The following is a 69,483-nucleotide window of genomic DNA, read 5'->3' as shown; positions in this document are numbered from 1 at the left end:
CATGCGGTCCAGCCACTTGGGTAAGATCGATGCTACGAAGCATCGCATCGAGCTGAAGCCTGGTGCGAAGCCGATCTATCAAGCACCCTACCGAGCCGGACCCATCGCGCGCGAGAAGGAGAAGAAGGAAATCGACCGCATGCTGCACGCGGGAGTCATCGAACCGACATCGGCCAAGTGGGCGAGCCCCGTGGTCTTCGTCCCTAAGAAGGACGGGACCATGCGGTTCTGCGTGGACTATCGCAAGCTAAACGCCGTTACGGTTCGCGACTCCTACCCACTACCGCGCATGGACGAATGTATCGACTCGCTCGGCGATGCCACTGTCTTTACCACGCTAGACTGTAATAGCGGGTATTGGCAGGTGGAGATCGCCGAGGAGGACCGCGATAAAACGACGTTCGCGTCGCATTCGGGCCTCTACCGTTTTCTACGCATGCCGTTCGGTCTCAAAAACGCGCCCGCGACATTTCAACGAGCGGTCGACATCATCCTGTCCCGCGTGAAATGGGAGACCGCGTTGGTCTACCTCGATGACGTCATTGTCTACTCGCGAACCGTTACGGAACATATGGCACACGTGCGCGAGGTACTACGGCTTCTACATACCGCGGGCGTGTCGCTAAAATTGGCGAAGTGCGCGTTTTTCGACACCTCCGTAACCTATCTCGGGCACGTCATTCGTCCGGGACGGTTGGAGGTGGAGCGACGCAACGTCATCGCGATCGAGCGCGCGCGCGCGCCTACGAACCAAACGGAACTGCGATCCTTTCTCGGGATGTGCAACGTGTACCGGCGGTTTGTGCAAGGATTCGCGAAGATCGCCACGCCGCTGAATAAGAAGACCGGCAAGAATCAGCCCTACGAGTTCGAGATCTTAACCGATGCGGAATACGCGGCGTTTGAGGAATTGAGGCGGCGCCTCGTGTCGCCGCCAATCCTCGCGCTACCCCGCTACAGACGGAAATATACGCTGGACACCGACGCGTGCGGACACCAAGTGGGTTGCGCCCTTCTACAGGAGCAACCCGATGGAGGTACTCGACCGATCGGATATTGGAGTCGTGCGTTGACCGACGCGGAGCGCAATTATACGACTACCGAAAAGGAATGCTTGGCCGTAGTGTGGAGCATCCTCACCCTACGGCCGTACCTATACGGAAGCGCGTTCAACCTTCGCACGGATCACGAGGCCCTACGCTGGGTCCTCAATTTAGCGGACAGTTCCGGTCGGCTCGCTCGCTGGCGCCTGCGCTTGGCGGAGTACGACTACGAGGTACAGTACCGCCTAGGCGTCAAGCACCAACTCGCGGACGGCGTATCGCGCTTACGTACCGATGGAGGAGACACCGAACCGGTCGATGATGAGGTCCCGTGCTTCGCGGTCCAGTACGAAGAGGGCAGCGAGGCCCTCCTGGACAATGTGCACTGCGACCCGCCGCAAGACCGTCCGGACGGTTGTCACACGCTCGCGATAACTCCCGAGGAACGCGACGCTGCGTCCATCTCGGTTGAGGAATTTTTACGAGAACAAGCTGAGGACGCCTTCTGTCGCTTCGCCGCGGAAACCGTCGGGACGCCGAACTCGAAGTTCGACATCGACCGTTACGGATTTCTCGTGAGGACGTCCCCGCTGGACGGGACCCTGCAGCGCGTGGTACCGACTCGGTTGCGCCCCCGGGTACTGTACCTGGCACACCATCCGAGGTTGGCAGGTCACCCGGGAGCGACGCGTATGTACTACACCCTTCGCAGGGAGTACTACTGGCCACACATGGCCAGCGACGCGTTTTCGACCATACGGAATTGCACCTCGTGTGCTGCGACCCGCGGGACGCTTGTCAAGAACCAAAAGGATCTCAAGCTGTTCCCCGCGGCGGGCCCCTTGGAGTTTGTCGCGATGAACCTCCTGGGGCCCCTACCCAAGACCGCGCACGGAAACCAACACGTGTTGGTAATTACCGACCGGTTCTCCAAGCTAACGCGCAGTATCCCGCTGCGGACCACAACCGCTTCGGTCGTCGCAAACGCGTTTTTAGACAACTGGGTCTACGTTTACGGAGCGCCGCGCTACGTACTAACCGACAACGGCCCCCAGTTCGCTGCGAAATTCTTCGACGCGGTATGCGCCCTCCTGGGGGTGCGGCATTATCTCACGACAGCCTACCACCCCCAGTCGAATGGGCAGACCGAACGGTTCAATCGCACGCTGGTGCAACGCCTCCGGCACTAAGTGGAGGAGCACCAGCGCGATTGGGACGACTACGTGCAGCCGCTGACCTTCGCGTACAATACGCAGGTCCACCGGGCGACGGAGACGACTCCGTTCGACCTGGTGTTAACGCGGCCACCGTCCGGTTTGATTCTCCCCGGTACTGTGCCGCAGGACGCGGGGACCCATCGAGAGGACCCGCGGACCCCGGTGCAGTACAAGCGCACCACGCTGCGCAAGCTTCGCGACGCTCTCGACCGCGCTCGGACGAAATTATCCGCATCGCAAAAGCGGTACAAGGACGATTTTGACAAGAAGGTCCGCTTCCGTCCGGTCGTTGTGGCGGGCGATTTTGTCTACGTTGATCGCCCGCCCCGCCCGTTGACAAGCGTCGAGCGACGCACGCGTGCGCAAGGTACGACCGGAACGGACGAGCTCTCTGTCAAACTTCTACCAAAGACAGAGGGTCCGTTTCGCGTGCGCTCCGCTACGGACACCACGGTCCTCATCGAGCAGGACGGTGTGTAGAATTGCGTGAGCATCGACCGCGTCACAAAAATGCCACGCGGGCCGGGGGACACTGTCGCCTCGGCCATTCCATCCGCATCGGACGCGCAAACTACAACGCCCCGCGCGGAATACGTCGTTGCCCGCATCGTCGGACACCGTATGACCCGCGGCGGCACCGAGTACAAGGTTCGCTGGTACGGGTACGCCGCCTCCGACGATACCTACGAGCCCTCCGAGGGGCTCCCGCAACCTTTCATCGACCGATATTGGCGTACGCGCCAAGGACGGACAAGCGCGCTCGCGTAGCGCTTCTTCTGGCCTCGCACGGCCGAACCGCCAGGACGACCTCGCTCGCGCGCGTCGTGCACTACCGCCCGCACGTGCCAAAAGGAGAAGGCAAGGAACACCGCTAGTCGGCTCTGTTTACTGTGGGCGAAGCCCCTAATGGGCTACGCGAAAGGGGGCGACCAACGGGTCGGGGCTCAAGAACGACGCGTGCGCTTAGCCGGCGGAGCCGCCGCGGCATCTTCGGGCGCGGGGCGCGAGGCCCCGACCGTAGCGGCAGGCATCGGCGGCGCCGCGAGACGTTGGCTGACGACCGCGAGGATGTCCTGCACGCCGCGGAGCTTCTCGTGATGCTCGACGCGCTCACGCTCCGCCGCGGTGGAGGCCTCTCGGAGCGCCGCGACGGTCGTCTCCAGCTGCTTGGCTTGGTGCATCCACTCGCGCGCCTGCAGCAGCGCCTGCTCAACCGACGAAGGAACTGTTGCCCCCTCGAAGGAGCAAGCGTACTGCAGGGCAGTGAACGCGGCCTCCTCACGGAGGCGCTCCGGGGAAGACCGGCCGGACGGTTGTGGAACTGGAGGAGGCGGCATCGGAACGGGACGATGATCGCCTTCGGTACCGGTCACCACGCTGATGTGTGGGGGGCTTGAGGTGGGGGCCGAAATTCCCACGACACCGGGGGGTTCTCTTAACCCCTTCGGCGAGTCGCTCTGGATCGAGGCCACGCGAGCGGACCCGCCGCGGGCCGGTACCGCGGTCTCGACGACGCTCCTCACCGCACCGGTTCCCGCATCGCGCGGCGGCGCGATATCGGCATCGGCAAGCAAGCCGCCCGTGTCACCCGCGTCGACCGTGTCGACTGCGCCGTCCACGTCGACCGCGACGGTCGCGTCCGCTGGACCGGGGGCCGCGCTGCCACCATCGGCACCGGTCTCTGCCTCGGCTCCGGCGGGCATCGGTAGGGTACACCGCTGGTTCCAGCTGAACCACGCGAAGTCCGGCCGGCCGCTCCAATCCATACCCTCGGTGAACGCCAACAGCTGCGTCGCGTACGCCGCGTCAAACGCCGTACCCTCGAGGATCTCCGCGATACCGACCGAGCGGATTAAATCGATGAGCCCCGCCGAGAGGCGGAAGAGCAGGCCGCGCTCACCGAACGGTTCCTCGCGTCGCGCGATCAGCCGCGGGTCGGGACACTTCGTGAAGAACGGCAGTCCCTCGCGAGCGGCGTGCAAGAAGCACAGGAAGGCCAAGACCGCCCATTCGGAAAGCATGATCGCGTGCACCAAGACGCGCGTTCGCTCCGTTTCCGCGGATTCCGATCGGCCGAGCGGCAACCAATGCGCCGCCACGTACGCCATGACGCTCGGCGTCGGTACGCACAGGTACTCCGGCGCCTCGAACGTCGACCAGTTCGGCGGGAGCGCGGGGTACAGGCCACGCCGCGCGGCGCTGGGCACCGAGAAAAACTCGGTGCTGTGCCACATGTGGAAGAAATCGTCCACCCGGCGCCAGCGCAGCCGACTCTCGCGCGCTGCGTCCTCACCCCACCGCGCTCGGTTCGCAACGCTGTACCAGCTGTCGAAAGGCCGCGGAAAGGCCACCAAGCGGACGTCGGGCGCGAGGCCCTCGTAGCGACGATACCGACCGAAGAGGTTCAGCAGCGAGATGTGGTACTTTTCCTCGCCCTCGCAGCGGACGTAGAGCAAGTCACTGCCCGCCGCGGCCGGCGTCCGACACGGGGCGTGACGCCACCGCGCCTTCCACGGGCCGGCGCGGTTCTCTTGCGCAACGGCACCGCGTCCGGACGGAGTCTTGATCGCGCGCACCATCGGAATGGCCGCGAACCTCGCCGCGTCCAGCAAGTTCCGCTGAACGTACTCCTCGACCGTAAGCGGAGGCTTGCGGCCCGCAGCGCGTCGGCGTGCGCGCCGGCGGCGGTGGTCCATCGAGGACCCGGGCCACAGCGACCGTACGGAACCAACGCCGCTGCGCAGCCAGCCCGGGGTACTCGGGGCGGTGAATACCCGCCCCAGCGACGTTGTCGCTCCCCGTCCGGTCGGCGCAAGCGCTACGCTACTCGACGGCGCCGGCGCCGCGTACGGCGCCTCGGAAGCGGCCCTTGTGAGCGCCGTACCCGCAGCGGGCAGTGGCGACATGGGAGGCGGCGGCAGCTCCACGGGGAGCTCCGGGTCCGCCTCGACCATTCTTGGAGCCACGCCCACGAGGGGCAGCGGCGGGGACTGTGTTGCTTGGGCGCCCGGCGGTGGCGGAGCGACCGGTACGGGCGAATCAATTGGCGCTTGCGCGGGCCCCGCCACTCCAGGGGGCGGGTGCAGGCCGTCGCGAAGGCGTCGCCGCGGTTGGAAGGTGGGACCGACCGGCGTCGCTGCCGGAGCCCGAGGCGGGCTCAACGGCTGCCTGTACGCGCGCACAGCTGGCGTGTCGCGATGACCGTCCATCGGTTGGTTGAAGAGCTGCTGTAGGGGAATGTCGTCGTCGCTGTCGGAGGAGGTTTCGGAGTTCGCAGGGGAGTGCTGGGGAAGAGTTGGGGGGTCAGTGTGGATCGCGTGGGGAGAATCGGAAGACGCGCTCTCCGAATCGGTCGAACTCGCGGCGTTATATACCGCCAGCTCGCTGACGAGCCAGGGGGCATGATCGTCCACGCGGAGGGGCTTCTGTTCCCGCATCGTGCGCGATAGAAGGAAACGTCCGGAACGGACCCGCGCGCTCGAGTAGAGGGTCGCTACGGGGACGTAGCGAAAGCTAAGGGGGGAGGTCTGTAGTATAATGACGGGCGCGAGCGCGCGGAGGTCATCGGACGGCCGTATACGGTATACACGTGGGCGGCTGTGCCCACGTGTAGCGAGCGCGCGCGCATGCCGAGCGGTCGTAATCTGGCGTACGTGTACAGTAGTGCACGTGTCGTCCGAGCGGTAGTCTACGCGTGTTACGCGTGTGCGTTAGCACACGTGTCGTCCGTGCGGTAGTCCGTAAGCAACACGCGTGTACAGTGGTGCACACGTGTAGTAGCAGCGTCCGTGCGGTAGTAGCAATTATGGCGCTAGTTTTTTAATTGTGTACAGTACCCGGCACGCACTAGGCGGCAGGTACTGTACTACTGTACTGGGACAGGTGTCCGAGGCGTCCCCCTGCGGGGTTAAGACCTGGCACCCGTCCCCACCAGTAAACGGGGGCAAGCTCGCCCCCGTCCCTTTTGCGCCTACGTACGTCCGTTTCGGTTGTCCGCCGCGCGCGCTGGCTTCTAACCCGTTACCGGTCGCTCCCGTTTACGCACCACAGGGCGACTGCGCGTAACCGGCCAGTGAGCCACTCCCTTTTCGCGAGCTCGTCCGATCGGTTCAATTGGCGCGTCGCGTCCGCGCCGCGTGCTCCCTCGCTAAAGCCTCCGCCTCTCACCCAACCCAGGGCGGAGAGGAGTTATCCCACAGCTCCCTCAATAAACGTGACGCGATTCTTCTTGCCCTGCTCTTGTCGAGTGTTTTCAACAACACCTGCAACTGTCCTTGTATTCCGTAGGGAACCGTATCGACGCTGACACTCAGCGTTGCTGGTCACGTAGCGGGCTTTCGTGTGCACTTCAGCACCAACAATGAGGCGAGAGTCCTTCCCCATTTTAAATGAACGGCGCTGATCCACGGAACAAATTGATGGGAGTGGTAAGAATGGAAGGGTCTGGGAAACAGGTGGGTTTCAATATTCTCGAGACTTCTTCAGTGGAATGGTTGCACAAAAAGGCGGGGTACTGACCCATACGGTCTCTGGTTTGTGTGGTGTTTCGGTATTGCTACAGTCTTAGCGCCAAAACTGTGTATTAATTCATGCAGTTTTCCTCAATTGAGGAAAATTGTCGGCTAGACACTAGAGCTGCCAGAGTGTGCTTGCGGCTGTTCTGAAAGGGCATTGGCGAAGCGGGCATCACCGACAGCTCGAGAGAGGGGTCTTGGAATGTGGAACTCCAGTGCGCAAGGATGGAATGGGAAGTGGTGCGGGAGTGGTGGAGTGGAGAGGGGTCGAGAGGGCTTGATCAGATGGTCAAAAGTAGTCAGCCGGCGACCACTTTATCGGTCGCTGATTGGTCAAAAAAGTAGTCGAGTGATACAGTGTTATTTTCTGGATGCACCCAGTGCAGTCGCGATAATTGGGACCTCGATAATTAGGACGTCGTGATAAACGGGACAGAAATCAGTCCACCGTCCTCGTTCCCTTTAAAATTTAATCACATTTTACGATTAAATTTATTTAAAATTTAATCAAATTTTACGGTTGTCCCAAAATTGATAATTGGGACTGATTTTCTGGATTCCGTGGACCCTCTGGAGGGGGGTTCTTCAACGTTCAGCAAAATCAAAGAGCACAGCACGGCAGCAGACTTGAACGCTTAGATCTGACTTGTCGCTCGATTCCCTCTCCTCTCCGCGAATCTCAGCTCATCCAGATACTGAACCGTCCTGAAAGCTGCAGTGCTATGAAGTACGCCACGCTTAACGAAGCGCAGAAGCGCTCCCTGCTTAACGAAGTGCTCCGCCGCAGTGAGAGTCATGAGAGTGCGACATGTTGTGTCATGGCGCTGTGGTGTCAGGAAACATTTCGCCTCTACACGACCCCGGGAAAGTCAACGGTTGCTCGCGTCCTCAAGCAAGCAAGAAACATCACCACTCTGTAACCTCAACTAGGGGTGAGCAAATCAATTCGAATGAAGCGAGGTGCAAAACCGGAACTTGAGCGGGCACTCTTCTCCTGGATTTGTGATCAAGCATCCTTGCAAAGGATGATTAACGGTCCTTTAATCAATGCAACGGCCAAGAAGCTCCAAGCCCTGTGTAATGGAACGCTGCAGCGAAGCGAGAGAACGAAGCTAAACTTCAGCGCCGGGTGGGTGGCAAACTTCAAACGTCGTTGGAGTCTGCGTTTCTTCAAGACGCATGGAGAAGGCGGTGATGCCGATGTGGGTGCGGCCGACGATTCTCTTCCGGGGCTGAAGGAGAAGATAAGACGGTACGATCGGAGAAATGTTTTCAATGCTGATGAGTGCAGCCTCTTCTACGAGCTTGCTCCCGAACGCACGGTTGCTATGCAACGCCCTCCTGGTCTCAGAAAGGCAAAGGACCGCATCACAGTGTTAGAGTGCGCAAACGCGGATGGTTCAGAAAAGGTTGAACCCATGTTCATTGGAACCGCCTTGCGACCGAGACTATTCAAAAAAGTCTGGACAGGATTATGGGCTTGACTACCATGCCAATAAGAGGGCCTGGATGACATCAGAAGTTTTCTACGAGTGGCTGAAACGGCTCGATGCACACTTCACTTCGCAAGGTCGAAAGATTCTTCTGCTTGTTGACAACTGCAGCGCTCACGGCACTTTAGAGACTGCACCTTCGCTACAGAATATTTAACTGTGCTTCCTTGCTCCTAATACAACGTCAGAATTACAACTATGTGACGCCGGAATTATAGCGTCAATGAAAGTACAGTATAGGAAGTACCAGATGAATCGGGCGTTGGATTTGGCGGAAGCAGAAACCATATCCGACATTAAAGATCTGCTCAACCCTATCGGTGAGGATGACTGCATTGCAGGAGTGTCTGACGAGCAACTTGTCGACCAGATTATAAACCAGTCAATTGTAGAAGATTCAGAGGACATCGAGATTGATATTGGTGAAGTGACGCCTCTTCCATCAATCAAGGAGCAACTACAGGCCGTCGCCATTTGCAAGCGTTTATGCGACCCGTATAACGTCAGTGACGCGATTCGAAGCTCTGTCTCCGCTCTACAAAGGGAGGTGAGACGCCAAAGACAATGTGCTGCGAAACAGTCAACGTTGGATGCGTGGATCAATAAATGAACCTGCGAGGGGCACACGTGTCGTTACACGTGTTCAGACGAGCTCTCGAAAAATGGGACGTCGTGATAATTGGGACAGATATCAGTCCTGCGCTAGGAATGTTAGTCGCGAGAGGATGTTGGCGCTCAGTTTCCCTGATCGCGCGCAGTGGAGGGAGCGGAGCGGAGGTGATCGAGCGAGGCGAAGTTACAGGCTACAAAGCCACCGGAGGTCTCCTGTGTTGTCCCCCCTCCGGATTTCTACCCTCTTTAATTTCCCCTTGTATAAATACCCGATATTTCCATTAGTATTCGGGGACCGCCGGCGCACCGCCGCGGACACTGTAGGCCGCTTAGGGCTAGCGTTGTCCTCGCTGTACAACTCCACGACAAGTCCACCGTACAGTCCCAATTATCGCGATTGCACTGTATAAATGTTTTTGGTGAATGACAATGTTTGAATATTTTCATTCGCAAACGTGGATACAGTGTGCGAAACGCAAATAAATACACCCATCGTCGAGTGGGTTTTCGCCATTTGCAGGCGGAAAACATAAAAGCGCCCACTCCATGACAACGCAAAACACACGACGAGTCCGATTCTGGGCTCAGATTGGCTCAATTATAAACGCATCGACCGCTATATATAAAAACGCATGCGAAACGCAAATAAAAACGCGAAACGCCATAGAATACAGTATCGAAAAGTGCGGGCAACTGGCGTGTAGTCTTCATTTCAAAACAATAAAGGACACAGTACTATACCGACTGGCACTTGACGTCTTCCTACCTCATCGTCCACTATCAACTAGCATTAAAAATGCCAAGAGGCCCGCCGCTCACCGACCTCGAGAAGGGCCAGATCCTTGCCCTGCATCATCAGCTTATGTCCTTACGGGACATATCGAAAGAATTGGGAAGGTCCGTAGGAGCTGTGCAGCGCTTTTTAAAGAATCCCAGTCGCACTGCACGGTCTCGGGCGCATGTAACTGGTCAAAAGTTGACTGTCCGGGAAGAAAAGGCTATGATTCGAAAGGCAACCACGGGAAACTATTCAGCTCGAGACATAAAACAAGACCTCAACTTGCCGGTAGGAGTCCGCAGAATTCAACAAATTCTAAGCGCAACGCCACATCTAAAGTATAGAAAAATGAAGACCGCCCCAATGATGACTTCTCTGCACCGCGAAAAAAGGGTCAAATGGGTGCGCCGTTTTATAAGCAAGGGGGACTTTTTTTGGAACAAAGTCATCTTCAGCGATGAGAAAAAGTTCAACCTCGACGGACCGGATGGAAATGCCTGCTATTGGCATGATTTGCGCAAAGATGAAAGGTTTTTTTCTAAGAGGCAAAATGGAGGAGCTACAGTTATGGTTTGGGGAGCCATTTCTCCTTACGGGGTATCCCCTTTGGTGTTTTTAAATGGAAATCAAAATTCGGGTAAGTACTGCGAAACCCTGGACAAGGCCCTACTGCCTTTTTCCGCAGAGATGTATGGGGAAATGGAGAACTGGGTTTACCAGCAAGATGGAGCTTCTATTCATAGGTCGAGATTCACGCGCTCTTGGCTCAATGAGAAGGGTGTGAGAACTATGGACTGGCCCGCAAAGTCTCCTGATCTTAATATTATTGAGAACATTTGGGGAATCATGGCTCGTCGCGTCTATCTTCGCCAGCGTCAGTTCGATACGATAGAGCAGCTTAAGGAGGTGATTGAGGATGTATGGGCAACAATTAGTGGCGAATTGCTACAGAAGCTCTATCGTAGCATACCGCGGCGTATGCTTGCAGTGCTGGATGGACAAGGGAAGGGCGAGCGACAAAATACTAGAATAAAGACATTTCTTCTACTGTACTCTATAGCGTTTCGCGTATTTATTTGCGTTTCGCATACTTTTTTGAAGATATCTGTCTATGCGTTTATGATTGAGCAAATCTGAGCCCAGAATCGGACTCATCGTGTGTTTTGCGTTGTCATAGAGTGGGCGTCTTTATGTTATCGGCCTGCATCTGGCGAAAACCCGCTCGACGATGGGTGTATTTATTTGCGTTTCGCACACTGTAGTATCCTCTTATTGCCGAGCCAATCCAAAACCTGCCTCATGTCCTGCATTGGATAGGAGTCCGTGACCGTTGCATTGTTCAATGCCCTGAAGTCGGCAGTGACGCGTATGCTGCCGTCCTTTTTTTAACAAAGAACATTGTTGGATGCCCAGGGGGATGTGCTAGGCTCCAGTACACCAAGCATGATCAGCCTCTCCATGGCCTCCCGTTCGACATCTTGCTCGCCAGGGGATCTCTTGCGCAGTGGTTGGCAGATTGGCCTAGCTCCCTCCTTTAGAACTATCTCATGCTTGACGCCCTTAATTCGTCCGAGTCCTTTGAAGATTTCTCGCTTTCTCCAAAGCAGATCCCGTAACTTTTGCTGTAAGCGAGGGTCTTCTGAGAATTCGCCATAGTCCGATTCCCGTTTAAGATACGTGTCCACGTCTGCTCCCTCCAACATCTTACAGACATTCTCTCTATGGGAGCCAGAACCGCCTTTGCTGATCCTCCCGGTCAGCCAAACGCCTTGAACCCGGATAGATCCGCAATTGGCAGCTAGGTCCAAGCGCAGTGAGTGCTTTCTCCAGAATTTGCGACCAATTAGAAGCTTGTTGGGAAGATGGCGCAGCACTTGAACTTCCTCTGTGAACTGATATCCCCACAGCTCAAACGTCAGCAGTCCTTCTCCTCTCACGTCGAGATGGTGTCCATCTACAGCATCGGCCCTTATCTCAGTCGGCTTGATCCTTCCTCCATTTCAGAGGAGCCAGTCGTGATCTACCCAAAGTGAGAGAGCCGCAGTGTCAACCGGCACCCACAATTTCTCACCGATGTTGACAGCAATCTCCTCTGTGCCATCCAACTCATGTAACAGCGCCTCTCCGCACGCGCATACCCTTTCCCTGAGCGTCTTAGGCCCTGCCGGGTGTTGTCGCCCTAGCTGCGTTTTGGGTCCGGACCAGCAGGGCCTCGCTGATCCCCCTTGCATTTCCCCGACGCCTCTCTGTCAGCCATTTTCTTTTCACAATCCCGAGAGATATGGCCTAGCCTCTGACAGTACTGTAGTGACAGCGCACATGTGAAAACCGGTCACCGGCGGGGTAGTTCATGGCCGGACCCGTACTAGCTGGTCTATCGTCCCGGACCTCACGAACTCTTTCAATGCGATTAATCTGTGCAGAAGACAGACTGGACACTCGGCTCACAACTTCGTCGAAGGTCCCTGACGCCAGCTTGGCTTGGTCTTGCAACCGACTCGGAAGGCCATTCTTGAGACGATTGAGCAGCAATCCATCGTCGACAGTACCTGGGAGCAACAGAGAGGCCGAGCGGAGACGCCACGCAAACTTCTCAAAGGACTCTCGCTTCTCATTCCATGTCATGGCAAAAAACCTGTCTCGTAGTGCTGACTGATGGATCTCGTTGCACAGCCTATTTCCAAGCAACTTCCAAAGCTCATCGCACGTGGCATCGGGATTGAATCCCGCGATCTCCTCGTACACAAATCGTGCATCGCCGTCGAACGCTAAGGGAAGAAGTCTCTTTCTCCCAGTTGTAGTCGTCGGGAAATCCTTGCACAGACGGTCCCATGATCTTTTGGCAATGAAAAACGAGCCGTCTCCTATACGTCTACAACAAGTACTCTGCACACCCATTGAGGTGACGAATTCTTGCCGCTTTGTCCAGGCCTGCCCCGCCGCATCACAACCTCTTCCACGCCGACCCCGACTCTTCCTCAGCCCACAGGCACATACTTTTATTCGCCGCCACAACAACTCCTTCCTTATCCCGCGCCTGCCCCTCTCTCCCATTCCCTCTTATTGAACGTCGCATCATGGGCGTGCGATCGCGGCCTGGCAAAGGCTCCGCAAAACCTGCTGACAAAGGGAAAGCGCACACGGAGGCGAAACCCGAAACCCCGCCGCCGGTGTCCCGCTTGCTCTGGGGTAAGGTTCTGGACAAAACCTACGAACTCACCCCTCAGGAAGCCCTCAACGCCTCACACTGGCTCCGCCAAACCATCGCAGTTGCTTTCGGTACTATTTTCGGCGTTTTGCAACTCACAGGAGCCCCGTGTGTCATGACATTCATTCTCGCCGGCGCCATGCTTCCGCCTGTGCTTCTATCCATAACAAATGAAATCGACGCGGAGGAAATCTCAGCAGTGGGCTCGATTCAGACAGAGGGTATGATGCCTGCGTTCGCCTTGTTTCTTTTGAGTTGGATTCTGTCCTACACCGTGTGTTTGCCACCAGCAAGTTCATGAGTGCGTCCTACATTTAAGAAACGGCTACGACGTTCTGTGGGCGGTAACATTTGACGAAATGTCCGATTTCTGATGTCATTGCTCGCCCTGGATTTGCGAGAGCATCATATCTAATTTATGCTTCAACAAGGGCTGTCCCTTTGTTGTGACTTTCCTGTACAGTTTCGACTGCATCACGAAATCACAAGGTGCACACATGGAAATCCCAGAAAAGAGTCAAAAATAGTTAGCATGTTGCCACTGATGTGCCATGTGAGTAGAAGCGTGATACTATTGAACTTTCGCGACGTCTCGCCCTCCCAGCAAACTGCTGAAGCGACATTGTAAACTATGCAACTTACTCGCTTTCTTCGCTCTTTCTTTGATAGCTTCAACCTATTCTCTCGCGTCTTGATTTTGATTTCACGCTCCTTCTCGTTCTTTTGGCGTTCTTTCCGTGCTTGTTCTGCCTGCTTCATTTGTTTTGTAAATGGAAGATATTTTTTGGGCTTTCTCTTCTCAACGACAACCGACGGGATACTCTTCTCTTCTGGTTCCTGCTTTTGCGCTGATTGTATTTCATCGTTCATCCCACCATCTTGCGAGTCTATATCTTCAGCTACTTCGTTATCTTCAGCTTCTTTGGTAGCCTCTGCCTTGTCCGAATTTCGCCTGGTCCTCTTTCGTTCTTGTGTCTGACGTTGTCGGAGCGGCTGCACGGCAATCTCGCCTTCCTCGTCTTCCTCATCTCCTGGCCTGCCCAACTCATGCGCTACAATTGGGACATCTACTTTTTCCGCTTCTAATTCACTAAGTAGTTTCTTCTTTTCCTTGTAGCGCACGTGGCGTTTCACTTGTTTGGCCTTTTTTGCCTTCTGCCGTCTTCGAAGCGCGTCTCGTGCAGCCTGCTGATTGCGTGCTTCTAAGCCTTGCTTGTTCGACATCGGTCGCCGTGAAGGGTGCATAGTGTTGCGGCGTTGCGGTTACTGCCCGGGGCTCACGGGGTAAAGTAAATGGCTTGAGGAGAGAGCAGGGGTTCGTGGCACGTAGACCGAGAAAAGCGACTTCGTCGCCGATGGGTTTGGGCTCTGGATTGTGATTGTGGCAATGTACTGTCTGACGTAGATTTTTCGACAAATTTACCGCATTTTGACGGGAATCACAATAATAGTCCTGTTGGTACCACCTATACAATAAGGTGCCGCTTTGGTCGGTCATCATAACGTACGAGTTAGCACCCCCGCGAGCAGATCAAGGAATTCCGACCTGTCACCCTTTTGTAGGAAAGTGGGTTAAGGCTGTCGATCTGCAAGCACAGGGGGTGACGACTCAACTCCTCTCTTGCGCAATGTTGCGGCAAATACCTTTGCGTGGTGCGCGGGCTATGTCGCTTCTTAAATTGCCGCAACGAGCTGTGCCGAAAGCAGCCCAATGTCATGTACCCACCCTGCATCTGTGTCACGCTTTGGGCTCAACGCAGCCATCAATTTACGACATTCGCTCAACACTAAATGCGAATGGATTCGTATCCAGTGCTAGTTTGTTGCATGACGAGCGACGTTCGTCAAGCATGAAACACACACACCTCATGCACTACGGAGAACTGGAAAGTTTTCAAACACAGGATATGACCCTTGCTGCATGTGAACTGCTCAAGACTTCGGCAATGGTGCCGGAGGAGCATATTGAAACGATACAGGCGAGTAGCACGCTGAAGAAACGACGTTTAAAGATGAACAAGCACAAGTATCGAAAACGACGAAAGCGAGATCGCCGTCGCTCCAAGTAGAGCTGCCGGCTTTATCGATGGATCGTCTGCGGGGTTCAAGGTGTGCCCTGCTTGCGCTCTATTCACTACAGAAGACTTGCTGAGCTGAAGACGGCGGCCCCATATTTGATCGAAATCAGTGGCGTCCGGTCCACTGCACACAGTGGATAGTCTTGCTCTTCAGCCAAAACCGGGACATTCGCCAGTTCTATAGTGTTGTGAAGATTTGATGCACCGGGACATGACATCTCTAGAAGCGTGCAGTTCGATCGAGGGCTAGCATGGCGTGCTCCATGAGCAAGAAAAGTTGTAGGTTCGCATGAATCACTATCTGCAGCAGTTGCCATCTCAACAAACTTTTGCCGAACATTGATGGGTTTTGAAAAACAACTGATAAGACCGGGAGTCTCCCGGTGGTGGCGAAGAGACCATTTTTTTGATCGTTGTTTTCGCGAATAAGTCTGACCACACCAGATAAATATTAAAGTGCTTAACAGGGCAAGGAGGCAAGAAAGTTGCACTATGAACGAGTTGCTGGGGGTCTGTGCGATAAACTGCTTGTAGTGAGGCCTTACTCGAATGTCTAAATGAGTCACTGGTCTCGAACTTGACACAACAAATGGTGTTTGCCCGAAGTATTCAATCTCTCTATGCATGGCATCATGGCACGATATGATGAAGGTGATGTTTCCTGAACAGTTTCTCGTGAATGATGTTCTTTCCATCAAGAAGTGAAATGTAACTGCACCCAACTCTGGTAAGCGTTTTCTCAATGGTAATGAGTCATACACTGGCTGAAGCAGAGATAGATTCATTTTCCCGGGATTTCGTATGCAGTTTGACGAAACCTGCGCCTTCTTTTCCTGACATTGCATGTGGTGGCTTTCTTGACCCTGTAATTGGTCTCCTGAGTTTGAACCGTTTAAGACTCTGCAACAAAGAGAAAAGTCAGCATTACCAGTCGCAGAATGTTATGTGTAGTGAAGTGACGTTCTTATTGCAGGGACGTACCCTGTTACCACGTAGAAGCGGTCAACCTGCATCGTTTCCATCCCGGCGCTCGAAGGCAGTTAGCGGAACGCTTGACCCTGGCCAACTGAGAGACGAGCCTTCGCGTTTACAACGATGTTGCAAACCGGTGCATGCTCTCGGTCTCGAAACGAAAGAAGACCATGGCGATGACCAAATACCTTAAATTTACACGAAGAGCAATATGTCTCTGGGGAGCGCCCCAAAAGGCCTCAATAATAAGCAGCCTTACGCAGCGACAAAACGAAAATATGCGATGACGCAAGCGTGTCCTCTACTCAGCGGAACTGGAAGACGTTGCCAACAGTTCAGCCGGATGAAGCACCTCCACAAGATCCCACTTCCTTTGACAGGTGGCCAAACAGAACATACTATTAGTATCTTCTATCTCGCTGTCCTCGTCATACTCCATCAAAACTGCACATCCGGTCCCCATCTGTGGACGATGCCCAGTTAGCTGCTCGACCAATTCTTCGCAGCCCGGATTGTGGCACACAACCATTAGCGTACTATGGTCAACAAATCCGCTCGTACCGAGAGCCTCGTCAACAGCTACAGCCATTTCCTCACCTGTCACTGCATAATACAGGCTTTCGATGCAAAAAGTATCAGATGGGGCGTCTTGCTCCGAGATATTGAGAAGGTTCAATGTCTGAACAGTGCGCACCGCGTTTGAGCATAAAACCTTGTCTGGAAACCATAAGCGGGCGGCTAGCTCTGCCCCTATCAACTGCGCCTCTTTCCTGCCTTGTAGAGACAGTACACGTTCGTGGTCAGCAACTTCATTGTTCCGGTCCCATACAGTTTTGGCATGTCGGACGAGCACCAAGCGGCGCTTCGGAACAATTGCACTGGCAGGGGAACCATCTCCCTCGCTGAAAGACGTCTGATCCGTAGCAACTACGTCACGCACGACGTCCATATCATCGGGCCGTGCATTTGAGAGTTCCTCCTCGCGGGTGAATGCAGCTTTGGGCTCCTGCCGAGTGAGAATCATGAAGAAAGCATCACGCGCCGCTCGCAAAGCGGAAGCGGAAGGGAAGCGCTTCAGCGTTTCAACTAGTTTTGTGCACCCCCACTTGCCCAGTCTCCTTAGATTTGCAAGCCATAGCAGCGCTCGCCACACCGCCAACGAAACGACCTGCGAGGCCCGCCATGCGACGACGACGAGAAGGAGAAGCGCGCCGACAACGAGAGAGAGCACCTCTACCAGAGCGCGACCGATGAGCGTTCGAGACACAGCGCTTCGGGCGGTTTCAGGTTTGGTGGAGCTGTCCGATTTTTTCCCATCACGGGAAGGACGGTCCGCTGACAAATACGGAGCAGATTCGTCACATGCCACAGCTTGACATCTCCTGCGGCTTCGTATGCGAGGGGCGCGCCATCGCGTGCGAGGAGAAGATGATGGATTTATGTATGCTGCTGTGCCAGGGGATAAGAATGTTGAGGATGACGCAGTGGAGATGAAAGTAAGCCGCGCGGCATTCATTCTTCGGCTCCGCCCTGGTCGCAGCCGCGCGGCAATGAGAAACACTGGATAGAAAGGATAAGTTTTTCACACACACGCAGATATCTGTGACTGCAGAAGAGTCTCACGCTTCGCTGTACCTAACTTAGAGGAGATGTTGGCTTTATCTATCAGCCCCCCCCCCCCCACAGACAGCAGACAGGGCCAGAGATTGGAAGACAGATTGCAGAGATTTCCTGCGTCTCAGGGGTCGGTGACTTTTTCGAGTTGACAAATCCACAAAACGGTACTGTACAGTAGCATGACGACAACCAATTATGGTAGCTCTTGTATAGCCTTGGGCAAGGCACCCACTAGACCTTTCGTGCAAACACCTGTCGCACACGAAATCACATTGATTCCTACAGTAAAAGTACTGCGCAATTGGAACTGATCCAGTATATCAGTACTTTCGAAATATTTGTATGAATACGTCGTATTGTCAGGTCCACTAGATCTGTTTTCGATCGACTTTGTCATAACCTGAGCTGTAATGATTTACGAAAATTATCGGTCCAGTTCAAAAAAGGGCGGTCTTTTACAATAGGCTCTGGTCTTTCGGAAACATGTCAACATCGCACGCCCGCACAGCACCCCACCACACTAAAACCACACCAATCCACTCCCTCTCCCTCCTTGACCCCACACCTTTTCACAAGCGCCATAATATGGCATCTGTGACCCCCACGCAGGCTGCAAGAGCTCTACTCCTGCTCTCCGATGTCGCCGTGGAGCGCCGTGCAGACCTGGAGGAGTATGCGTCAGACTCTGACGCCGTCGATACGGACGATGAGGTGGAAAGTGAGTCCCCCATTTATGATCAGTTCTACGAAAAGGGGGGCGCTGCCGCCGTCATACAGATGACCAACTTCAGTCCGACACAATTCCATTCCACTTGGTGCAGCCTGGAAAAGGCCATCAAAGAGAGGTACAATGCAGGGCGTGGACGCAAATGCTCCCATACTCCACGTGATGTCCTGTTTATGACACTCTCTGTATTAAAACATGGAGGCCAATGGGACTTCTTGGCCAAGATGTTCAGTTTGAAAGGTCCTACGTTTGAGCGAATGATTATGAAATTTGTAGACATAATCTCTTATCCGGTCTTCCATCACTATGTGGAATATCAAGGTAAGAAATGGAAAATGGCCGTCATGCAGAGCAAGAAAGTCGGGTTTAAAAACTACCCTGCTGCGCGTTATGCCACTGATGTGACATTCCAGCAAAGTTTCCGCCCGAGTGGCAGCGTGGAGGAAGGCAAGCTGTACTATAGCGGGAAACATAAATTGTATGGCTACAAGACTGAGGTCTCGGTATTGCCAAATGGCCTTGCTTTAGGTTGCAGCGCTCACGAGCCTGGGTCAGTGTCAGACTTAAAAATATTCGAGGCCATGCTAACCTTTCACTCGAAACAACTTCGCAAAGGTGAAGGGGAAGGTGAAAATGACATAGAGGATGATGGGCCCTTGTCGAATGAGTTCCCAAACTATTGGGCTGTACTGTGCGATAAAGGATACCATGGGGCTAAGGAGTTCTGTCGTGTGATCCATCCGACCAAAAAACCGATCAATGGAACACTTACGCAAGCCGAGGTTTCTAATAACAGGCACATTTCAAGCGATAGAATTATAGTGGAAAACTTTTTTGGAAGGCTTTGTGGTCTTTGGAATGTCATGGCAGCGAAGTGGAAATGGAGTGAGGCGGGTTATGACAGTATTTTTCGTTTATGTGTGGGACTGACAAACTTTCATTTACACAAGAATCCTCTACGCGCTGAGGACTCCAAAATTTTGAGGACGATGAAGAACGGCCGCTATCATATAGCAACATCTCAAATTCAAAAACGGCGCCAGTTGCAAAGGCGTTATCGCAAAAAGCGTCGTCGCCGAGTGGAGATGCAATTCAGATCCATCAACCACACAGATGAGTCCGACTAAAACTACATCTCGTGCGTGTCTCGGACGCTTCACTGATTGTGCGTGCCACTTGCCCTTTGCTCTCTTTCATAAACGTAGTGCGTAAACGCCGTAACCATGATCCCAGCACGCCTGAATGTCCACACGCGAAAACACAATCCCCTCTTTCGTCGTCCGGGTAGCACAACTCTCCAGGCCTGCCCCTTGGCCGTGCACTTCGCGGCCGCCGTTGCCTTGGTCCTGCAGATCCTGCAGCCGCGCTACGCCCGCGTCGTCTTCTTCCACCTCCGCCTTCTCGGCTCCCTTGCTGCCCTCTTGTGCACAGGCTTTTGTGTGCGCCGCCCAGGGCGCCGCCCTGCTTAGCGCCGCCTCCGCCGCCTGCAGGGGGCGTGCGATGCGCTCCGCGGTGACTGCGTCGCACGGGAAGGCCAGGTCTGCCCGCAGCGCAGCCAAGAGCTCCGCGGCGCGCTGTTGTACGTCCGCCGGGCCGGACGACGTCGGGTCCGAGAGGTTGGACTGGTCCGTGAGGCCCGCGGCGGTCAGCTGGGCGCGCGCGTCGGACACCGCCTCGGCAGGGGTCTGGCCGAAATCGGATATGTGCTCCCGCACGATCGCGTCGAAGGTGCTCTGCAGCACTTGCCGGCTGGACCCGGGAGTCGGGGAGGCATGTGGGGGAGGAACTGGGCAGGGAGAGTACTGGAAGGGTGAGTGAGGGCCGGGACGGACGGGAAAGGGGCAAGTGCTGGCGGGTCAGATGGATGGGTGTAGTGCGCATGACGAGCGGCGGGAGTTGGGCGGAAGTGGGCGGCGAAGTGGCGGGGGGGAGAGTGAGAAGGGTGGCACTGTGTGGTGCACCTGGAAATAGGGGGTGTGTTCACACAGACAACAGCTCACATGAGCTGTTGTCTCTCACGCGGGCGGATGGGAGAGGGAGGTGGCGGATTTCGGGTGCGTCTCTTGCGGAAGATTTTTGGAAGAGCCGAATGGTTGTGGAACGGAACAATAGTGATATCAGTTTACAGTTGCCCATGTTCTAGTTTATCATAACGAAATTTTCGAAAAGACTGAGGATGGCCAATGATTATCAAGAAACTTCGTAAAGACCAAGTGCATACATATTTTACCTTTGTTCTGCATGTGAAGTAAATCTTGCTGCACGCAGCGAGGATCTGCGTTTGAGACCTACTGTACTTGTACAGTACCGCCATTATTTATAGCCGCACCCCCAAGTTGTGCCGTGCTGTGGCACGCAGCACACGTTGCATAAAAAACAACAACATTCTTGATAAAACAATGCGTGCTGAGTCCGAATCTGCAATCAGATTTTGCAAAGCATAAATACTTTTGCAGATATTAATACATGTGTATTCATGGGGTGACATTAAGTATAAAGTACAGTACATTCTCGCGCCAAGAACTCGGCAACCGAAAGACTCCTTGTCGCGTTCTTAGCGCGTTAAAAGCCCAATACAATACGCTTCAACACAAGCAGCCTTCCGTGTAAAAAAGTACCCAACAGACCCCCCAATTATGCCGCGCGGTAAATCCTTAACGGCTGAAGAAAAAGGAAAAACTGCGGGCCTGCATGATGCTCAGTGGTCGATACGCCGCATCGCCAAGCATCTAGGCAGGTCCGCAAAAGTAGTAGCTAACTACTTGAAAGCCCCCGAGCTCTACGGAACAACAAAAAGGAGCGGGAGGAAGCCTACGCTATCTGCGCAGGCAAAAAGGCCGCTGATCCGAGAGGCGCACAAGGGAGAAATGACATCAACAGAACTTGTGAAGACACTCCAGCTCCCTGTTAAGTCCAGCCGCGTGCGTGCAATACTCAGCAGCACTCCCACCCTTCGGTATATGCGCATGGCACGCGCACCAATGATACTTCCGCGCCACAAAATCGCGCCAGAAAGTTGGGCTCGAGATACGGTGACCTGGACGCCTGGTGATTGGGCAAATGTAGTCTGGTCTGACGAGAAGAAGTTTAATCTCGACGGACCAGACGGCTTCGCGTTTTATTGGCATTACTTACGAAAGGATAGAAAGGTTTTTTCAAAGCGGCAGCAAGGGGGTGATTTGGTGATGGTTTGGGGTGCGTTTTCTGGGAAAAAGAAGTATGACTTGGTCGTTTTAGAAGGGAAGCAGAATGCGCTCAAGTATATTCAGACTCTCGAGACCAATCTCCTTCCTTTTGTTGATCAAGAGCTCGGTCCTAGCTGGACGGTTATGCAAGATGGTGCAGCTGTACACCGTGCTAATCGCGTTTACGAATGGTTTGAAGAGGAGGAACTGCACGTTATGGACTGGCCTGCCAAGTCCCCTGACCTCAATCCTATAAAAAACCTTTTGGGGGATCTTGGCAAGGAAAGTGTACGCACATGAAAGGCAGTTTAATAATATCGATGAGCTACTCGAATGTATAATTGACTGCTGGGAAAATATCAACACTGAGACGTTGGATAAGTTAGTAGGGAGCATGCAGAAGCGTTGCTTTGACTGTGCGATGGCCAAAGGTGGCCCTACGAAGTACTGAACCAGAGTTATGGTTGTTTAGAAGCACTGTACTCTATAATTACTGTCACCCCATAAATGGTTTTTGATGCATATCTTCCAAACTATTGATGCGTTTCAAAATCTGAGCATTGTTTTGGACTCGGCGTGCAGGAATGCGTCAAGGACAAAGCAGTTTTTTATGCAAAGTAAGATTCCTTTACCAGCAATGCATATTTGTGGGGTGCGGCTATAATTATTGGCGGTACCGTACATACACTGCGCACTGAGGGCCGTTCCTAACGACGAGCACGGTGTGCTAGCACGCAAGCGCCCTGAAACTTGGCATGAATGTATTGGTTGAAAAAATTATTGGAAATGCTTTTACTCCCGTTCAACCAATCCATTCATGCCAAATGTCAGGGTGCTTGCGTGCTAGCACACCGTGCTCGTCGTTAAGAACGGCCCTGAAAGATGTGAGTTCGCGAAAAATTGAAGAAAAACTAGATATCGACTAGAACTGCTACAGGCACCACTACTATACAGTAGATGCGTAGAATGCGTGCATAATCTGGACGTAGTTAAGAACAAAAATGCAAATTGCACGAATGTATGTACTTACAGTTGTGAGTTTTTTGCTGGTCATCCAAAGGCAAGGATGCAGGTTGGTTCCCTTCAAGTGTTATGAGGTGGTACTACTTGGGCGGGACCCCCCAAGTTGAACAAAATTAGAAAAATAAATATAAAAACAAGAAGCATGTGGCATCGGAGAAATCTTTTTGATCGTTTGGAAAACTGACCACAGGAAGGTCAAATCAGCCTATCTGAGGCAATAAAAAATTTGCGCAAATATTTTGGTCCGGGCCAGCAAAAAATGTGTCATAAATGTAGCAACGCTTGCTGATTTCATGTCGCGATTTTGCACATTTTTTACCAATGACGCCATTGGCTAGAAAGCAGCATAGTTATGGCACAGCGGCTCTACCTGGCCCGTGGCGGTAGATGGTTGGCTGGAGCTGCACACAGAGTAGGTCTTGCAGGGCCAAACTTTGTTACATTGAGGTAATGATGAGACGATGATCACCGCTGCATCTGCGCAGCCACCGACGACTATGTTTTGCTGCTCCAGGGCAATGACAACATGTGTCCATTCGCAACCCCAATGCAGCACTAGACGTAATGCCGCGACCTACTCTCAGTCAATGAAATGTTAGTCCAGTGCCTTTCTTGCAAATGTGATGTCACCGCACTGGTCCAGAAACGGTCCCATCCCGAAGGATGAAACCGATAGCAGTTCTAGCGGCGTTCACATCACATTTATTTGTAGCAACCAAAGAGTATTGTTACGGCTACATACACTACATCTACCCCGTCCAAATACCGAAATACCGCGGCAGTGGTTCATTGCGCTTCCGTTAAATAGAATAATCAACGCCAAGAAACATAACAGGAGAGGTCAGTTACGGTCACATTACATGTACTGATGGCTTACTTGATCCTGAGTTAGACGATGGGCGGGTTGACCTGCAGTGAGACAAGGAACGCTGTGAGGATTGGTCCGAACAGTTCTTCGACACTTTCAATGTGTTAGAGAATGTGCGAACGTACGTTAAAGCTTTGTAGCTAATCGCAAAACGGTATTGCCTAGAGAAAGCGCTCACTTACCCAACGTGTGCAGCGCACTCGTGTCTCCACATGAGATTTCAACCAAACACGCAACTCGCGGAAATGAAACTGCCAGAGAAGAAGACGTGTGGTGGATCAGGATTGTGCAGAAGTGGCGTCACTTACTGTGCATGAGATTTCAACCGAACACGCAACTCGCGGAAATGAAACTGTCAGAAAAGAGGATGCCCTGTGGGTCAGGATTGTGGCAGAAGTGGTGTCACTTACTGTGCATGAGATTTCAACCGAACACGCAACTCGCGGAAATGAAACTGCCAGAGAAGAAGACGTGTGGTGGGTCAGGACTGCGGACGAGGGGCGTGCAGAGAGTTGGATCTGGTCCTGGAACTATATATGCAGTAGGCGGTAGTTTGATATATCAAACTACCGCCTTTTCTGAGTTCGAGCAGGGCATCTGACTGAAAATCAGTTACATTTTCATGGGCACGTGTCAATAGCAGAATATAGGTTCTGAAATTTCAATTTGAAATTACCGAATTCGGTATTGCATGGTTGCCCTTAATGACAGCCATCCATTGAGCTTTTTTCGTGCGGTATCACATCAAAATGCGAGTAGAAACATCTCATTCTTACCGTTTCTATTCATTGAACCAAGCTTTAATATTAACGGTACAACCGTATGCATCGCCAAATGTAACAAAAGACCTTCTTTCTTCTGTAGAGCAGTAAGCTTGCTGAAGTCTTGTTAATGCCGAGGTCCATGCCAAACCTCACTGCAGCCCCACTTCCAGTGGCAAACCTGGTCGAAACCGTCACAGATGGGGCGTCAAAGCAAGAGTCGTTGGGTTCTTAAAAAACGCGGACCTTATGCAAAGCGTTCCGAAGATGTTGCATCACAAGGGACTACTTCGGATGGGCACGCACCATTTTCTTCTGAATCTCAGCTTGAAAGACATCGAAAAAGAGCAAGGCCATGTAGGCAACTGTCTACAAAGCCAGCAAAACGTCCAGGGGATGGATTCAAATTACTAGACCGTCAATCAGAATCCTATGCTTCCCTTTTGAAAGACGGGCTTTTAAGCGACCTCCAAGAAAAACAAGGCGTGATGCATGACGGCGTGGAGGCACTTCCATTAATTCCTCACTCCGAACGAAATGACACGCTCCGTTGTGAAGAAAGCGAACGAATTTCTGGATTAGACATTGGATTGAGCGTTGAGCAGGACGTTGTCTACGAAGCTGAAGGGTGCGAAGAGCTGATAGACAGCATGTTCGACGGTGCTTCTGCTGTAATTCGATTGACCTGGACAAATATTGCATCACTGATAACAGCAACTGGGAGCACACGTCTCGGCGAGACTGCGTATCAGACACTTGCTAACTGTAGGAACTGGAGACCGAATGAAAGCCAGCTCACTCTCAAACTGCCAAGTACATCTACTCTGAAGAGACGTGTTCGTCCATTTGCGAAATCCAACTTCTTCGTTCCTTGTCGTGTAGAAATGTTTACTGTGGATTTCTCGAAGTCTGGGTCGAAGGCTGGCGTTGGAAAGTATTCCTCACAGGACAGCGCTCCTACCATGATTGTAAGGCCTAGCGACTGGGCGAAACTTGACTTTTCGACAGCAAGATTGCGAGAGATGGTGCAAGGAAGACGGCATGATATGGATCCGTCAAGCGAGGTACCAAGGTTCTTGGATATTGAGGACACTCCAATAATACAGGATAGGGCTGGGAGTTGATCTGTTTATCGGATTCCAACCGAAGATGGTTTGACGGTGCAACTTCGAAAAGGGCTCCTTCTTAACATCACGTTCGAAACAAGTGACGCGGTGAAGGGCAGATTGATGCAAGCCCAGTTTGCAGTAACGTCCTCAACAAACATGAGCTTTGATGCAGTTGTATCTTCCTTCTTTGTTTACGATGATCCGAACTGGACAGAACCGCAGGAGCAGTCTAATTCAAAGCGTACCAAAAGGATGAAGATGAAGAGACCAGAATCTCTGGCATTCCTTCCCAGTGACATGGTCGTCGAACTTGCACTTCCAGGACAGCCAGATGCCGAAGATTCGGAAGAACCCACGCAAACACCCTTCCTTGTGTATAGGATGTGTAGAAGACATAACTGTGATGACGAATACGCCACCAGCTTGGTTGTATCTTCTGAAAGAAATGTTTCGAATCTCACTGGCACGAATAGGGGGGTTTACAACCAGATGTTTGACAAAATCGTAGTGAAACGAGTATCTGCGGATGATAATCCGATGGACAAGGGCCATCGCGTCGATGCGGAGAGCAGTTGACGTCTTGAATATGGAAGAAAGTACGTTGTGTACATAATGTTTCTGTACTCTGATGGATTTACGCCGTACATTGGAAAGAAGGGAAGCATGGGTGGTGTATACATGCTGCCAATAGGTATGGCTCCGGAGAACCGCAACGGAGCCGGAGCCATCAGACCCATCGGGTTAACTCCTCCAGGAGTATCTACAAACGAGATACTGGCGGCAGTTATTGATGATATCATTGAGGGGACAGAAAAGGGATTTGAGATGACTACCGCAGAAGGAGAGAAGGTTGTTCTTTTTCTCGATGTCGTCGGGTACGTCGGGGACTATCCTGCAGTCTCCTACACTTTGGACCTACTAGGGCACTGCTCCAATGTTCCATGTCACTTATGCAGCTATGGAGGGTACGACAAGTCTGGATTTCAAGGAAGCAAGTATTGTTATACAACTCGCATCCATTCCGACCATCCATCTTTCGCGAGAGATGAGAACCGGGCTACTGCATTGAGGAGATCCAAGTTATCCAGGGAAGAGTTGAAAGCCCTCGGAATGGATGACGCAGATACGTTTGAGACAAGTTTGCAGGCACTTTATCAACTCTCTGCAAAACTACAACACGTTCGCGCTCGTGTACCTCGTGTACTTGGCAGTAGGAAACCGGTTGTTCCTTCTGTTTTCGATTTGTATCGCTCATGCGTTGTGGCTCCCGATCATCTTTTCCTCGGGATTGGTCGCGACATCATGAATCTCTGTATAACATTGCTACCAAAAGATGTACGCAGAGATGCTGAGGCGATTGCCAAAGTGGCTTTGAAGGATGGACATCTCATATATCAGGAAAGCCTAATCAACCATGACAAGCATGTGCTACATTCAATGACGATATCTTATATGTACTGCCTGCTCTTGGTAGCACCACGAGCGATGAAGTGTACTTGGTACGTGCACAAAATCACTGGCGAGGGAGTGAGCGGAAACTGTGCTACTATCGATGAAGCTCTCAACCTCCTCGACCTGTTTTCCTCTCTCGTGAGCAGGACGCAGTACTTTCCGGAATCAAGAATAGATGGTAAGAGGTCAATAGACACACACAATGAAGAAGGAGGAACCAAAAGACTCCTGGAGATTCGGAATATGGCACTTCGTTACCTATCTCGAGTAGATAAGCTGTGTCGCACAAACAGCTTTGCCTCCACTCATTTGGACAAACCAAACCTTCACAGACTGTTGGAGTTCTTCACACATACATTGCCACTGCTCGGTAGCGTAAGACATGTACAAGAATTGTTGTTTGAAAGCGCTCATCAGCCATTGAAGAGGGGGGTGGCTCAATCCAATATGAAAAACTCACAATTACAGGCTATGGAACATCGTCTTGCCAACGACTGGAAGACTCGTCTGGCAATTGAGACTGCAGGCATTGGCACCAGTGAGAACGGATGGAGCTTTGAGTCAGCGAAGTCGGTTTTGAATCTCTTGGGCTACGACAGTTCTGGGCTGCAGGATGCCGGAAGATTACTACAAAAGCTTCAGGACTGCTTCCCAACTCCTGTTCTGCAGAACCTTCGATTCCATCGGAAAGGACTTTTATCATCGTCTCTCAGTAGGAAGGACTGGCGCGTAGACAAGTCAAGAATTATGAACCTAGGAAACACTGCGGACGGAGATCAATATTCAGAAATGTTCCAATCATCTGACCTTGCATTTCTGTTGAAAGCAAGGGAGCTTTTAGAGCATTTATGAAAACACAAGATACGTCTTAGAAGTGGCCGGGCAGAGCATGGACATTCCGTAACTGTACATACATATGGAACTGCGAAGTGGTGCAAAGTAACAGACGGGCAAAAGAGGGACCAAACATCCGTTCTGGCAACTATATCCTATGGTAGCGTGATTCAAGCCCTGCAGGCTTGTGTAGTTTCGACCGCTGATCCTGATCTCACATTCACCCTTCATGAGAACAAAGATTCTGAGCATGATCAAGATAGAAGGTTCTGGATGGTGCTAGCCGTATTTCAAGTCCAGACTCTGGACGCTCGTGGGAAAGAAAGTCAGGAAACAATACGATATTGCGCAGTGAAGGAGTGCGAAGCGGAGGAAGATGGATACCGCGTGTTAATACAACAACAAAACGAAAGAAGAGCGCTGGTTGAGCTTGAAAGCTACGTTCGAAAGGCATTAGTTATGCACTACTGCGAACAGGAGAGCGAAGAAAGCGACGATCATATGTGTCTCATATCCACATCAAACTCAGCAGTACAACACAGGAGTCTCCCAGACGGTGAAATTTATCGGGTGTGGGGGCGAAAGGAAGGGTATCCGCCACGTCGAGCATAAGTATATGTGCGGAACAAGAACTCTGGTCTTTATTCAACAGCTTTTAGCACTACCACACAACTCGGAATACTTCTATACGCTGACTAGAAGTTCTGCGCCGGCCTCTATATCCGTGGTTGCGACATATAAAACTGTATCATGGCCGCAAACAAAATTTACCTTTGTCGGCTTGTAGCAAAGGGACACATTCGGTGTCCCCGCCTTCCGAAGTCCGTGTCCCTCCACCTCTCTAGTCCCCGTAGCCAGTCTGATCCTTCTTGCGACGCCGAACTTGTAGCATAAACACCCCCAGCGATAGGGGTGTATGCACAGTTCGACCGAGACCCCGTCCGATCGGGAAGACGGGGGTGAAGCAGGACACCAGCTAACGGCACCGGGCAGCGGGCCCGGGTAGCGTGGTAGAGCGGGAACGGGGAGGACGCCGGTACGCGCGAGCGGTTCGACGCCTCGACGCCCTGGAGCGGTACTGGGTAACGATCCAGTACCGACGGGCGGAGGCGGAGCCGACTCGTGGGCGTACCGCGCGCGTCCTCAACCCGCGCTCGGTGCCGCTCTAAGGTAGTTAGCGAGCGCTACCTTAGAATAAGCGGGAAGTCGGACCTTGACGGTCGGTGGGTGACAAGTCCGTGCTTGTCCTCCTCCCCCGCCGCCGGTCCGCTCCATATTTAATGTACATAATAACCTATCATAATAGTACAGTACCGATGTACTGTAGCGACGTACTGTAGCGGTCGGTCGACACTGTAATACTGTCAGCCATCGGGGCTGACAGTACACGTGTGTGCGCGTTCTCCGGTCCCGCGCGTACACGTGTACACGTGCGCCCCCTGTACTCGGAGATAGACGTGGTGGTACTGTAGAGCATCGAGCCCTACAGTAACCGATCCGGTTCTGAGTTGATCCAATCGAAAATAAAGCCCCAGGGGGGGTTATACTACAGAACTGTGCAGGAAAAATGTAAACCTCTCTCACGCCCCGAATACTCTTGCTCAATTCAATCGGATATGAACAGTTGCGGAACATTTCAGGTGTACACCCAAGTACACCGTTTTCACCGTATTGTTTTGTGGACTGACTTTGTTTTGTTAAGTCCCTATAAACGATTGTTCCATAAACAGGGCATATAACCTCTCCCCTCCGAACAGTTCTGGTCGTAAAACACCAAGAGAGCCATCATTCCAGTGCTTTGAAGGAGCCTCAATCAAACCGAGAACCATACACTCATATAAAATGATATCTTCGCAGTGAACTGTTTGAAGGCCTCCGGTATATTCCCTCGCCCACTTTGATAAAGGCTTTCCTTTGCCCTCTTGCACCACATTTAGTGCTTGTAACTTAGTGGCTAGGAACTTCAAAATGTGCTCCGGAGCTTGTTGAAAGTAAGGACATCCTCTCGGAGGCTTCCAATCTGAGCCCTTCTCAGCGGCCCTTGTAAATGCCGGATTATGAGCCAACAATAGCTCTGCTGCGGATTCCAACTGTGGTATGTTGATGTCAGAAGATGGGTTCAGGACACTCTGAGCAAAGGCCAGCTCCAAGTTTTCTGTCGCAGCAAGCCAGGCAACCGGGTCCCGTTCACACCCCACAAATCTTCGATGCTTTTTGAGCGAAAGACAAGCCACTCCAGTTGAAAAGGTTCCACTGAACATATCAACAACGTAATCACCCGGTTGAGTCAAGCGAGAAATGATTTCCATGAGAAGACGTAGAGGTTTCTGCTCCAGTCGCAACGGGACGAACTTTGACTTCGGGGCGTCGGGGTGCTTAAGCCTCTCTCCCTCTTCTAGTCTCGGAACGTTGTCGATAATGTTAGTCCAAGCCGGATGGCGGGAAGAGACGAAGTTGAAGTTATCGTAGTTAACCAGGGCGAAAGCGTCCTTCGAATTGAGTCCTTTCTTAGTGACATGTACAGCCATCTCGGAAATTCGTCTGAAAGCCGTCGTCTTGATGGCAGCATTCGTGTAATAATGACCCGGCATGCTGTTCATAAGCACTGGTGAGGGATCCACACTGAAAATTCGGAGACGCTCCGCAGGGAGATTCACTTCTAGGAGGTCTTCGGTTCCTGACCGCCCTTCCTCATCGCCTTGATTTGATTCTTCCTCATCTTGTTCATCTTCATTATCAGAACTGACTGCAACTGTACACGATGCGAAGGCGTCATACCAGAGTTTGAATTGCAATGCAGAGCAGAACACAAACGCATGTCCACCCTCACGGAGCATCTGACTGATCTCACGAACACAATCAGTCATGTCACTTTTGCTGAGGTTGTCATGGGTTGAATTCGGAAGATTGTTCGCTCTTCGGTAGTTGTAAGGTGGGTCACAAAGCACCAGCTGTACTCCTTCCAATATTTGTTCGGAACATGATGAGATATCCTCCTGCGATAGCTCTGGGAATGCACAGCTATACGTCCTTGCGTACTTGTTCATTGCCCTGCAGACATTCCTTAAAGCTTCTCGACACTCACAGCCTTCACCTTTACACTCCTGCGTGACTGACAGAGTCCGTGATTGTGCAGGCCAGCGTCCTGCCCGGGACTCTGACCTGTCTGGAGCACTACTCACCAATTCACTTTCCCGCACCGCCTGTACAGAGTCGGTGTGTGAGACAGACTTAGAAGCAGTCCTGCGCCTGGCGACAACTGCGAGGCTCCTTGCAAGGATGTTTTCTTGTCGCGCCTGTTCAGTGGAGTTTACAGAAGAAACCATCTCTATGTCTTGTTGTGGGAGGGAATTCTTCACGTGATTGACCATTTCGTTCTGATAACCATCGATGATGGGAAGGATCGTTTCCTGAACTTTCTTGAACCTGTCCAAAGCCATCCAATTCGCCATGGAAGGCATTTCATACAAGTAATCCGATTTCACGAAGAAGCGGATATTACTCAGAACAAGTTTTGCTGCCTCGCGGAGAGCATTATCCACGACTGGAACGCGGCCAAACGCTTGTGGGGAACATTCATCGGAGAGACAGAATGCCCCGGCGTTGACTGTGATTGTATCCTTCTGTTTTTTGTGGGCGAAGCCTGAACTCAACACAGTAAAGCACATCTCACGGTCGTCACTTGTCAAGGTGATGTAAGGATATATCATTTCTTCGCAGTTCTTGAATCCCATATATCTGGCCTTGCAATCCCATGCACGAATAACTTGCTGAACAGCAAAGCCAATACGCTGTGACGTCTCCCTATTGACCTTGTAGTTCTGCAATACCTTCTTTCTCTTGGCACATGGTGATCCTTGTTTCCTGGTGTGACAGTTCATAACTACTCCCACATAGATTAGGAACATCATTGCCTCGAAGGAAGTTGCGGGCGAAGTAAGGAATCGTGGCTCTTTCACAGTATTCCTTTTGGAACTCGTGTTGCTAAAAAACGTACACTGGAGACCTCTAGCATTGAAGCTGTCGCCGTTAATGTCGCTTATGATTTCGAAGATTTGCCAGGGTCTAGTATCATTGCCTCTCCCGCAACCAAGAAGCGCCTGCACGATTGCATAGACTTGTGCGACTTGACGTTGATTCATTTTTGATTTGCGAACCTCTGCCCCGGATACATTTTCGGCTCCCAAAGATTGTAAGTAGTTCTTTGCAGCATCGGTCTCAGGGTTATTCTCAGCCCAATCCGCGATATCTCCAGGTTTCGGTACCACGTTCCCAGTTTGCTGGATTACGGCTGCTCGCACTACCTGTATGGCTTTGAGGCGCTTCCCGAAGGAAGACGTTTTCGCTTGAGTAGGCATGTTTATCACGTGTGATACTTAGATGGGGACAGGCACGAATAGCAGTAAGAGGAGCGGAACAAAAGTGCAGGCTTATGTAGAGAACGAAAAGACGTTGTGCGCGATAGTCGATGAGGTGTCTTAAACGGACGGAAAGAGAAGGAGTAATCCAGTAAAGCAACCGGTTAGGTCTTCTAGGTTTCCACTTGAGGTTTCCACGCAATATTTCCACTTGAAGGGTACTCCAACCCACGGTGACGCGTCCCCTACGCGCGGAGGGGGCCGATTTCAGCACTCTTCCACCACCCAGACCCTTGTGTGATGGTGACAAGATCCGTTCGGGGTACCCCTGCAGCCAACTATTGTTGACTATCGGCGCAGTCCTCCCCCTATGAGAAAATGTCAATGTTCGAGTTTAGCGGCTAAAGCCACTGAATAGAGGACGACCTAGTAGAAGTAGTGGTCGATAAGAAGGAACAGGCGCAGCGCAAAACGCAGCGCGAGCGGTCTGAAAGGTAGAAGGTGACACCACGGCCAGCATGAGCCTGCAGGCACCTTGGTGGACGCGCGTCCCTGACACCTGATATGCACATCCACACTCGATGTGCAAGTAAAATCGGCCAAAAAATTGCCCAAAAAAATGATCTGATTTGCACATAGACATTCGATGTGGAAATCAAATCGTCCAAAAAATTGCGCAAAAAAAGGATTTGATTTGCACATCGACACTCGATGTGGAAATCAAATCGTCCTAAAAATTGCGCAAAAAAAGGATTTGATTTGCACATCGACACTCGATGTGGAAATCAAATCGTCCAAAAAATTGCGCAAAAAAAGGATTTGATTTTCACATCGACTATCGATGTGCCCATCCGGTGCCTGGGTCGAGCGTCCGAAAAAACTTGACTGTTTTTTTGGCCGCACACCATCCCAGCGCTCGACTGGGGATGTCCAGGCATGTCATCTGTCATGGGGCATCCCGGGCCGTTGATTTTGGGTCTGTAGAGCGTCTCTCCATAGCTTAATCGCCCCTGTGTAGACGCATTTCTGTCCAAAAATCGTCCTGCTCCTCCTACCCCTTTGACCTCACTCGACCCTTCTCCTCTCTAGCACCTTTCTTCTTCGCACCCTACCGGCGCGCCTATACCAAGTACTTGCACTGCGTCTGCTCTCCCTTTCCGACCACAGTTACAGTCTCTCTTGCTTCCAGGTCCCGAACGCGTCGCAAACCCGTCTATCGTTTCTCGCGCTGCGTTTTGCGCTGCGCCTGTTCCTTCTTATCGACCACTACTTCTACTAGGTCGTCCTCTATTCAGTGGCTTTAGCCGCTAAACTCGAACATTGACATTTTCTCATAGGGGGAGGACTGCGCCGATAGTCAACAATAGTTGGCTGCAGGGGTACCCCGAACGGATCTTGTCACCATCACCCAAGGGTCTGGGTGGTGGAAGAGTGCTGAAATCGGCCCCCTCCGCGCGTAGGGGACGCGTCACCGTGGGTTGGAGTACCCTTCAAGTGGAAATATTGCGTGAAAACCTCAAGTGGAAACCTAGAAGACCTAACCGGTTGCTTTACTGGATTACTCCTTCTCTTGCCGTCCGTTTAAGACATCTCATCGACTATCGCGCACAACGTCTTTTCGTTCTCTACATAAGCCTGCACTTTTGTTCCGCTCCTCTTACTGCTACTCATTCCTGTCCCCATCGAAGTATCACAAGTGATAAATCAAGGTTTTTACCATGCCTACACCCAAGCGCGGAATTAGAAAGGAACGAAGAGGTCGTGGTCGTGGGCGTGGGCGTGTGCGTGGTTCTAGCCGTGCAACTGGAAAAAAAGTTCGCTCCCTTGAAGAACTCCAGTCCAAGGGACTTGTAGCCGATGCAGAAGTGACCCTCTTTGCCCATGACTTCAAAATCAAACGAGGTCACGCAACGCCGGAGGGGCATGAAGAGTTCGGTGCTCTAGTTCGAGTGGGAACTGCGCATATCACCCTCGGTGCCGTGGGCCAGATGCCGCCCCGAACTTTCGACCTTGCGGACATCGGGGACTGGGAGAAAGGTTCGCAATACCTCGTTCTGGTTTACAAAGTCCATATAGACGACAATCGTAAGGACATTCCCTATCCGTACCCTTTCCCGGCCAATGAGGAGCAACACTGTCCCAAGACACTCGGAGAGATTGTCGACATATGGGCGCGATACCCTTGGGACAGTTTCATGATGGCTAAGGGGGTTGTGTCTGAAATGGAGGGAACGGTCTCCACTCCCACTACCAAGAAAACCTCTAATGTTGAAAAGACTGCTCAGACCCCTATGTCCGTTCGAAAGAGATTAAGTTTATTCAAAGGTGAAGAGCAACAATCCGACACGGCGAAACACATCGTTTCAGCGGTCGTTTCAGATGCATGTGGAAAAATCAGAATGGAAGCAGATGCACCGAAATCACTTCGTGCGGATTCTTCTAGACGAGACTCTGAAAACAGCATTTCGCCAATGGACGTTGTTAATGTTGATGATGACATCCGGTTTGTGAGGGAAGCGAGAGTTGCTACACTCGACAACGGCATCGAAATAGACGAGTCTTCTGCCCCAGATATCCCTGAAGTGGATGTGAGCAACTACGGGCAGCATCACGTCCGGGTCTTAGTCAGTAACATCAGAATCATGGAAGAAACTCTTCGGGGGGTTGACGAAAGACATGTGGAATCAATTACCGAGAGCCTTCTCAAAAACGGGCTGCTGAAAGCGGCTGGAGCAATCTCTGTGGCCATGCCAGAAGACATGGTCTTCGACCGCTCTACGATGTTGAGGCAGAGAGACGATGGGTTAGATGAGCTGATGATGGAACCCCTAATTTGCGACGGTCAGCATCGTGTCACCAGCATGAATAAGGCCAAGGATACTGACTTGCAAAAGGAAAAGGAGTTCGAATGGATCGATGCACAGGTGTGGTACAGGAAGGATGGTAAACCCGTTTCAGACTTGGAAAAACTAGGCATCGGTGCTCTACTCAACGACACCTCGTCGAAGATCCGGTTCTCAAACTTCACAGATTCCATTCACGCAACTATAGCGGCTGTTCGAATGATGAAGAACCGGTTGGATAAGCAGAATCAGCGTACTGTGATGACTGTCGCAGGTGTCACAGGCGCGCTAATGAAGCTTAAAGTACTTGGTCCGCTGGGGGCTAAGCAGTACTCTCGATATGCGCACTTGGCACTACGACTTGTGGAGTACGATATCGACTACGACACCATCAAAAGCCTCTGCGACACGACCAGGACTATCGGTATCACGCACCTTAGCAACCGTCGGCTTCTCACCCTGCATAGGTCTGGAATCCTTCTTGGTATTTCATGTGTCGTTGTCTTTTTGCGCGAGGTGGAGACGGACAAACCGATGAACTTCAAGCGTCAGAAGAAAAGGAGAAAGAAGCGCGGTGCTTTCACTGAGTACGAGAATGCTTTCTTTGAAGCCTTTGCTGAAATTTATGAGGAGCTTTGCACCATTGCCAACACGTACGAGAAGGAGTTGCAAAGCGTCTTGGAAATGGAGATTGAGGTCGGCAGAAACATCAAGATGCGGATTGATGACTTTGTGGCAAGGCAGATGAAGAGTTTCAGGAGTGGAGTTAATGAAGCTGGCCAGCGTTTTGACCAAGACAAGCGTCTCAATATGCTCCGCAAAAAGCTCGTGAAAGCTCTAGCTCCACCTAAGGAGCTTTCTAAGCGAGCTGACGCGCCTATCTCTCAAGGTACTTCACGCCAAGTACCTCAAACGACTACGTCTCAAGTTGATACGTCTCAGCCGCCTCGTCACGCGCAAGGGCCTGGGTCCTCCTCACAGGCCTCATCCGTAACAGTTCGGAGAGGGATTCGCCAAAGGATTAAAACTAATCCATTGACGATTTCCCTGCAGCTACCTTTGAAGAAAACAGGAAAGAGAAAACGAGGGGAAGATGCTATCCAGTCAACCAAGAACATCCGTGCCCTCAACACTGCCTTTGAAGAGAAGGAAGAGTAATTGAGGATACCGGCTTTACCGCCCGCTGTCGAAAGTGATGTGGCAAGGGAAGATGACGTCGGGGAGTTCGATGACATTCTTCCAGGTCTACTCCCGATCGGGGCACACGAATCTGCCGTATGGAATGTTTCGAAGAACCCGGATTGGGTTAACTACGCCTTACTTCCGCCGAGTCAGTGGCCGAAAGGGAATCCGATAACGCATCAAACTCCTTGGCTTCGTTCTTTGTGCATACCGGTTAGTCACCGAGCGAATTGCCTGGTCGAAAGGATGGACTTGGTGCGAATTCATCATGCCGTGTACTATCACGCCGCGGCTATGCGACACAAGGAACTCGGGTCGACGAAGTCCAACGTGTTCATGAAAGCGCTGCCGTCCACGGGTCCGAGTCCTAATATGGCCCTGAAGTACAAGGAGGAACAGGCTCTTTGGGCCGCAGCCATGGAATTAGACAACGTCGCTAATGAATACTTCCTGGCCAAGGCGACTGAGCTGCGGGAGAAGGGCTTCGTCATTCTTGAAGGTTTCGGAAGTGACAGTGGTGTGCCATTCAACCTCGCTTTCGAAGCCCCTCTCCGTGGAGGGGACGTCATCGAAGAGATGATAGAATACTACGAAGAAATATTCCCTGGCGAGGATGCGATGAAGGATGAAGCAAATCGCAAAGTGTGGAGCCCCATCTTCAACGTCGATCCCGAGACAGATAGAAAACACCGAAATAAGGGCATCGGACGCTACATCACCACGCTAGCAGGTGTTTCGTCCAAGGTCGAACAGAATGCCGATACAGTGTGGGTGGCAAGGAAGCGCGCTATGCTGGACGTCCGCCTGGCGCAAATTGCTGCTGCACTTCGACTCGTGGACCCTGAAAAGGGCACTTCGGAGATGGCTGTTCCGAAGTCTGGGGGTGGCTTCTTGCTGACGGGGAAAGGTTGTCCTCGGCAGTCCCTCCATACAGACTTTGGCGTTGGAAAATCTAAGAATAGAAACCTGGAATACGCAAGGAATCCTGGATACTTCTTTATTTGTTCTGGTGAAAATGGATTCCCCTTTTGGGTTTGTCCGTTCTCTCATCACTTCACAGTGAAGGATTCAATAGCCCAGAGACACATTTCCATGGGTGTGCAGGTGAAGAAGGTCCACGTTCCACCGAACTCTGTCTTCATTGGAAGAGGAGATCTCTCACATGCTGGTGCTTCGTACGAGGATAGCATATCACCCGGTGCGACGTCTCAGATTGGACTTGGCTCTGCAAAGAAGCATGGTCACGTGGTTCGCTATCATCTATACTTCGTTCCTAGAGGACAGAAGCTGCTGGATTCAGTTCACAGGAATCCGTCCTTTACCCCTCACTTTCAAGACGGGCTCTCCGCGGAGAGCATTTCTCCGCAGACTGGCCCGCACGGTAACTCGGAGCCTCCGAAGGAGAATTCGGTCTCGAGCTCTTCTTCTGATTACCACTCAAGTGATTCTAGTGGCGACAGTGATTCGTAGGTGAAGGGTACTAAGGAGGACGACATCCAAGCATAGGTACTAGGTAGTTCATACTTTCAATAGCGAGAACAGTGTCATCATCACTCTGTGGTGACACTTCTTTCTTCATTGCACAAGTGAATCATCTTGTATCCTTGATTAATCCATTTCCAATATGAGATGTTGTAGTAGACCACCTTGCACTCTAGCGTACACGTACACAGATGCCACGAAGTAAAGCTTCACTCGAACCGCTAAAGGGATTTCTGCGCTGGTTTTGCTCCCTTTTTCAATAACAATATGTCTATAGAGCATAAAGCAGCTTCACACCCCTCTTGAAAGGGAACAACTGGCTTATTTCCCTTTACAGATTGTCCAGGGGAGATAGAAGAGGTAGGGGACTGAATACATCCACATCGTCTCAGTCACCAATCCAGAACTGCTCACTGATATACAAAGGAGTCTCCAAAAACGACCACGTTTACTCAGATAGATAGTGACTCCTTTCTACATCAGTGAAAAGCTTAAAGTAACGGTAACACTAAGTAGCTTAAGATCAATTGGTGGGATTGCAATGCGAAACGCGGATACGGGTCCAATTAGATTGTTCATGTTGGGGTCTCCGTCCTGGGACCCACGCGTTTTCTCCTATTTCATTTATAAAGGGGGGGAGCGTTGGGAGTCATTTTACCATAGGCCTGTTGCACTTACCAGTGTGGCAAATATGATTGAAAGAACAGCCATTCAATGAGACATGAGGTACAGTCAAAGCCTTCCGGACTGTGGCCACTGTGATTAAAAGAACAGTCATTCAATGACACCTGAGTTACTGTCAAAGCATTCCGGACTGTGGCAACTATGATTAAAAGGACAGTTATTCAATGACACAAGACTGACTGGCAAAGCATTCTGGACTGGAAGATGTAGGTAGATTTGTAGCCCATGCCCTACTGGAAAAGTGCACGTGCAAGTCCCATGGGACTTAGACTCTGAGCAGAGCTGTGATCCATAAATGTGACCGTTACGAAAATGGTGATTTCACATTAATGATATATATATGAATATACTGACTACGTTCGAATGGTTACCCCAACTCTTTAGTCTTCGGTATATCTTTCAAACAAATTTCTCAAGTATCACTTTCCAAGGGAAATTAACAGAGGACGATACCATCCACCAGTTGATAATGGTATCAGATCTTTTCAATGGCCTCCAATTCGGGAGTGATATAGAGGTCTACTATACCTTGGAGAATGAAGAAGAAAGTAAGGCATGGTTCCCAGCAACAGCCATTAGTCTCAACTACCTTCATGACGATCGAGGAGAGGTGCTCAAGGGGACTATTCAATACAAGGCTGCGTTTGGATTCAGGGCATGTAAAAGCAAGGTGACTTTCAAGGAGGGTAACGAGTTTGTACAAGATGGACAAAAGTTTAGCTGGAGACTCAAAGATACATCCGTGCGATTGGATATCACCGCAAGCTCAGGCATGGCAGGCGGAGCGATGGATGTAGATGATAACGACTATCCTCCAGGTAGTTCCATGGTAGAAAAATGCAGGAAGCTCAACCATACGACGAATGTGTCACTTGACCAGAAGACAATCAAAGATACACGCGAGCTAAATGCCCTTTCCAGACGCCTTCAGTACCTTGAGGTAGTGAAAGGACAGCAATCCTCTATTACGACTGCGCTATTGACTCAGAACCCGCTCCTCACTTCTGCTGGGGGCTCCAATATTCCTCTTAAGTTTATTTCGTTGCGTCTAGAGCATTGGTTACTCAAGACGCCGACACGTCCTACCCCGGGTGAAATGACTCGTGGGACGAAATGGTTTGTGCAGGACTCATTTAAGGCGCGAGCAGACTGCACATTGCTCCAGTTTGATTCCGTATCCGAAAGAGTCAAAGCTCAGCTACGAACAAAGGTTTCTATTCTTCCGGAAGATTATATGTGCCGGAAATCAGTTGTGAAGGAGACGAGTATATACTTTAGGAGCTTCCTAGACTTGTCAGAAGCACTCCGACCAGCATCACCGCAAGTTGTCAGAGACGTGATCATCGCAAAAAGGCTGGAAAAAGGTACCGACAATTATGTATCTGCCAGAGTGATAGGCTGTATGGCCGGTCCTAACACCGAATCTCTTTCTGACCCGTGCTATATGACAATTGGAGATTCTCTTGCTGTTATAAGGGATGACGAGGATGAACAACGGCACGTTGTATTTCGTCGGGATTGCACTTGGGATTCCATAGAGAAGACCTACTCCCATCCACTGGAAGCCATAAGACTATCTGAGCTCCACTTCCAAGAACGCATTTCCAAGGTAATGGGTGCTGAAAACGTGGTCAGCGGACCATCCGACCGGAAGCAGTCGTTCTACCTGCGATGGAATCTTCAATCCAGTCCTTGTCAATCTATATTTGCTGATGTAAATCGCAGCGACGTACTAGGAGTACTTCAAGTGCACATCCCTTTCCTCTCTATCAAAGGCTCTGCGCATGTGAAGCAATTCATCAATGTTGCCAAAGTTCTGGACTTCTTTAAGTAAACTCAATTCATTCATGCTACAGTAGTCTCCCGCTTTACTCATTTATCACTTCGATGAACTAAGAAGTATCACAATCCCATGAAATACGACCCCCTATAAATCGAAGTCTTGGACTATGAATACATCGTCATCGTTTTCGACTTGATTCGTCTGGATTTCATCCTCACCGTCCACCACGCTCAGATCATCATTATACTTGTGATGTGAACCTGATCAGACCGGGGGATCGTGTACGGAGTTGTACATATCCACGGACATCACCAGGTTCTCCTTCAAAACACTGGAGAGTTGCTGTGGAAGCTCACCCCGGCTTTCTACCTGTCCTTCCGTCAAAAGTTCTGAATAGAGTGATCTCAGTCGCGACCGCCGTGAATCAATATGCTGATCCTGGCTATCCGCTTCATGCAACATCTGCTCGTTTCCAGAAAATGCACCCCTCGACTCAATCACCTTCATCAGCATGACCTCCCGGAACAGGACAGCAGTCATGTAAATCACACGAAAGGATTCCTTGGATATTGAATGCAGGTCTTCATCACTGCCGCACCTGGTAAAAGCAACCAAGAACTTCAAGGCGACGTGCATGGCATTGAGTCGGATAACAATTTCTCGAATCTCCTTCCTTCCATCCTTGTCTTTCGTCTCAACATCATACGTAGCGATGAATACGAAGGGTTCACTTTCAGAAAGCAGCTTCTTCCACGCTATCCCATTCATGGGGTTCACCTCAGCGACCGACTTCATAGCAGTACGACAGGTTCGGTCTGGGATATCTTGGAGGTTCATGTGCGGGCGAGGTGGATTCTCATACTGGAATGAGACTCCCACTTCACTTTGGAAAACATATGAGAAGTTTTGAAAGAAGGATTTCCGCCCAAGCTCCCTGGACTTGTTCAGAAACTGATTACCCATCTTGAAAACGCGGCGAACGATCTCAACCCTAATGTCTTCGTCCTTGATGAATCCAACTGGCTCATCTTCCACCATCTTATCGCTTCGACACCGAGCCACACGCCGGGCCTTCTTGATGCCCGTTGAAGCAAATTCTTCGTTGAAGAAAGACTCGACTGTGATCATTCTTATGTAGCCCGGCCTCAGCCAAAAAGGTTTCTCAGCGGTCTTCAGCTTCCCGCGGATGTTCGGATGTACCATTTTGAGTGACTTCGTCCCAATACTCGGGTTGTTCATTGCATTTGCAATCAAACTCTTTCCCCAAGCCTTTCGCAGGACCACATACTGACGGGCTTGCTTCGTACCCAGCAGCTCCTCGGCTTTCTCCTCGCTTGGGTCCCTTTTCCACAAAAGGACCTCGACAAGTAAAAGCCCGAACCCCAACACTTTGGAACTATTGACGTCCAAGCGAAGTTTCTCAGATTGTGAGTCACGACTCCCACCTTCAAAAGATTCCTTCGCTTCCTTTCTCTGAGGAAGAACTCTCATGGTGCAATTTATCAGCGCTCTTGTAAAGATAATGCACATGAATTTCCCTCCAAATATGTCCTCCATAGGCCTGAGGAGGTCGATCAAAGAGGCCTTCTCGGCTGCTTTTCCCGTCTGCGGCAGTGCGGAATTCAGAAGAACAATGTTGACGGCGTCCTGGCAGCGTGATAACGTCCTCTCTAAAGTGGAGACACGAGAAGATACAGCCTTGATTGCACCAAGAATTTCCCTCTTTTCAATGGCAAGCTGCTTCTCCAAACGAGCATGCAGTTCCCGCATGACTCGAAGTACTCCGTGGTTAGAGTCTTCCTCAAATTCTCGAGAGAAATTGGGGCCCCGTGGCTGACTCGGCAAGGAACCTGCCACGGACTCACGACGCGTGGGAACGATGACGTCTTTCACAACTGGAGTTTGGGCAACTTCGTACATCTCTGCTGCACTAGCCTGCACAATGTCGTCGACGTCCTCCTCTGGCTCGCGTCCATGGAGCTCGAACAACCGACGCTTCGCCCGTTTGCGTTCTGGGTGTTCCTCTTCCTCGCCTTGATCTCCATCCCCGAACAAAAGGGAAAAGTCTTCACTCGGAGACAAGCCGATGCAGCGCTTGCGCTTGCCCGAACGCGAATGTGCTGCATCGGACGGGCCGCTTCCTTGACTTCGAACGGGAAGCGAGCACGTGTCAGATGGCGGACTGCCTCGGGGCGTCCTGAACGTATTACTTGAAACCCCACGGGTTTCCTGTCTAGCTGCCGCGGGAGTAGCTCTGGCCGCAACACGAGGGGATGACCGGCGTTCCGCGGGAACCTGGGCTCCAGGCGCTCGGCTGTTAGACTTTCCAAATGAGCGGCCTCTCTGATTGCCTGACGCAGCGGGTTTCTTCCCAGACCTTCTTCGCGGGGTCATGGCGCCTCAGTAGGAACACAGGATGAGCAAAGTCGGGAAGGAAAGGGAAACGGAGGGGGAGAAAGGATTCGATGGATTGGGAAGACGTGAAAGGGTCCAAGCACGCGTCTGGTACTAGCGCAGGAAAGCATGAGCTTATTCTGGTTTGATCACGTGAAGGTTAAAGATATCATGGCCAAGGGCTGCGTTTTTAGGCAGCGAAATAGCACATCACTTTGCTACATCGACGTATCAAAAAAACATTTCCGCTACAACTCTGGCACTCCAGCAAAACATTCTGGTTCAGTCACTGCCCGGAACCAGACACGCCCCTCAACCCCGTGCTGAATGAGAACGGTTTAAAATTTGGCAAAAGATTGCTGCTCGCGAACCAATGAAGCACGGACCACCGTTCATTGCTGGCAAAAATCCAGCATTTTTTGGCCCCAAAAATAACCACATCATTGCTTTTATTAAATTTATCATAAATTTGACCTTCCTGTGACGGTGTCCACGTATCTACTATTCTGTTCGAAGGAGCCAGAAGGCTCATACATCGGCATTAACGGCATGCTTTGGTTAAGCAATCGGAGCGGTGACCACCTCGGAAAAATCACCCAGTTCTTGCACAGACATTTCACTGGTTGATGCCAATTTACCTTGCAAATTTTATATCTAATTCCTCCTCGGTGACCGAGCAACGACCTGTGCTGCCCACTTCAGGACTGCAGCACGCCGGGAGCAAGTTCTCTTCTTCGGAATCTGGCGACGGACCGACAAAGACCTTGGTTCAATGTTTGCAACCTGATAATGGTGCACACGGAATGCCAGCGCCTTCTGTCGCCCTCTGAAACGCTCAATCCTCGTCCTTTCCACAGCTTCGGTGAGTCGCTGCGCCACATCTGCTTCCTTTTCTTGTTTGGCTGCCAGCTTCACACTCACTTTTGCCACTTTCTCCCTCGCCAGCTCCATTGCGGCGTCCGTAGTCAATGTAATCCCAGCTGATGTGTCCACGTAACCACAGCGAAGAACGCGCGGCTGAACCCCTAAACTATCCCTGTACGCAGCTCGTTTGACTTCTAGCATTTCCGCCATTTTTTCAACCGTCACCAAGGACGAGCTATTGCCTGACGAATGCGGACGAGGGACACCCATGAGAGCATGAGCATTCACAGGCCAAATGCCAGCTTTGTTAAATGCCGATTTCACATTAGCTCTCGTAAACGCCTTCCCGTATGCCTCCCTCATTATTTTTAAATAATCAAACAGATCGTAGCTTTTCGATTTAGTAGAGGACGAAAGCTGTTCCACATAACTCTGTATGTGCTCCTTAAAGGGACCGAAAACCCCCACGTCTAGGGGTTGGGTTGTGCCGCTTGTATGAGAAGGTAATGCATACACGACTACGCCAGCCTGTTTCAGTGTGTGCAGCACCTTGTACCCCATATGGCTCCTGTATCCATCCATACATAAAAGAACTTTTCGTCCATTGGCCGTCAGGTCCCTAACATCCTCAGCAAAATACTGTGCCCATCGCAGAAAGTTTTTGCTGTCCACGCCGGCGACATCTTCTCGAATTGTTATCAAACTCCCCCGCGGTAGGCAATCGGCAACGGTTTCCATTACAGATGATCCATGATGCTCGACCGTTCGATACTTTAAAGATTTTCCCTCCACAACAAACAAAGGGCGTCCAACGTCTCCATTGGCGAAAATAACGGGCATGATCGTTACGCGTTTAACATTCTTGAATTCAGGTGATCTTTGAAGGGACTTGTGCCCTCGAGCACTATACGACCTTGTCCTGTTCGACTGTACGCAATCGTTGCTCGGTGTAGAGCCGCTTTCGTCTAGATTAGCAATACGAGAGGCATCTAAATTATGCACATGAACAAGCCGCTCTAATTCCGCGATGTGGGCCGTCAGATTATCGGCATTGGTTGCCTGCCAGCGAGCTTCTTCCTCCTTACAGGCCCTTCCAAACTTAATTTTGGCACTGTGCCGTTTTGAGAGGAGTGACAAAAACTTGCGTCCCGGACGCCCATCAATAAAGGGAATGGCTTTTCGGCGCTCCTCGGGGAACGAGTGCACCATCAGTTGTACAGCGTCGCCTACATCTGACCGCTTGAGAGGGAAGGTGCTCTGGGAGTATGAAAGGACGAGGTTAACAATGAGCTGCTCTTCACATAACGATAGATATGTACGTGATTTTGTCAACACATTTCGGCGCGAGAATCGATATTGAAACGTTGCCAAAGGGAGTCGTGCCAGTTGAGCAGCCCTGCGCCGAGTTGCACCATGCCTTTCAATCGCAACAATGGCTTGGTTGAAGTAGACCTTTTCTTTTTTTTCGCGGCTTGTCTTTTTGGTCATTGTGTGTTGGGGTGGGTGTGAAGGGAGACGGATCGAGCTCCATGGTTTTAATTTGCACAAAATTATGCACCAAAGTTTGCATCAAGGGGGCAATAAGGGCGCCAAATCGGATTCTGCTGTTGAAATGGCGGGAAATGCATTTGTGGTTGATTTACGACACCGTCAGTCGACGGTTTTCACTCAAAAGTTGTCATGTTTATTGGTAAAAGCAGAATCGGAATAAAATTAGGCATACTATTTTTGTTCAAGTGAAGGGTGCTCTGTTCGAGAAAGGGGGGCATGCACGGGTAGATGGTTCGGCGAAACGTGTTCCGTATCGGCAAAGGTATTCAGCATCAGCTGGCTCGGGTGCTCGTCCTCCCGTGCGTGTCCTCCTTTTCTTTTCTCTGACTAGCTCTCGTCTAAGCTGTATAAATACCTAGGCTCGCTCTCGTTTCTTTCCGTTCGGCGCATCGTCATGCGCCTCATTGCACATCTCTTCCGTGCACTATCTCCTCCGCGATCCTTGGCTTCTGCATTTGCCCATGATCCTTCCTATTTCCGATTCAATGTCGCACTCCTCTCCCGCTGTCTGCTTCCTCTCTATATGTGTGTGTTCTCTCATACGCCCACCCTAATCTATGCTGGTGACCCTTCCGGCTCAATACACATAGGCCATAAACATTGTATTCACCCAAAGTGCAACTCTGCATTAAAACGCCACACCGCTTACACATGCACAACAGTCTAAATATTCACCACATTACAGTGCACACTGAAAGTACAAGAACACCATTGAAACCTTGACCTTACACAAAAATACGAAAGATATGATCATGAAAAGCAGCTCAAACGAAAGGGAAGAGAAATAGTGTACAGAAACTGTAATCGTTTTTATAGTTTCGTACTTGTACAGTGACTTATCTTTAAAAAACTAAATACAACCGCACTGTAATTATAAGGACAAACAAAAAGTGCAATCAAAACCCTTCTTTATTTCGATCTCAATGAGACGTGCGGCCGACATTCTTCCGCATACAGCAATGCAACGGCTCTGCGTCGATCCAACGAGATTCTCAAGAATACTGTGGTCGATATTGGGCGCTTCCTGAAACTATTTTTGTGCAGTACACATTTTTTGACACATTTCTCAAAATCTGGAAATGTGCACCCGTTTTACTCCTGAAACTCGTGTGCGCAAATTGCTCCCCGGACTCACGAGCAGTAATTTTGCTCGTAGTCAATGGCATCAAAGGGCTGTGCGAACGGGTCGCGAAACCGACCGGGATATGCCTGAGCAGGGATGCCTCCCTCATCTGCGCTACTGCTGCTGCTGCTGCTCCGAAAAAGAAGTAACCGTAAGCGCTCCCTCACGTTTCGCGCAAAAATGGCCTCCGACGGCAAACGCCGCCGGGATCGCCGTATACCTCGTCCCTCACTTCAAGCGCCCCATATGTCCGCCTTTGCATTTCTGTTCGGTTCTGCCAATGATCAGGCCCTCATCACCCTCACAGGGCTTGATTTTCACGCGTTTCACTATCTCCTCCCCTCATTCACTAATTTCTACAATGCCTATTCCCCTTACGGCCGCCTGGGCCACATTAGGGGCCTTTCACAACGCGAAAACAGGGTGGGGCGACCGCGCAGTATGACTCCCACACAGTGTTTGGCATTAGTGCTGAGTTGGAACCGAACAAGAGGTTCTGAGATGGTCCTTTGCCTGCTCTATGGAATCACAGCGTCTGTGGCGTCGCTTTTTCTACGATTTGGGCGTCGTATCCTTCTCAAGATTTTGGCTAATGATGATAGAGCTGCGATCAAAATGCCATGTTTAGACGATATAGCATCATTTCAGGAAACAATTGGTTCTAGATATTCCATGTTACGTGACGTTTTCTGCGTTGCTGATGGCTTAAAGCTCACCCTCGAACAATCCGGAGACTTTGTCATACAAAATATGTTTTACAACGGCTGGACCCATGATCACTACGTGGGCAATGTTTTTGTTTTCGCCCCTAGCGGTGTCATAATCGCATGTGCTCTGAACGCCCCCGGATCTATGCATGACTCTGTCATTGCGGATTGGGGCGGGATTTATCCCAAATTGGAGACCGCCTATAATCAGTGTGGTGGTCGCTGTGTTGTGGATTCTGCATTTTCAAAAGGACAATATCCTTTTCTCATCAAGTCCTCTCAAGACGCCTACTTCAGCAGCTCAGGTGACCCGTGCATTTACACACAGCTCAAACAAGCCACTTCCCTCCGCCAGGCGTCCGAGTGGGGCATGCGCGCTCCTCAAGGTACTTTCCCACGACTGAAGGACAGGTTAATTTATGAAGAGAATGGTGAGCGTAAGGTAATTTTACTACCAGCTGTCCTGATTTTTAATCTACGTACTCGGCTGGTGGGGATCAATCAGATTCTCTCCACGTTCATGCCCCATCTCAGCGTCGAGGCAAACTATTTTCTGTCTCAGGATATTGGTTTGTAAATGGAACGGGTCCAATTCCCTACAGAAGGCGCTCTTGTGACTACAGGTGAGTGGCAGGGGACTCCACTATAAAGCCACTATGCCGCCTGGCATCGTCTCTCACACCTGCCGCCTCCTCATCATCCTCACGAGCTTTCGCATTCGGCCGCCCGGCCACCGCCGCCTTACACTTACCTTCTCATTGTTGACTTCGTGGGGGAGGCGGCGTTGGCTCAGAGCGGTGATTGCGATTCCCGAGGGCCATCATCATCATCATTTCCATATATTTATCGTGCCTTTTCTCCTCCCGATCTCTCCTTATTTTCTCATCCTCGCGGTCCTGTAACCTCCTCTTGTGCTCCTCAGCCCGACGCTTGTGGTCTTCAAGCATGGAGAGCTTGTAAATTGAGATAAGGTCGCTTTCATCCTGACTAGGCGTAACAGAAGATGCCCTTCTACGGACCAAAGGGCGTGGGGATGGCGTGGCTCTTTCTGGTAAATTCCGTGGGAGGAGAGAATTTTCACCTTGTTGAGGAGCGGCATCCATATGCAAACTTTCAGCGTTCTCTGCTGCTTCCACCACATTATTTCTGGTTGTTGATTCTGTTTCAAAGCTACTGTCGGCGATTTCGATTGCGTCGTCACCATCTCCAAGATCAATTCGATCAGTCATGTCGGCCCTGATGCGCTTGGCTCTCTGAACGTCGGGTGGAATGTGGGGGTCTCCGGTCGGGATTTGTTTTCTGTACAGCGCCGAAAATTTTCTCTTGAGAGAATCCGCATTTCGATCCATCTCCGGGAACCGCTGAGAATGCATTCTTTGAACCTTGTCCCACTCCTCCTTCCCGACGGGGAGTTTTTCCTGCAACAAATCCAGCATAGAATCAATTTCGCGCTGCGTAAAGCCATTTCCCCTTCCATTTCCATTTGTGTTCCTTCCAGGGCGCGAATTCCCTCTTCGTTTGGATATAGGATGACGAGGTGCGAGACGAGGTTGTTGCGCAGGAGTGCTGTAAGTTCGAGTACGGAGGGCACTACGATCTTCGTTTGACTGCGTCGCTCGTGGTCGCACTTCCTCTAAACTATCTTGAGGCTGACAGGGTAGCCGGGGTGTTTGAGCTAGATCGGAGGAAGTAGTTGGGTGACCTTGTAGCACAACAGCGCCGGACGAACTGAGAGAAGCAGAGGCGTCGAAAGGGGACGGCGATCGCGGGTTGACATTTCGGGCGCAGAGGAGGTGGGGTCCGTAGGGAGCGAGATGCACCTGTCAGCGGAGGATGATACAGCGCTTTGTCGCTCTCACTCCCTCCAAAAATGCGATTTGGGCACGTTGCACAATTGCCTCGTCCGTGGTCGAGCCTATACCAGTTTTGTCATTGTGTATACACAAATAACAGTGAATGTACACAAAAATGGTGATTTGTGTACACACAATTTGTGTATTTTGGGTTTCAGGAGGGGCCCATTCTGCCAGCAATCGACAATAGCCCCAAACAGCTCTATAGTATCCTGATACTGCCTCCAATTTCCATACACACTCTTTGCTAAGATCCCCATAAATTTTCGATGGGATCGAGGTCTGGTGAACGCGAAGGCCACGGTAAAACAGTAACGACATTGTACGTAAACCACTTCTGGGTATAAAAAGAACGATGTATAACGGCGTTATCTTGCTGATATGTCCAATTCTCACCATGCGTCACCGCCGCAAACGGTAGCAAATCGTCCTTAAGTAGTTCACAGTACTTTGCGGAATCCTGTTTCCCATACATTATTACTAAATTGTTCCGTCCGTACTAAGAGAAGCAAGACCAAATCATTAAAGAATCACCTCCATGGTGACGTCTGCTTAAAACTTTTTTGCCTTTCTTAAGTGATGCCAATAGTAATGACAACCGTCCGGGCCATCTAAATTGAACTTCTTCTCGTCAGAAAAATAAGTTTGTTCCATTTCTCATTATCCTAAGTTTCATGATTTTTAGCCCAGCCTAGTTGTTGTGGCATATGCATCGGAGTGAGGATTGGAGCACTTATAAAATTGGCATACTTTAGATTAATATATTTCCTCAAAAGATCTTGTACGCGCGACCGGTAGACCGGTAAATCGAGTGCCTTGCGGATCTGATTGGCCGACTTTTCTCCTTTAGAAGCCTCCCTTATTACCTTGCGCATTAAAACGGGTGTTAGTTTAGGAGGCCTTCCACTCCTCTTTTTAGATCCATATGCCTGCGGATTCTTTGTAGAGTTGTGCACGACGGTCTTCGATCTGTTGATGGACTCTGCGATCTCTCGGACAGACGAACATTGGTTGTGGAGAACGAGAATTTGACCTTTTTCCACGTCTGTCAATTGCTTCCCTTTCGGCATGTTGAATAACTAGATGGTGGGCATCGGTTGGCGGGGATGGCCGGCCATGTTCGAGAAGATAGTACTGTAGCGTTTTGGTTGCGGGAAAAATGGTTTACTCTGCTACGTTATCGGCAATCGTGTACTGTCGTTATAATTACAGTGCGGTGGTATTTAGTTTTTTAAAGATAAGTCACCGTACAAGTATCATACCATAAAAATGATTGCAGCTTCTGTACACTCTTTCTCTTCCTTTTCGTTTGAGCTGCTTTTCATGATCATATCTTTCGTATTTTTGTTTAAGGTCAAGGTTTCAATTGTGTCCTTATACTTTCAGTGCGCACTGTATGTATGACAAGTTCGTGCAAAATGCAACGAACTAATCCGTTGCTTAGAACGAGCCTCAGTCCTCTCACTTGCGCACCGTAGCTTTGCCTTTCATTGTGAGCAACTGCGCTCGCGCTCGCTTGAACCCGCTGCCCTCGAGCGGCGGGTAAGTTCAAAAAGCACCGATTTATTGCTCCCACTGATCTGGAATGAGCAGAGTGTTACAAACCCGAAAGTCACGGGTGTCCCTAAACTTTCAGTGCGATCTGTACAACACAGCAAGGTGTGTCGTCGAAAGGGGCCTTGTGCTTCGCGTGCGCTGCTCTCTGTACGATCAGAGAGCGGGATTGGCGCGCGGAAAAGGGGGGGAAAGGAGAAAGGATAGTATGAGAAGGGAAGTAGAGGGGGGGGTGAGTGATCCGGCGTTGCGCCTTCAGGGGTGAGAACGGGCTCCGGCTTGTGCCTTCGCAGACTAGAGTAGCGTAGAGTTGCTTGCTCGAGTTGTTTATTGTTCTACGTCGGGGGTGGGAAGCGCGGACGTGCGCGTAGTACATATAGGTCCACGTAAGCTTGCCGTCTGCGGGGACGGTAAGCTTACAGCCCATGTTTTGTAAGCACGCGGGATATCAATATCCAAACTGTGCATCCACAGTTTGGATGGTGTTATCATATCAAATACGCCGTACAGTATATATGCGCGTGCGCGACGAGGTGCGTCAGTTTTTCCGTTCCAACCGTTCATCTTGAGTGCCTTCGTTTGCATTACAGTATGATCATTCCGTGCGCAAATCGAGTCTCCTGTCCCGAGATCAAGTGGACAAATGAGGCAACGAGCAGAGGGAGTGCCACCATGCGGGCATGTACATTTCCGTAGGTAGACAGGCAACGTGCCTAGTAAGCTCGCTTTTCAATTGAAAAGACACACAATGAAGTTCTTATGAGACAGTCGCAAGAAGCGCCCTCTGACAAGATTGGTCACCTATAGCGCATCAAGGCATCGAAGCTCACGATACAAGGCAAGTACTATTGCCGTCACTCTGCGCGAAGTGGTTTGGTTTGGTAGTACTGTCTCGAAAATGGCGAAACTTTTGTAATGCTGCTGGTCAGCGCTGCGTGACAAGAAAGTCATGGGGGCGGTCTTGCATGCCCAAACGTAACACAGCTATTGAAATCAAGCTGACCAAAGCCCTTCTGATCCTTTCTGTGCAATCGCGAAAATGTTTACATACAAATTGTTAACTGGTTTCTGCCTACTTGTAAAGACACGTGCTTTCAGTCTAGACACTACTTTCTACTTTCTAAAAACCTAGAGGGGCGACCGCCAAACGTCACGTGTCTGATGTTGAGTCCTTCCCCCTACATCAAGCGCCCGATTTTCACCCCCTTCCCAGACGAGAGAACCGTCTACGCCATCTGCTGCAAACTTGTAAAAGGTTGATACATCTCCTGCAATTAAAACATCGCACTTTCTAATTACGCCTGTCCGGCCCGTCGACACCACTCGCATTGGTAAGCGCCGCGATGGTTCCCAATTCCCAAGAGTAGAGTCCCCCCCTAAGATGTACACGATTATATCAGCACTGGGCACTGTCGCTCCTTCAAGTGTGAAAGTCACTGCACACAGCGATTTCGAAGCCGTTGCACCGCCGTACCGCGACCCTGCCTCATTCAGTCGCGCCCGAGCAGCGGCATAATCAGCCATGGCCGCCCCACAGTCACGTTCGGCAACATCTCGCTCCCTCCTTGCCTCCTCGAGCTGTGTCTGCAGTAGATCGATTCTCTGGCTCGAATCTTTTTCAGCAAGAGCCAAGCGAGATGAAACCATCTCTGTTGCCCTCTGTGCCTCCAACGTTGACTCTGCGAGGGGTTCCAATTTCTGCGCTCTCGTTTGCCATGCCTTCACATTCTCATTGGCTGCAGCTAGTTCAGCCTCGGCCCTTCGCAACTCAACCAAGAGATATCCAGTCTCTGACCTCACTTTTGATACCTCCATGGCAGCGTTCTTGTCGCTCGTGCCTCTGGCATCTCGCTTACTGTTTTCCTCTGCTCGTAGTCGCGCCACATCGAGAGTAAGGGACTCTACAGTTCTCTGTGATGCACAAAAGTCTCGTTCATATTTCTTCAACTCTTCTTGCAAAGATTGACATCTGGCGTGCACCCGCGACACTTCCAAATCTCTCACTTGCAATTTCTCTTTGCTTTGACGCATCTCATCGAGCATTGCGACAACGTTAACCTCATTGCCGCCTTCCGCAGCCATCATTCCTTTGACCTTTTCAAGTTCCAGATTCGCTTCTTCTACTTGGGACTTTAATGTCGCAACGCGAGAGTGAAGCTCTGAATTCTCCACACTTTTGGCACTCTCAATCTCGCGGATATGAGCTTCTTTTTGAGAAATAGACTCGTTCGAACGAAGAAGCCGTGCTTCTAACTTTTTGAAGGCAGTTTCGGAGACCTCAAGATCTACAGCTTGTTCAGACAGCGCCTTTTCAGCGGCATGCAGCTTACCGTTGATGAAACAACACCAGTTGTGCAAATTGGCAATAGCTTTCTCTTTCGATTCTAGCTTTGTCCGCATTGAAAGAATTTCACCCTGCGCAATATTAGCGGTCTTCGCCCCCACCTCATCAACACGAGATCGGGCGAGAGCAAGGGCCTGGTTTCGGTCGTGAAGGTTTCTTTCTAGTTTTTCAATTTCATGTTCGCGCTCATCCATCTTCTCTTGCATTTCCGCGAATGTTCTTTTGAAAACCAGGAGAGACTCATTCTTCGATGCCAACTCGTACTCAGCAGCCGTAAGTCTCTCGAATAATCGATCTCCTCTAGTTCGCGACTCAATGAGCTGCTCTTTAGCAAACTGTCCTTGGACAGAATTATGAGTGATTACTTCCGAAGCGGATGATAGAGACGACTCCTTACCATCCAAAGCCGTTTGCAGTGAAGCATTCGCTATTCTCAAACTCTCTATCTCGCCGGCCGTCGATTTCTCAAGATCTTTAAGCTTGGCAGCCGTAGCGTTGAGGGCCTCATTGACCAAAGCGCGAGCCTCTTCTGCAGCGGTAAGTTCTTTCTGAAGCTCGATGTTGGCAGCTTCAAAAGTGGAGGCTTCATTATCGTAGTGCTTGGTCTCCTCAGTCTGGCTGGCCACCTTTTCACGCAAACTTTGCATGATTTGTTCCATTTCTTCAATTCGATTATTTGACTGGTCCAATTCCTCGCATTTGGTCCCCAGTACAATTTCTTTCTCTCGATACTCCTCAAGCAATGTATCATGTCCATTAAGGTGTGATTCAAGGACTTGCAGCTGTTGCTTAGAGCGTTCGAGCGCTATTTCCAATTTCTTTACGGCCTTCGAAGAGGACTTTATTTCTTCCTCTTTCTCGGACACAATACTTTCCAATCGCATCACATCGCACTGAGCTGTGGACAGGCGCTTGTTCAGTGTTTCTGTTTCCATAACCTTCACAGATAGCTCCTCTTCTGCGTGCGCCAGATCTACAGACACTCTTTCAAGTTGCTCTCCCAACTTCTGTTCGCCATGAACGTGAGTCTTACAACGTGCTTGTTCACTCGTTAGTTGAGATCGCACATCAGCAACTCTCTTCTCCAGCTCATTTTTGCTTGCTCGAAGTCCAGCAATTTGAGCTCCCTTTTCTGTGATAGATTGCAAATGATTAGATATTTGCCGATCTCTGGCAACCAGCTCTTCTTGAGCTGCTTGTGATTCAGCTCTTAATCGAGAGATTTCGTCTTGCAGTTGAGCGAGCTTTGTCTGCTGGCGTTTGCAATCACCTATAATGGTGCTATGCTGACGCTTGGCCTGGACCAAGTCATGTTCAGTCCTAGCAAGCTCAGAATTAGCATGAGCAAGCTCATCATTCAGAAACTTTGTCCGTCGTTCCGTTGATCGCATGTCTTGCTGCAATGTCTTGATGTCCCCGTTCTGATTTCTAATGACTCCACGAAGTTCAGCGACGTGAGAATCAAACAATGACTCACGATTACAAGCAATTTGAGCCTGTTTCTCAAGGGCCTCCTTCGTTACAGTAACGACGTTGTTCAGTTGCAGAGCTTCTTCTTCCCTTTCTGCAAGTTTGGCTGTCTTCTCCACCATGTGTTCCATCACAGATATATGACTGCGTTCCAGTTTCTTGCTTCGTTGCTCCATTTCTTCCAGAAGAACGTCCCCACGCACTGCCCTTCCCTCTGCAACAACTTGGCGCTCGCAGGCTTGGGACAACGCTTCGCGTAGCTCTTCTGCGGTTTGGATGGCATCCATGGCCGCCTGTTCTTGTGTTGCTACGCCGCTCTCGCACTCCGTCAAGCGTGCTTGAAGGACAACTAATGCCTGTTGTCGATGTTCGCACTGACTACTCAAATCTTCGATTACGGAAAGATTTCTCTGCTTCTCCGCTGATAGCGTACTGATTTTGATTGCAAGGTCGGCTCCATTCTGCTCCGCCATGGAAAGCTTGTTCTGTGTTTCATTTAAGGACGTCGTAGTGTTGTGAAGGCATTTGGATAGGTCACCGACTCGCTGTTCTAGAGCAGCTCTTGTTTTCTTCGATGCTTCCAACTGCAAATCGCACTCATCCCGAAGCGCTTTCATCTCCCCTGTTCGTTGGTCAAGGATAGAGTTTGCTTGTAGGAGAGACGGTTCCAACTCAAACCTGATGCGGTTCTCCAAGAAGTCGCACTCTTCGCTTCTGGAGGATATTTCCGATTTGAGTGTCCGGACAGATTTCTCCATAGAATTCGCTCTTGCCATGGTCTCCTCAAGTTGCCTATGTTTCTCATCAGACGAGTTTCGAGAAACAAGCAATGCTCTGTTCAGCGTAACAATCGTCGTTGCATTATCCGATACTGAAGAAGCTAGTGCCTGGGCTTCGAGACACTTTTGCTCATAGCTCGACTTAGCAACCCTTACAGCTTCCTCCAGCTGGCAGACCCTTTCCGTAGCTTCACAATCTGTCATGTTCCTCATGTTCATCCTAGGTGTGCTATGCTGTTCGTCCAAGCCAGCATCAGTTGAGCAAGGAGATGAATCACCAGGATGTACTGTCGGATTAGCACGAGCCGCAAGGATGTTCTCCAGGCGCTTGACCTCCTTTTCTGAAACGCTCAACGCAGACTTGAGATTCCTTATCTCTGCAACAAGCTCGTCTTGACGAGATTGAACAATGAGTTGCTGCTCTTCTGCCATTTCGCTCTCATGGTCTTTGCACTCGTCCGACTGCCTTAGCTTTGCCCTCATGGCCGCCAACTCATTTTTTGCTTTCGCTAAATTCTGTTCTGCATGATTCGCTCTTTCTAGCAACAGTTTGTTTTGTTCGGTGTGCTTAGCAATATCGCCATCCTGTCGTTTGACTTCCGCAGAGAGCTTCGAAATATCCTTGCTTGCTGCTCGTACGACCATTTTTGTCTCTTTATCTTTATCCACTCTTGTCTGAGCTGCTGCGTTGAGCAATAAGAGCTGAGCTTGCATCGGTCCTAGTTCCTGTTTCGTTTCACGAAGGGCGTCTTCGGCATTCTTCGCATGCTGCTCAGAGACTTTATATGCGAATACTGCTTCAAGCTCTCGACCCTCCGCAGTTTCAACCTTTTCTCTCATCACACGAACAGTCTTGTCTTTTTCGCGGATGACGTTTCTAGCTATCTTGAGTTCGAAAAGCTTTCTCTTGATAACCGCTTCGTCAAGTTGTTTCACATCTACCGGTTCCTCTTCGGACAAAAAACTAATTTGGGTCGCATCCTTTTCGTTTTCCAGATCTTTGATGCGGCTACGTAGAGCTGGGATGTTTGCTACGGTGCTGTTGAGAGCCTTCACTCGAGCGCGTTCATCGCGCAGTTGTTTCTCGATGACATGTGCGGATTCGTCCTTCTCTTTCAACATCTTTTCCAAGATTCTTTCACGATTGTCATTATCGCTTTGCTCTTGTTTCGCCTTTGCGTGCTTTTTCGATTCAAGTTGCTTTCTCATGCCCTGATTACTTTCTCTCAGCTTTTCATTCTCTTCCAGAACCTTGTTATGGTGGGATAGATTCTGTTTGAGTGCTTCTGCTTGGTCTCGGAGGCCTTGTTCCCTCTTTTCTACTTCATCTTTTTGCGCAGTGAGGCGTTGAATTTCAGAGTCACGGCCTCGAAGGCTGGCCTCTGTCTCCTTCAGTCTATCAGAGAGGTCACTCCGGTCAGTTGCATTCTCCAAAGTTTTCGCTGTGGCTGCCAGCTTTCGCTTTGCAACTCGAGCAAGGGCGCGCTCGTTAGAAACCAAGACCTTCAGCGACTCGATGGAAGACACCATCGCGTCCCGCGACAGCTCAAGCTCTCGGACTTTTGCAAGCGCAGCGGTAAGGGGCCCATCTTGCGGGGCGGGCGTGGGCGCCACGGACATACCGGCGAAGGCAGACTGGAGAGAGTTAGCGAGAGAGAGAGGGGAACGCGGATGTTGATGGGAAGGTGCCATCCCCAAGTCGATAGCCTGGTCAAGGCTAGCGTGGTCAGGGCTAGCGACGTTCTGGGGCTTGTGGAGACATTTGCGGTGATGCCGCATGTGACGAGTGATCAGAGTCAGTTCTCTACAGTACTGTGCAAGACGCCAAGTGTTGCAAATTTATTTGCGGATGCTCCGAGGTGGAGCGGGGACAGTGCCAAACCTGTGGTTCCCGTGGCACTACAATCTTTTCTTTAATTTTGTGTGGATGTATCTCGAAGTGTTGATATATAGTTTCTCTTCTTCTTATTGGATTGTTCTGATGCAAAACATGTGGCTAAAACTCATCCCGGTGGTGTACAGTAGTACACGCATCATAACAAAAAAGTTCGCTCCAGTATTTTTGCCTTACCCGGGAAAATATTGAACTTAAAATTCACAAAAATAGATCCGATACGCAGTCCTGATTTTACCACAACTGTAACAGTTGTGGTAAAATCAGGACAGGCTGTTGAGTGCTGGTAATTAAATACACGCAGTGGCGTGTATGTCTGCATGAGCAGTTTGCGTTTACATTGCGACCTCCGGGAAAGAGGGGAAAGGTCGAGTGGTTGAATCGTAGATGAGTGTAAGCTCGACCTTTGGGAATATCAGAAAGAAAACGAGCGCAGACGCGTGGAGTGCAGAATGCTACGGTCGTGGGGAGAGAACCAACTAGCGGGACGCTGGAGAATCAGCGGGATGCTGGAGGACCAGCAGGATGCTGGAGAGTAGCGAGATGCTGACTATATAAGAGAGAAGTGGTACAAGAAGGTTCCCCATATATTGGAACAGGTACCCAATTATGACAAGACAAAAATGGCGTATTTTAAGCCAAATCTAGATTGCCATCTCAAAGAAGGCCAGAACTCAAGTTTACAGAAAATGCAGTCATGCCTCTGTCCACCAAATGCCGGAACCACGTAGCCCATTTGATAGCGCAGACTGTAAGCTTTCCATACATATAAAAAAGGCGGACGTCTTCCTTGTTCCTCCAAAAACCGGGCTTTCAAAGAAGTTGATGCACAAAAGCATGTATTCCCCAGCCACAAAAACCCTCCAGGTGCTTATCCCTTATTGTTCCACACCCCCTCACCTCTTCCCCATACCGAACATCCGTCTGGGACACCAACCAACATGGGAATCGCGAAGAACCGGTTAGCACGCTCTCAACGCCTCAAACGGCAGGCCTTCATTGCGGTTCAAAAAGGCGGGGCGTCATTTCGCACTGGAGCTTTAAATTGCCGGATGGCATTGTCCACTTTTCACCGCCATTACCACACATATTCCACTCAAACAATTGCCAATCCTGTTCCCGGGCAGGGATGCCGACCCGCACTAAGGGGTGAGGAAGAAAACATTATTGTCGAAACTCTCGTAAAGTACGCACGACGTGGATGTGGGATAACTCCTCTCCGCCCCGGGTTGGGTGAGAGGCGGATTCTATAGCGAGGGAGCATGCAGCGTGGACGCCACGCGCTAATTGAACAAATCGGACAAGCTCGCGAAAAGGGAGTGGCTCACTGGCCGGTTACGGGCAGTCGCTCCGTGGTGCGTGAACGGGAGCGACCGGTAACGGGTTAGAAGCCAGCGCGCGCGATATACAACCAAAACGGACGTATATAGGCGCGAAAGGGACGGGGGCGAGCTTGCCCCAGTTTACCGGTAGGGACGGGTGTCAGGTCTTAACCCCTCAGAGGGACGCCTCGGACACCTGTCCCAGTACAGTAGTACAGTACCTGCCGCGTAGTGCGTACCAGGTACTGTACGCCATTAAAAAACTAGCGCCTCAATTCCTACTTACCGCACGGACGCTGCAGCTACACGTGTGTACCACTGTACACACGCGCTGCTTACAGACTACCGCACGGATGCCACGTGTGCTAGCGTACACGCGTAATACTAACAGACTACCGCTTGGCTGGCACGTGCACTACTGTACACGTACGCCAGATTACGACCGCTCGGCACGCGCGCGTTCCCTACACGTGGGCACACCCGCCCACGTGTCCACCGTGCACGGCCGCACTGTTAATAATCTCCCCGCTCGCGCGTCCGTCGTTATACTACAGTGGATACCCCCTTTCGCGAGAAGACCTCTTAGACTGCGTTGAACTATTCTGTCAAACTTTTAGCGTGGAACGGAGAGCAGCTCTGCCGTTTTTGAACGGTCGTCCTTCGAAAAAATATGCCAGCGGCTTCGAGGCTCGTCACAAAAACCGGATCAAGTTCGGAAGAGTGACCGGCCAAGAAAGCAAACGACTTTCCTCTACAAACGCAAACAACTTGACAACCTACTTTGTTGAGATCGAAGCTGTCATAAAAAATAACAACATTGACCCACAAAGAGTGGCAAACCTGGACGAATCTGGATTCAGTCCAGATAGAGACAGGCTAGGGTCGACCAAACGGAAGGACTATGGCACGCGCTCTACAAAGCTTGAGAGCAAGCTTCCTGAGTTTACCTACAAAAGCCGAATAACGTCGATGCCGATTGTTTTTGCGGATGGAAGCTACGCCAAACCAGTTTTTATTTTCAAAGGTAAAAAGCTACAGTATCGAGTCATTGAAAAAGACGTACTCGAGATGATAGAGACAATTGCAGACTGCTTACCGCGACTCAGCCGTGTTCTTATGCGTGTGGAGGGAGGAGGAGTAGACAAGCAAGTGTTTGTGAACTGGGCAAGGCTTTTCGTAGATGAGGTTGCAGACTTCACTCGTGACGGCCGCAGGGTATTGCTTCTGTACGACGGTTACAGAAGCCATATGTCCTATGAAGCCCTAAAAGTCCTCGATGATGGGAATGTGATTGCCTTTGCAATACCAACACACACAAGTGGCACCACGCAGCCACTTGATGTGGGCGTGTTTGGTCCATTTTAAGCAACAACCAACCGTCTATTGAATGAGATGTCCCCTACATTGGAGAAAAATGTATTCGACGTCTTTGATTTTTGCAAAATAATGAGAGAAGCATACTTTCTTTCCTTTACAATGCGAAATATCACTCAGGCGTTTGCTAAATGTGGCTTGTGTCCGCTAGATCCCGGAAGGGTGTTAGGCACGTCGAGGCCATTATCCGAAAGCTGTCCATCGGTTTTTAAGAATGCAGATGACATGGCCATAATGTTGGAGGAGAGGAGAGAGAAGAGGAGGGAAAGACAGGGAGTATTACCGTGGTTTTTAAAAGGGGTTTGTGGACACGAGGGTAGGCTTGCAGTTAACATCACCGGATGTCATGCGTGCAATTTTCTTCAAGGAGGACATGGAAAGGGGGAGGAGAGAGGCGAAGTTTGTGAAGTCAGTTACGAGCGAGGCCAAGTTTGCTATTGAATCACGCCGTAGGCGTGCAGATCGTCGTCAATTGGAACACAGCGCTGCACTGTTGCGCTCATCACTGTACGATGAGCCGTACAAGATGCCGCGACCTCTGAAGGTTCGTCGCAAAATTTCCGCAGAGCGGACAGTGTTGAATAAGGCTTCACGTATTGGAATGTGTAATTTGACAGATGAGGAGCAGCGTCGTCATCCGATTAATAATCTGTCGGTTGATCAGTGGGAGCTTGAAGCTAATGGAGAGATTTGATAGACTTTTTGCTTCAAATAAATGATCGTGTATGACGGTTTTCATGCGCCGTGTTCCACTATTAGGGACATTTCGGGCGTATTTGATGTTTTTGTGGATATGTGGCAGAAATACTTCTGTTTGTCGTCATTTCCTGTTATTTGTTGCTGCCAGTGAAACGGCTGTATGATGCCGAGGGCAAAAAGAATTGGTTCAAAAGAGTGACCAGAAGGAGATTTTCCATTTAAATTTGTATTTTGTTCCATTTTTAGGGCAACCCTCTTGTACCTCACGAGTAGAGAGGAGGTAGGAGCATCCCCACCGGTACGTGATCAAATTATCAAATAACAACACTTGGCATGCTTTTTCTGGCATTTGGTTGGCTCCCTGATTCTTGGTTGTTTGGGTATTTGGTTATTTGATAGTTCGAAAAAGGCATTCCCACCGGTGAGAACCAAATACAGTACAGTCCCATCATACTCAGGGCCAGTCCTAACAGGCGCTTTTCTTTTCTTTTTTTTTCTTCAACCAGTTGCGGTCACGCTATTGGCCGGGTCATTTCATTAAATTAATCGCATGCCACAACGAATGCTACACAGAACCACTGTAATGCTTGGTAATTCTGCAAACTGGTCGAAATCCATTGGCTAAAGGAAGTACCAGTCCACACTCAGTCCATATGCACACTACTAAAATTCCATGGACTCGATGCGGTGCAGTGGCACTTGCAGTACAATGAAAGCGTGGAATTAAATCCAAATACGAGCACATGCAGATCAAAACATTGGTTCTCTCAACATTACACTCTGTTTAGGAAACGGAGCACCACCGGACGGCAGAAGGGTACCCAGAGTTCAGCTTTTTGAAATCAAATGCCTCCTTGGCATCGATCATGAAGTGGAGAGAAGCCGGGGAGGCTGCTCTCTAGTTCATGATCGATGATGAAGTGGCTTCGCCGAAATCCCTTTCCTGTGAACCACCCCGCCCTCGCTCCCTCCCCCCCGCCACCAACCCCCCTTCCCCCCCAAATATGACCACGTCCCCTCCTCCCCGCCACCCCTGCCTCGCGCCCGACCACCACGCCCCATCACCATCTTCCTCACCTCCTCAGTACCGTGACCAACACACATCCTCCGACATGCTATTGTCCCCGCCACCGCGTCATCTTTCTAACATCGACACCGACACAGTCTCTCCCCGCACCCTCCATCCCTTCCATATCTTTCGTTTCATATCTCAATCTAGCCCCCTCCATCCCCCCCTCCCTCCTCCCATATTCCTTCCCCCCTTCCTTTACCCCCGGCCCTAGGCGTGTCATGTCCGCATACCCACTTATCGCCTTGACCGTCAACTCGCCCCCGGGCTTGCCCGCTTTCACCACCAAGCGACTTGGCACAGAGCTTGCATATCACCCGGAGCTCTCCTGTGGGAACCCCGACAAATTCCATTTCGCCATGGACCCTACCTCGCACCCTCACCACCACCACCACGATCACCCCGAGCCCTCCTCCCCGCAGCCCGCCGTCCCCGCGTGTAACGACCGCGCCGCCCCCGGCCCCAAGGAACCTCACCCCACCTCCCGCTCCACCGCCATGCACGACGCCCACGTGAAATTGCGACAGTCGCTTTCTAGCATTTTACAAACCAGACACAGTACGTTCTCCCGCCATTTTATAGAGTGAGCGCTGTAGTCCCCCAAATGCTAGCTCGCTTACAGAAGCGTGTGCACAGGAACGGTTCCCGGCGCCCCTCACGGCCTCAAATCGTAGCCGTCGGGCGCCCATCAGAGGCGGCCCAGTGCCCACTACGGTGACATACAGTGACGCGCGGTCACGCGATTTTGAACCCGCCATTTTGCCGCATCTACATTTCCCAGCTCCTCCCCGCCCGAACCGCCCAGCTCGCCGCCATGCCCTCACCCGCCTTCGTCTTCGCCTTTCTCCGCGCCCTTTATATGCTAGAAGTTCTCCCTCTCTGTCCGAAGAAACGCACACAAGTCAAGCGCCATGACAAGGGCGCGTAATACTATTTCCAAAGCTCCCCGCTCCTCGCTTGCACTCCGGCGATCTCCTCGACATTTTACGCAGACACGACCTGCAACACACCGAGCTGCCGATCAGATGGCTTGCAACACTGCACGTGTACTCGATGCCAGCTTCGCGCAGGAACACAATGAATCTCCTTCCATACCCCCTCCCCAGAACCCAGGGGCAAGCTCCGTTTTTGGTTCCCCTTGTCCTCCATCTCCCTGTAAGCTTTTCGTGAACCCCCCGTCATTTCCGCCAAGTATCGGCGCGTCTGGTCAGGACAATAATACTGCTCGCAATGACCGGGTGCTCGACCCACATTCTCAGGGGAAGAGTCGAGCTGCTCCAGAAACACCCGAGGTCAAGGACAGACGTCTCATGTTCTCATACTTTAAATCCCTGAAGAAGAAGAAGCATCAAAAAATGGCGAGGCATTGGAAGAGGAAAGCACACGGAAAACTCAACGAGATCATGTTGAGAAACTATCGCTATGTGGTTTTTCTTCATATTGAAGGTACTCCTTTTAGAGAGACGATCTCATCCAATCCATTTTGCCCCTCTTTTGATGAGTTTATGATGAAAATAGACAACCCCGTCCTTTCCAAGCGCGCGCGTGTGTACCCTGCTCCCTCAGATGCAGAGGTTGACACTGTGTTGGATGCTGCTGGTGATCTAAGAGAGGGTGATACGACTGAATTAGGCACAAGTTCGGCGGGAAGTGAACCTGCTTTTACACTCTCCGAATTTTCTAGGCTTATCATAATGCTCCGCCATAATGAACATTGTCGCCAATTTATCCATTTGTTACAGCAAGAGCTGACAAGAGCGCAGCTTGACGCAGGAAGATCTCGGGACAGTTTCAGGGCAAGAATCGCTGATCGCTTTAATGACCCTTCTGAGCATATTGAGTACTCTTTTGATGGATGGGTCGAGGACGCCGAACCGAGTCTTCCACCTCTTTGCGTTAGAGCGGCATCTGTACTTAAGGACCAGTATGCGCGGACACGCACTGGGTTCACTGTCTACAAAGATAGGTGGGAGCGTTCGGGACAAAACGATCTGGAAAATTTTAGGAGTTTCTTGCCGACGTTGGATAATGGAAGACATAGCCTTACGGCTTTGGGAAAGCGGATGCTTGTTTTTTTTAAAGTTTCCGGGCTGAGGACGCCAAATTGTGACGATGAATTCGTGCGGAATTCATCTCGAGCTATGATGGATGGTGGTTTCGATGAGGGTGTACCATCGTTGCACATGCGAGTCGTTAATGATGGGGTCCGGCCTGCAGAGTCGGAGTCTACAACGGGGCGCCACCGTAGGAGCTTAAGTGGAAACACTGACAAAGCTGCCGGAAACTTGATCACAGAGGTGACAAGCGCGATAAGGGAGTCCGTCTCACGGGAAGAGGAGATAAGCCGGCATTGGAATTCGGGTGAACAAAAGAGCGTGGTGTCGCGGGAAGTGCAGTGGTCGAAGGACAAGCAGGACCTCGTAAACGTGCTAGAGTATTCAGTTTTGAAACTGGAGGCTGCGAAATCCAGACATGCTCCGACGGAATACATCGAACTACTTCAGAGGCACTACAGCGACTCTCTGAAAGCATTCGCGCGCGTTAATGATAGATACGAGAAATAGGTGCAGCGAGAAGTCAACGACGATCAGGACGAGGGATAATTATGCAGTGGGTAGTCATGTATGATGGTGCGCTACAACAAAAGTCGGGGTGTGTTGAGCCTGCGTGTAAAACGGATGCCCAATCTTGTCCGTCACGTTCTTGACAGAATTTTGTGAGGCACCTCGTGGCTCGGCCCGTCCAATTCCATGCCCGCGAAAATCCTGAACTTGCGTAGAGCCTGGCATGTTGGCTGCCGTAATGGGTTGGTACGCAGCAGCGCTTTCAACAACGCGTGCCCGTCCGTCGACAGTACCATCTTCGGGATCTCTGCCTTACCTTGATTCCGAGCCCCTTACCCACGCGACAGATGCCACACCGGTGGCAATTGTACACCTCCTTCCCCTTGGAGTCATCAAAAAACTTGCACGCGCCACAAAAGTACCTGCCAACTTGGCAACAAGTGCCGCTCGTCCGGCGCCGTGTTTGAAACACGACGCCGCACGAGCGGCAATTGTCGGCGACGGGCTTGTCCTGGTCGCCGCAGGCGACCCAGACGACCAGCTCTGCCGCGTGGCGGTCGATTTCGTGGTCCTCATCCTCATCGAGGCCGCGTCTGCAAGGGTAGTACTTGCCGCAGCAAGCGGCCTTGAGCCAGCAGTTGCGCGTGTAGTTTTCGCAGCACTTGGAAACGCCCTTGCCGGAGAAGCGTTGGGTGAGGTGGCGGGTGAGGTCGGGTTCGCGGCTGAGGGCGCGCTGGCGGGCCCCAGCGAAGAGATTGCGGATGCGCTCGGCCTGCTGGGACTCGGAGAGGGCGGGGTCTTGCTGGATGGCGCGCACGGCGTCGTGCATGGCGGTGGAGCGGGAGGTGGGGTGAGGTTCCTTGGGGCCGGGGGCGGCGCGGTCGTTACACGCGGGGACGGCGGGATGCGGGGAGGAGGGCTCGGGGTGATCGTGGTGGTGGTGGTGAGGGTGCGAGGTAGGGTCCATGGCGAAATGGAATTTGTCGGGGTTCCCACAGGAGAGCTCCGGGTGATATGCAAGCTCTGTGCCAAGTCGCTTGGTGGTGAAAGCGGGCAAGCCCGGGGGCGAGTTGACGGTCAAGGCGATAAGTGGGTATGCGGACATGACACGCCTAGGGCCGGGGGTAAAGGAAGGGGGGAAGGAATATGGGAGGAGGGAGGGGGGGATGGAGGGGGCTGGATTGAGATATGAAACGAAAGATATGGAAGGGATGGAGGATGCGGGGAGAGACTGTGTCGGTGTCGATGTTAGAAGGATGACGCGGTGGCGGGGACAATAGCATGTCGGAGGATGTGTGTTGGTCACGGTACTGAGGAGGTGAGGAAGATGGTGATGGGGCGTGGTGGTCGGGCGCGAGGCAGGGGCGGCGGGGAGGAGGGGACGTGGTCATATTTGGGGGGGAAGGGGGGTTGGTGGCGGGGGGGAGGGAGCGAGGGCGGGGTGGTTCACAGGAAAGGGATTTCGGCGAAGCCACTTCATCATCGATCATGAACTAGAGAGCAGCCTCCCCGGCTTCTCTCCATTTCATGATCGATGCCAAGGAGGCATTTTATTTCAAAAAGCTGAACTCTGGGTACCCTTCTGCCGTCCGGTGGTGCTCCGTTTCCTAAACAGAGTGTGAAATGCTAGCAAACGACTGTCGCAAATTTCACGTGGGCGTCGAGGCGGGGGAGGGCCGAGTTATGCACATAGACGCGCCACGAAATCTCGCACGGGGTGCGACATGTGGACACGTGTGGGCGTGAGGCGTGACCGAAGGCCGGCTGGGGTTGCCAACCCCAGCAACCAATGGTTGCTGGATGACTTGTCGCCAGCAATTGCTTGGCCAGACAAGGGCGCCCCACTGCTATTGTGGCTCAACGGGCGCGGGCCTCCCCACCGAAGGCTTAACAGCCAGGACAAGGCGACCTGGACCGCCCCGAACTGCTCATGTATGCGAGAAAAAGCCGCGCGCGTTGGTGATACGGTGACTGCGAAGGGCGCCGGAGGTTTGACCCCCCTCCGCAAGCAGAAGGTCGAGAATAGGAGGCGCGAAACCGCGGCTTTTCACAGTCGTCCGATGCATGCGGCATGGCGGCTCTTTAAGGTAGTGGCAGTGACCTGCATCCTAGACTACACGCGCTAGCAAGCCCAGCGAGGAGACCGAGCCTTGATAGGACTTGCGCGTTCCCACCGCCAACCCACACTGGTTTCGGCCACGATGACAAGGTAAAAACACAGGCTAACTACTTTCGACTTCTTTTTCGGAGGCCCTCTGCATCTATCACCGGTGGTCTCGATAGGCCCTTTCTTTCTATAATGTCAACCATGCTCCTCCGTTTTCTAGACAGCTCACGACGGGCTCCCTTGGTATTCGCCACAATCTCTGCGGCGTCATCCTTCATCCTGCGATACCAACCCTGCTCATCGCCCCCCAGTTCGGCCAATTCTTCCCCAGTAAAACTTCTCGTAATCCTCACATCTGCACGATCCAGAACAAAATTATGCAACTTCATAGAAAGAACAATTAAACGCGCGTTAGTGTGTAGCGAAAAACTGAGTTGGCTCAAGATCCTCCACTTACCGACTAGCATCCCAAAAGCTTGCTCTACATGCATTCGGAGGGAAGAATGATAATAATTAAATGCGTCTTCCGCGTCCGTCGCACTGGCTGCAGGAAAGGGCGTAATCAGAGACTCCGTACAAACATATGCCTCATCCCCCGCTATCCAACACTCGAAATGCAACTTGCCAGATTCTAGATAATGCCCAAGTGCCGATACAGTGTGGGCCACAGAGTCATGAGTTGAACCTACGCAACGCGCCGAGCAGCATAAAAATCTATAGTCAGCGTCAACTACAGCCTGCACAGGTAAAGCATAATACAGCTTTCTACAAAAGAAAGTGCTCGGTGCGTGGCACCACGCGGGCTTCTTGATTTTGATGGCTATACCGTCCAAAGCGCCAACGCAACCGGAAAGCGGAGACGGGGGATTACGAGACATCTTGAAAGTTTTTGCCGAGTGACGTAAACCAGACACTGTGGACGGCAACCCGGGCAGCTGCAATCTTTCTGACAATACTGTACACGTAGAATGAAACACATTGTAAACTGATGTCTTAGACATCTGATAAGTACCCATTAAGTCTAGATAACTTGCGCCAGCCATCATCCTCAGCGTCCCGGCAAGGCGTACATCCGGTGGAATGGTCCGTCGTTTTGCCCGTCGTCCCATTTCGATATTCTTCTGGAGAGACTGCCTAACGCTACTAAGCAATTCATGAAACGCTTGGCGTGGCATTCTGAAAGCCCTGCAGAACAAAGCGTCATCATAAACCAGAGTCAAATTTTCAAACGTCAGTTATTCCCGCAAACGCAATTCCAGGCGTACTTTCCGCGTTTTCTTGTCTTTTTTGGAATTGAGAAGAATTGCCGCAGCCGCGAGCAGGTACAAAAACATCCTTCTACGGCGCATTCGCAATAGGACGAGCTCAATTCGGCGGTGGATTTCAGGACTTAACTTCATTGGTAGAGAAGAAGTTTGAAACCCTGACGAAGGAAAGGGAGTGCTGGGGAGGACTGTGTTGGATACTGGCGGTTGCTGATCTATCATGACCGTTTTGGTCATGCACATCGAGGGACCTCATTATAGCAACACGTCGTCCAGCTTTGCTTTTGTCGAGCTACAGGGAGTCAGACTGGGCCATGTGCATGCGCGAGGAGGCGTTGCTGTACCTTCCATGCTGCATGGATCTGCAGACCGTCCAGACTCTGTTCCATTTCCGAGAAGTGGAACTTTGGGATGGCATTACAGTAAAAACTACAGCAATGTGCTTCCGATTTTAGTGAAGAACTCAATAAAAACGGGGCGAGGGAAAGGAAAAAAGAGAAAAAAGTCCTTTGTTAGGACTGGCCCTCACTCTCACACCGTCGTACTCACTCCCGGACCGTCGTACCCATCCTCCTACTACCCTCGTACCTATCTTCACACCCTCCCTCGTACCGTACCTTACTCACTCTCACACCGTCCTACCCATCGTCATCACGTCGTACCTATCATCATACCCTCCCTCGTACCGTACCCACAGAACCAGTCAGGCGCTCATTCAACCCTCCCTTATCAGCCTCGAGAATGTCAATGTCATTCACATGGCGGGAACACGCATTTGACAACTACGACATTGAAACTACAAATCGGCTTCACTCTGAAAGCAGCAGTGACGAAGAAAATCCCGCCGGCCGCTCTCGACCTGGAAAAGCCCCTAACATAGACCGCGATCGACACAGTGGCGCCGAAAGGCTCCACCGAGACTACTTTACCGAAAATCCTGCGTACAATGATGACCTTTTCCAAAGACGGTTCCGCATAACTCGAAAAAGATTCAAAAATATCATGGACACCCTTGCGAAGAATGATAGATATTTTGTTCAACGGAAGGACTGCACCGGAATGCTAGGCTTATAAAGCTATCAAAAAGGCACAGCAGCTCTTTGCATGCTTGCATACGGATCCGCTGCAGACTCTTTGGACGAGTACGTCCGTATGAGTGGGTCTGCAGTCTCGAAAACCTTACAACATTTTACCAGAGGAATAATTGCGGCGTACAATCCTACATATATGCGGCACCCCACTAGTGATGATATGGTGCGGATCCTTGCGCTTTCAGAAAAACGCGGGTTGCTGGGGATGCTTGGAAGCATCGACTGCTGTAAATGGGCGTGGAAGAATTGCCCCACCGCGTGGCACAGCCAATACCAAGGAAAAGAGGGAGTTGCTTCTGTCACTCTAGAGGCAATTGCTGATCAGTCTCTGGATTTGGCATGCCTTTTTAGGGATGCCAGGCTGTAAGAACGATATAAACGTACTTGAGGTATCCCCTTTGTTAAATAACATTGCAAATGGAAACTATCCCCCTCCTATCGAGTACAGTATAATGGGCGTCAAGCGAAATGTCCCCTACTGGATAGCGGACGGGATCTATCCTAAGTGGCCGGTTTTTGTACACACCGTAGCTGAACCATTAACAGAGAAAGAAAAGTGTATGACGAGACACCAAGAAGCTGCTCGTAAGGATGTGGAGCGAGCGTTTGGTGTTTTGCAGTCGAAATGGAACATTATTTCTCGTCCTGGACGGTTTTGGAGTACGTCATTCATGCATGACGTAATGAATTGTTGTATCATACTCCATAACATGTGCGGTGAGGACAGACAGGACGACAATGACCCCCCTTTTCGCGAACAACCATTCTCTAGATTTGTAATAGGGAATGATGCTACCCCTTTATGGGGTGAGCAAGGAAACACGGTGGGACCTGCGACTGCCCCGGTTGGAAACCTTTCGGCTCTTTGCGCCACATCGGCAAAAATGAAAGACCACCAAGGACATATGAGGACTAGGGCGTTGATAATTGACCATCTGTGGCAGCGAGAGGGTTGCCTATAAATATTTTAAGCCTCCGGCGAAGAAGTTTGGGTTCTAAGTATCAGGTGGTGCTGTGACTCCACGAATGATCCGAGTCATTCTGTCGGGACTTCAGTACCCCATCCTTGTAAAAGTTCTTTAATTGATATACCTAGGTAAAGACACGCCGTCACCGGCGATACGAGTAAAATCGAAACCTTTCATCGCAGTAAATTAGTTGCCTGCCCTAGCCGACACCTCATCACTCCCTATATCCCAAGCCTCCTTATCCCTCAGTAAATCTATGAACCACACGGTTGGCTTCTTGCATTCTGCAAAAAAGGGCCGTGGCAATGTAGGGGAGCAACATTAGTGTTGGAAAGCGGGGTATTGCATTACCGTATCTGCCACGGTTGCGAGTTGCATAATGAGCATAGGCGGAAATGTAATGCCTTACCACCCCGGCCAGAAACCCTGCGTCCGCCGCCGCCGATCCCCCTCACAACACCTTCAAGCTTCAGCCTTCACCTTGCACCATTGCGCCCGTGCCCAAACAGAGCACAGTGCTTGTATCTCACGCCGTTTCGTACAGAGTTGCTTTGTGACTTTAGAAAAGAGGATCTCGATGAGGCATTGGAGTAGCACCCGGAACACAGCACGTCATTTCAACATCAGTCGTACGTAGACGTCCTTTCTCTACACACCTCACCCACCAT

General features: G+C 51.1%; 9 protein-coding genes; 4 read left to right on the top strand and 5 right to left on the bottom strand.

Moving 5' to 3' along the window:
- The first annotated feature begins 9,675 nt into the window (after positions 1-9,675).
- CHC_T00001443001 (hypothetical protein) lies at positions 9,676-10,794 on the top strand. Its single transcript, XM_005712573.1, has one exon. The coding sequence runs from the start codon at positions 9,676-9,678 to the stop codon at positions 10,792-10,794; it is 1,119 nt and encodes a 372-aa protein (XP_005712630.1).
- Positions 10,795-10,828: 34 nt separating this feature from the next.
- CHC_T00001442001 (hypothetical protein) lies at positions 10,829-12,555 on the bottom strand. XM_005712572.1 is given in 2 exon segments: positions 10,829-11,943; positions 11,944-12,555. The coding sequence occupies 1 exon segment, from the start codon at positions 12,553-12,555 to the stop codon at positions 11,944-11,946; it is 612 nt and encodes a 203-aa protein (XP_005712629.1). The 3' UTR covers positions 10,829-11,943.
- Positions 12,556-12,734: 179 nt separating this feature from the next.
- On the top strand, positions 12,735-13,511 carry CHC_T00001441001 (hypothetical protein). XM_005712571.1 is given in 2 exon segments: positions 12,735-13,166; positions 13,167-13,511. 1 exon segment carries the CDS (start codon positions 12,735-12,737, stop codon positions 13,164-13,166), a length of 432 nt encoding a protein of 143 aa, XP_005712628.1. The 3' UTR covers positions 13,167-13,511.
- A 617-nt stretch (positions 13,512-14,128) lies between these two features.
- On the bottom strand, positions 14,129-17,713 carry CHC_T00001440001 (hypothetical protein). The gene is made up of 6 exons (XM_005712570.1): positions 17,683-17,713; positions 17,278-17,515; positions 16,221-17,186; positions 15,011-15,843; positions 14,384-14,615; positions 14,129-14,231 (listed from the first exon to the last, which is right to left on the bottom strand). The coding sequence occupies exons 1-6, from the start codon at positions 17,711-17,713 to the stop codon at positions 14,129-14,131; spliced, it is 2,403 nt and encodes an 800-aa protein (XP_005712627.1).
- Positions 17,714-20,895: 3,182 nt separating this feature from the next.
- On the top strand, positions 20,896-21,744 carry CHC_T00001439001 (hypothetical protein). Its single transcript, XM_005712569.1, has one exon. The coding sequence runs from the start codon at positions 20,896-20,898 to the stop codon at positions 21,742-21,744; it is 849 nt and encodes a 282-aa protein (XP_005712626.1).
- Positions 21,745-48,980: 27,236 nt separating this feature from the next.
- Positions 48,981-49,385, bottom strand: CHC_T00001438001 (hypothetical protein). The gene has a single exon (XM_005712568.1). It carries the CDS (start codon positions 49,383-49,385, stop codon positions 48,981-48,983), a length of 405 nt encoding a protein of 134 aa, XP_005712625.1.
- A 1,512-nt stretch (positions 49,386-50,897) lies between these two features.
- On the bottom strand, positions 50,898-54,675 carry CHC_T00001437001 (hypothetical protein). XM_005712567.1 is given in 2 exon segments: positions 50,898-50,997; positions 50,998-54,675. The coding sequence occupies 1 exon segment, from the start codon at positions 54,673-54,675 to the stop codon at positions 50,998-51,000; it is 3,678 nt and encodes a 1,225-aa protein (XP_005712624.1). The 3' UTR covers positions 50,898-50,997.
- A 158-nt stretch (positions 54,676-54,833) lies between these two features.
- Positions 54,834-55,302, bottom strand: CHC_T00001436001 (hypothetical protein). The gene is made up of 2 exons (XM_005712566.1): positions 55,096-55,302; positions 54,834-54,884 (listed from the first exon to the last, which is right to left on the bottom strand). The coding sequence occupies exons 1-2, from the start codon at positions 55,300-55,302 to the stop codon at positions 54,834-54,836; spliced, it is 258 nt and encodes an 85-aa protein (XP_005712623.1).
- An 11,689-nt stretch (positions 55,303-66,991) lies between these two features.
- On the top strand, positions 66,992-67,636 carry CHC_T00001435001 (hypothetical protein). Its single transcript, XM_005712565.1, has one exon. It carries the CDS (start codon positions 66,992-66,994, stop codon positions 67,634-67,636), a length of 645 nt encoding a protein of 214 aa, XP_005712622.1.
- Positions 67,637-69,483: the final 1,847 nt, after the last annotated feature.

The sequence above is a fragment of the Chondrus crispus genome, genomic scaffold, assembly GCF_000350225.1.
Source record: "Chondrus crispus Stackhouse genomic scaffold, scaffold_10, whole genome shotgun sequence".
Taxonomy (NCBI): Eukaryota; Rhodophyta; class Florideophyceae; order Gigartinales; family Gigartinaceae; genus Chondrus; species Chondrus crispus.
This window is presented reverse-complemented; position numbering and strand designations above follow the sequence as displayed.

Excerpts from the sequence above, each read along its gene's own strand:
- CHC_T00001443001 (XM_005712573.1), top strand. The coding sequence starts at position 9,676 with ATGCCAAGAGGCCCGCCGCTCACCGACCTCGAGAAGGGCCAGATCCTT.
- CHC_T00001442001 (XM_005712572.1), bottom strand. The coding sequence starts at position 12,555 with ATGGGTGTGCAGAGTACTTGTTGTAGACGTATAGGAGACGGCTCGTTT.
- CHC_T00001441001 (XM_005712571.1), top strand. The coding sequence starts at position 12,735 with ATGGGCGTGCGATCGCGGCCTGGCAAAGGCTCCGCAAAACCTGCTGAC.
- CHC_T00001440001 (XM_005712570.1), bottom strand. The coding sequence starts at position 17,713 with ATGCTACTGTACAGTACCGTTTTGTGGATTT. Across the intron at positions 17,516-17,682 it reads CAGTACCGTTTTGTGGATTT|ATATCTGCGTGTGTGTGAAA; the intron begins GTCAACTCGAAA and ends CTGCAGTCACAG. Across the intron at positions 14,232-14,383 it reads TCCTTGATCTGCTCGCGGGG|CCCAAACCCATCGGCGACGA; the intron begins GTGCTAACTCGT and ends CACAATCCAGAG.
- CHC_T00001439001 (XM_005712569.1), top strand. The coding sequence starts at position 20,896 with ATGCCGCGCGGTAAATCCTTAACGGCTGAAGAAAAAGGAAAAACTGCG.
- CHC_T00001438001 (XM_005712568.1), bottom strand. The coding sequence starts at position 49,385 with ATGCCGAAAGGGAAGCAATTGACAGACGTGGAAAAAGGTCAAATTCTC.
- CHC_T00001437001 (XM_005712567.1), bottom strand. The coding sequence starts at position 54,675 with ATGAGGAACATGACAGATTGTGAAGCTACGGAAAGGGTCTGCCAGCTG.
- CHC_T00001436001 (XM_005712566.1), bottom strand. The coding sequence starts at position 55,302 with ATGAGAGAAAAGGTTGAAACTGCGGAGGGTCGAGAGCTTGAAGCAGTA. Across the intron at positions 54,885-55,095 it reads AGACAAAAATGGTCGTACGA|AGCAGCAACTCATTGTTCAA; the intron begins GCAGCAAGCAAG and ends AAATGGCAGAAG.
- CHC_T00001435001 (XM_005712565.1), top strand. The coding sequence starts at position 66,992 with ATGCACATCGAGGGACCTCATTATAGCAACACGTCGTCCAGCTTTGCT.